We start from the raw sequence: 72,089 nt of genomic DNA on the forward strand, positions 1-72,089 counted from the left end.
TCTGACCTAATGGCAGAAGATAAACACACCACGATAAGACCATGAGACATATTTGTGACACACGTCTACTTCGTTAGAGTGACAAGTCAAATAATCTGATGGTGTGTGTACTGAAGGTCTTATAGTACGCACACCACAGAAAGGAGCACAGAACATACTGTAACTATTTTTTCTCCCTATAATGCCTCTGCAAGACACTAGTGTTTTAGACGAAATTAACTAATAAGTCATTTCGGTATGTCGATAATTTTTACTTTCTGACCGTCTGATTACAACTGAACGAAACACAGTTTTTGTGCCGTACACCTTTGGCCGTTATTCTTTGAAAGTCATCTTCAGTGGCCTGTAAAAGGTACGTATTTTTGTTTATACTATTTAATTTACTCCTGGGACGACTTCTATATACATTATAAACAGTTCTGGAAGTTTTCTTTTCAATGTTGTAGTAATAATTTGAAATTCTACTTACAAGTTTCCTAGTGCTGTTAAGTTCGAAAAACAAAATCATAAGAAGAAGAACAGCGCTAAAAATTGGACAAAGTATAACATGTAGAACAACATTCTACATAGCTGTACGGAGAACTTCAAATTATTACTGCATAACAGAAAACTAAACTGCCAAACATGTTTATATATATTTTCCAAGATGTAAACTAAATAGCCTAAATAAAAATATGTACATATTCCATCACTGAAGATACTTTGCATAGAATAAAGGTGAAATGCCTATGATGTGAAAATTATATTTCATTGACTTGTAACTGGACAGTCCAAAAGTAAAAATTATAAAAATACCGTAATATTACATGCTACTAAGGTCGACAGGACAACAAAAGTTTAAGATGAAGGAATACTTTTTTCTCTGAGCCATGTAGATTTTCTTACAGGTTTGCTTCTGGTCAGCTTGAAAACTTTTCAAACGTCAAAAGTCAAGTTTTATATATTACGATTTTATTTACATTTTATATCATTTATTTTGTATAATCCTCGTGACAGCCGATTTCTAAAGTAATTACGCTGAGTAGCAGCATAACACTACTTAAATAAGCTGTGCAGTGATGGATTTTGTCTGGTGCTACGTTGGGCGCCAATTATGAGGTGATAGCTTCAGTTAAGAAATGTTCAAATTATTAGTTTATTTTTTGTAGACACTACAGTCTTCGATTAGGGTCAAAACGTTCTTCGTCTTGGGTCTTAAATTTTGAATAAAAATCCTCAGCAATGATAGACGTAGACTTGCTGTTGAAAAAGTATACCCTCTTTCTTGCAACGGCGTTACCCAAGAGGTTGTAGGAGGCGACAGAGTTTGAGGCACCCAGTTGCCGTTGGGGGAGGGGGTGGGGAGGAAACCACTACATTAAAGATATAATTTAGATCCACGGGACACGTTGCTTGTAATTGAAAAAGTATCAGGGTGCATTCTCCATTATTAAAAAATTCCAGATTTGTCCACCATTGGGATCTCTTTGAATAGATCGCCGAGGGATAAGTAACCATGAAAAAAATACTGAACAACAAAATTAAGACTAAGATTCTACGAGTTGGAAGTGGAATGTCAGAAGTCTGAATGTGCTTGGAGAAGCTACAAAATCTGAAATGGGACACCCACTGGCTTGATATTTATTTAGTGAAAGTCAGTGACATGAAATGGAAAGATGATAAGGATTTCAGGTCAGAAATCAACAGGATGATGTCAACAGCTGCTGAATGTCTTGTAACTGGAATAGGATTTGTTATAAAATGGAAGTTACAGCTAAGATTGGGTTACTGTAAACACTTCAGTGATAGGATTATTCTCATCAGAATCGACAGCAAACCAAAGCGAACAACAAAAGTTCAAATATACACGCAATAGTCACGGACAGAATATGAACAGATAGAGAAAGTGCATGAAGATATTGAACGTGTGATTCAGTATTTAAAGCAAGATGAAAATCTAATAGTATGAGTGACTGGAGATGACTGTAGTAGGAGAAGTAATAAAAGACAGAGTTGCTAGGGAGTTTAGACTCGGCAGCAGAATTGAGAGACGAGAAAAACTAATTGAGCTTTGCAACAAATTTCAACTAGTTATAGCAAATCCATAGCTCAAATCAGTACGAGGAATTGTAATCAGAAAAGAGGCCTGGAGGCACAGGAAGATTTAAGCTGGATTACGTTGTGGTGAGACAGAGATTCTGAAATCAGGCATTGAGTTGTAGCATGTAACCTGGAGCAAATATACCCCTATATATATTCAATAATATTTAAGTGCGCTTGCATTTTTCTAAGACTGTAGATACTACGTTCACAAATACCACAATAGGTAATTCAGTTCTCTATGAAGGCAATCACAGATGGGGATCCATTAACAGAGATTTTATAGACTTGTATTCTAATGAGGTGCACAGATATATGTAGTGACAAGGGAGGTAACTGCGAAAAAATGTTGAGTAACAGAAGAAGTACTTCATTTGCTCTACGAAAATAGGAAATACAAAAATGTTTGAGCAATAGCTGATATCCGGCAATATAAGAGGTTTGGGAACGAAATAAATACAGAAGAAACCGAAAAAGAAATGATCGTCGAAAATACTGATTCAGATATAGAAAAGTTAAAACAACCTTCCGTGAAATGAAAAGTTAGGGTTCAGTGGGGATTCCACTGGTAAACGCATAGGGGGAGCGGATAGCTTGGAAAAGTATATTGAAGGTCTCTATGAACGGGGAGGGACTGTTTAATGACGTGATACATGAAGAAATTGGAGTCGATCTGTAAGACACGGGGGATTCATTTTTAGAATTCGACAGAATAAAGCAGAAATCACGATATTCGGAAAATCATTAAAGGGAATGGCAACCAAAGAAGTCTTACAATTTCTTCGTTATATTTATGAATCTGCAGATACACCATTGCACTTTCGGGATAATATCACTCACGCAGTCCAGAAGACGGCAAGGAAAAAAAAGGTAGGAGGACTATCGAATACATAAATTAACAGCTCTTGCGGCCAAGTTGCTGAAAATAATATTTTAGGAAACTATTGAAAACGTACTTTTCACGAATATCTTTGAGATGTATGGCTTTAGAATAGGCACTGGCAACAAAAAATGGTTCAAATGGCTCTGAGCACTATGGGACTTAACATCTTAGGTCATCAGTCCCCTAGAACTTAGAACTACTTAAACTTAACGAACCTAACGACATGACACACATCCATGCCCGAGGCAGGATTCGAACCTGCGACCGTAGTAGTCCCGCAGTTCCGGACTGCAGAGCCTAGAACCGCACGGCCACCGCGGCCAGCCGCTGGCAACAAAGAGGCAGTCCTGACGGGGTTGTGTATTGTGTAATGAACTGGGGACCTAGAAACCACGTAGAGGCTTCGTTCCTGCCGTAGCCCTCAGTGGTTTACAACCCCACAACAGGCTACAGCAGTCTAAACCCACCCACCCCTGCCACCCCACACTAAACCCGGGGCTATTGTGCGATTCGGCCCCCAGTGGATTGCCCCCTCCCCCCCCCCCCCCCCCACCCTTCTCCCGAGAGAACGTCTCATACCAGACGAGTATAATCCCAAACATTTGCGTGGTAGAGTAATTATGGTGTATGTGTAAGTGTATGCGCAGCAGTCGCTGACATATTGTAACTTAGGTGAAATAAGGGAAGCCGGCCGCGGTGGTCTCGCGGTCCTAGGCGCGCAGTCCGGAACCGTGCGACTGCTGCGGTCGCAGGTTCGAATCCTGCCTCGGGCATGGATGTGTGTGATGTCCTTAGGTTAGTTAGGTTTAAGTAGTCCTAAGTTCTAGGGGACTAATGACCACAGCAGTTGAGTCCCATAGTGCTCAGAGCCATTTGAACCATTTTTGAAATAAGGGAAACCAGCCCGCATTCGCCGAGGCAGATGGAAAACCGCCTTAAGAACCAACAACAGACTGGCCGGCACACCGGACTTCGACACTTAATCCTCTGGGCGGATTCGTGCCGGGGACTGCCACGCCTTCTCACTCGGCGAGCAGCGCATTAGACCGCGCGACTAGCCGGGCGGACGCTGACGGTGTTAGTAATGGAATGAAGACACAAACATAAGACTGTTGACCTAGGGAAAGCGCTCGACGTTATAAAACCGCCGCATCGAACCATTCAGAAGGCTGATGGCCACATAAATGAATAAATAAATTAAACAGCAACTAGCAGTTAAGTTGTACCGAAGTGGACCTCTGCAAAGACCGCCGATGCATCGTCTTTATAGTTATTTTAGGTTTCATAAAGACGCGTCCCAGCCCACAAAAGGGTATTATTCAAATTGACACTTTCCGTGGGTTCCTACGCACTTATATTAAAACAGTTTACGGTCAGTGTAAGTCATTCTCGAAAAATCACAAAAAAATGAATTAACGTAGAAAGGTTCTGCGTTTAGGGTGGAGATACAAATATTATCGGTGACAACCGATGCATAATAGACGACATCTACGGTGTTCCGCTCTTTATCTCTCAGACTAGGATAATTACAGAAACAACTGCGACGTAATTTATAAATTATTGTTAAATCAATATTCCTGTCTTACGAAACGTGGAACATAAAATTAATTCAGGGGCTGGAGGTCCGTCTTTTCTCAAGACTACAGTGAATTTGCTTGAGAGAAAAAAAGCATAAACGTATCTATACTGAAAGATCGAATTAACTATATTTACATTGTTTAAAAAAGTACAGCAGAAAATTTATAAAGCGAAGTCTTTCACAACAGTGTAACAGAAAAACGTTGTGACCTGAGCTCCGCGTCGTCGTATTTGATGGATTGTCCTTTGATTCGTTGAACGAAATCGAGATCGCCGTATCGCACTGGTAAATACAGAATAGGGAAGTTAAACATGCTCTCCATCGTAATGAAAGGTATCCGCTGGTTAACAACTGGCCATTCCTCTCCTTACCTGTTAAAGTAGTAGCTTTAACTACATAGTACAGCACGTTCTCTGCGAACATATGTGCGCTCCATAAAGGTTTCGTATTTTCTCAGCCCATTATAAAGCAATTAGAAGTCCCATTCCACGTTAAAAAAATGGATTTGTATTGTGCACGTTTACTTCCCGCGTGTTCAGTTCTAAAGATTTCTCCCATGTCCAGAATTGTACCCGCAGGAGAGAGTTTTGAACCTGGAGGATAATTTATCTGGGAACACGTGATACTTCTTTGTGTTTTTAGTCTGGGATCGGTTTTAGAATGACAAGAAGGAACGCACCCTAGAGACCACCATAAGCATTTTCCGGCCTTTTCTAGTTCTTGTTGTTGCTAGTCGGTAGGTAGTGTTATTTACAGCGTTTTTAAACGTGTTGTATAATACATTAAAACTGTTTGGAGGAAACTGTTAAATAGTCAGTTATATTTTAACTAGTTACGTAAAATCTGGACAGCTAAATCATCCACCGTCTTGTACTTTGAAACTAAAGGTCCTCTACTATCGAAGAAGCTGAATTTGCAAATGATTTAAGTTTCTTTAATATCTTAATAGCTTTCCCTCCTTTGAAAACGGAGATTTGTGTTAGTTGTCAACAGATTATACTTTAGAATGATTTTAACTTTTGATTGGTTTTCGAAAATACTTTTTCTTAATTTGAATTCACTTACAGATTGTTGGTCTGTAGTAGAGTGATATTACAAGACATAGACTATGAGATTTTCTCGATTGTCGCATGTTTAAATTTAAATTGAATATTTATTCCTAGGCACATGACCATTTGTATCTTAGGAGAGTTGTTCACATTTGGTAAAATTTTCCGGGATCATTCTTGCAAATTAAGAAGAACACTGCTGCTCACAGCAAGTCAATGCTGTCATTTAACAATGGGTTTAGAAAATATATTGAACTTCTATTACAGAGCTGGCTAGAGGCGAAAGTCTGAAAAGTCTTCCAAGTGGCAACACTCTCTTCTACTATTCCATAAAACATAGACACAAATGCATCGAGCTTTAACTGATTAGCCTAGAGATCCTCTGAGATGAAGAGGATAGCACAGAATTATTTGTCGGACGTATTTCAATCTCTGTCTTCCTCTACAGTTGATGCTTCACAGCTCCCTCGCTCCCTCTAGTACGATTGGAGTTATCCCCTGATGTCTTAAAAGATGCCCTATCATCCTGTTCGTTCTTCTTCTCAGTGTTTTCCATATGTTCCTTTCCTCATCTATTCTGTGGGAAAACTTATCATTTCCTACCTCACCAGTCCACCCAGTTTTCAACATTTTTCTATAGCATCACATCTCTAATGCTTCGACTCTCTTCTATTCCGGTTTTTCCACAGTCTGTGTTTTACTACCTTACAATCTGCGCTCGAGAAGTACACTCTCAGAAATTTCTTCCTCAGATTAAGGATTATGTCTGATAATAGTAGAGTTCTCTTGGCGAGGAATGCCCTTATATCCAGTGGTAGGTTGCTTTTAATGTCCTCCTTGCTCCATCCCTCATGGGTTATTTTGCTGCCTAGAAGCGGAATTCATTAACTTCATGTGCTTCGAAATCATCAATCCTGGTGTTAAGTTCTTCGCTGTTCACATTCCTGATACTTCCCATTACTTGCGTCTTTCTTAGATTTACTCTCAATCCATATTCCGCACTCATTAGACTGTTCATTCCACTCAGCAGGTCCTGTAGTTCTTCTACACTTTCACTGATAGCAATGTCAACAGCGTATCTTATAACTGATATCCTTTCACCTAGAATTTCAATTCCAGTCTTGAACCTTTCTTTTCCTTCTGTTATGGCTTCTTAGCTCAGTAGATTGAACATTAGGGGCGAAAGACTGCAGCCCTGTCTCACACCCTTTTTAATCTGAGCACTTCGTCATCGGTCTTATTACTCCCTCTTGACTCTTGTACGTGTTGCATATTACACATCTTTCCCCACAGCCTACCTATATTTTTCTCAGAACGTAGAACATCTTGAACCGTTTTACTCTGTCGAACTCCTTTTCCAGTTCGACAATTCGTATGAATGTCTCTTGATTTTTCTTCAGAATTGCCTTCAATATGAACCGCAACGTCAGAAGTACCTCTCAGGTGCCTTACAGAACAATTTACTTATAAAATTTAGTGAAGGTCACGAAGATGTTCACATACGACAAATATTTTCAACCTTCGATACTTACAAATTAATATCTTCATTGCAGCGTAGCCGCGCCATAAATAGTGAAAACACAAATAAAGGAAAATTTCATATATTTCTAGTATTATGATGACTTTACACGTTAATCCACTGTATACAGTTCTGTGTTGCAAATATTTTCGTCGACGCCCTTAAGATGTTTCATAAATAATGACAACAAGAATTGAATTAGATGGTAATGAATATCTCTAAGAGAACGATGAAAAGTTTGTTATTCACTATTTTCAGTGAAAAACTCTTGTACATAAATTATTCAACACGCTTCATTTCACGCCAGTTTGTCCAACGCTTCCAACGCCAGAAAACGTCGCAAAGTCCTCTGCGTCAGAATTTATCGGGACACCCTTAATGAGATGCGCCGAGCTGCACAACTTCCACCTCTCATAGACCAGCAGCGCTACGAACTAACTTTAAAACGAGTTCTCTCCAGCGTTTCCAACCAACGAATGTGCTGCACTAGTTATGTTTAGTCTCTTTGCATGGTCTACTTGTGAACGCCGCCAACGCTGTATTCGATGTCAACGTATATGATTACGTCTTCAACTGTGAGACATTACTCAGAACCCCAGCATCTGGAGAAGTAAGACGCAACCGTCCTTCTTATATTACAAAGACGAATACAGAACAGTGCTAATGTTCTCTTAACTACTGTCTGTACAACTTTAATAAGACCGGTATCAGCAGTAAGTTCACATTTGTGTAAGGGGAAATCATAAAGTTTCTGTTCGAAGGCCATACTGTGCCGAAAGGGTATACCAATCAGGCAAAATCGCCGAGAACGTTGAGACAATCGTACCACCGACGCAACAGGTTAAAGATACCCGTTTGATAAAACACTGTGCTCTGCTGCATGAAGAAGTCTCTGACTGCTTGCTGCTCATCCTCATCCGACAGGAATCACCGACTCTTCAAGACCCTTTTTAAGGGACTTAAGTGATGATACTCATATTGTAAGTAGGCTGTTTAGGTATTTATATTGGTATCGCCACATAGCGCTCTGTATGAAAATCACTGGCTGTTCTGGGTGCAGTCTGTGGCTGGTTGGCATTGTTTTAATATTCGCTATTGTAGTGTTGGGCAGCTGGATGTGAACAGCGCGTAGCGTTGCGCAGTTGGACGTGAGGCGCCAGCAGTGGTGGATGTGGGAAGAGAGATGGCAGAGTTTTGAGAGCGGATGATCTGGACGTGTGTCCATCAGAGACAGTAAATTTGTAAGACTGGATGTCATGAAGTGATGTGGTCTTTAGTGCTGAGACTGGTTTGATGCAGCTCTCCACGCTACTCTACCCTGTGCAAGCTTATTCATCTCCCAGTACGTACTGTAGCCTACATCCCTCTGAATCTGCTTAGTGTATTCATCTCTTGGTCTCCCTCTACGATTTTTACCCTCCACGCTGCCCTCCAGTACTAAACTGGTGATCCCTCGATGCCTCAGAACATGTCCTACCAACCGATCCCTTCTTCTAGTCAAGTTGTGCCACAAACTCCTCTTCACCCCAATCCTATTCAGTACCTCCTTATTAGTTATTTGATCTACCCATCTAATCTTCAGCATTCTTCTGTAGAACCACATTTCGAAAGCTTCTATTCTCTTCTTGTCCAAACTAGTTATCGTCCATGTTTCACTTCCATACATGTCTACTTTCCATACATACACTTTCAGAAACGACTTCCTGACACTTAAATCTATACTCGATGTTAACCAATTTCTCTTCTTCAGAAACGCTTTCCTTACCATTGCCAGTCTACATTTTATATCCTCTCTACTTCGACCATCATCAGTTATTTTGCTCCCCAAATAGCAAAACTCATTTACTACTTTAAGTGTCTCATTTCCTAATCTAATTCCCTTAGCATCACCCGACTTAATTCGACTGCATTCCACTATCCTCGTTTTGCTTTTGTTGATGTTCATCTTATATCCTCCTTTCAAGACCCTGTCCATTCCGTTCAACTGCTTTTCCAAGTCCTTTGCTGTCTCTGACAGAATTACAATGTCATCGGTGAACCTCAAAGTTTTTATTTCTTCTCCATGGATTTTAATACCTACTCCGAATTTTTCTTTTGTTTCCTTCACTGCTTGCTCAATATACAGATTGAATAACATCGGGGAAAGACTACAACCCTGTCTCACTCCCTTCCCAACCACTGCTTCCCTTTCATGTCCCTCGACTCTTATAACTGCCATCTGGTTTCTGTACAAATTGTAAATAGCCTTTCGCTCCCTGTATTTTACCCCTGCCACCTTCAGAATTTGAAAGAGAGTATTCCAGTCAACATTGTCAAAAGCTTTCTCTAAGTCTACAAATGCTAGAAACATAGGTTTGCCCTTCCTTGTTCTAGCTTCTAAGATAGGTCGTAGGGTCAATATTGCCTCACTTGTTCCAAGATTTCTACGGAATCCAAACTGATCTTCTCCAACGTCGGCTTCTACTAGTTTTTCCATTCGTCTGTATAGAATTCGCGTTAGTATTTTGCAGCTGTGACTTATTAAACTGATAGTTCGGTAATTTTCACATCTGTCAACACCTGATTTCTTTGACAGTGGAATTATTATATTCTTCTTGAAGTCTGAGGGTATTTCACCTGTTTCATACATCTTGCTCACCAGATGGTAGAGTTTTGTCAGGACTGGCTCTCCCAAGGCCGTCAGTAGTTCTAATGGAATGTTGTCTGCTCCGGGGGCCTTATTTCGACTCGGGTCTTTCAGTGCTTTGTCAAACTCCTCACGCAGTATTGTATTCCCGTCTCATCTTCATCTACATCCTCTTCCATTTCCATCATATTGTCCTCAAGTACATCACCCTTGTGTAGACCCTCTATATACTCCTTCCACCTTTCTGCTCTCCCTTCTTTGCTTAGAACTGGGTTTCCATCTGAGCTCTTGATGTTCATCAAGCATGAACTGATATATATATATATATATATATATATATATATATATATATATATATATAATGACTTTTGAATACTATTAAGGTAAATACATTATTTGTTCTCTATCAAAGTCTTTCATTTGCTAACTATGCCTATCAGCAGTTAGTGACTTCAGTAGTTAGAATCTTTTATTTAGCTGGTAGTATTGGCGCTCGCTGTATTGGAGTAGTTCGAGTAACGAAGATTTTTGTGAGGCAAGTGATTCATGAAAGGTATAGGTTATTGTTGGTCAGGGTCATTATTTTGTAGGGATTATTGAAAGTCAGATCGCGTTGCTATAAAACTATTGTGTCAGTTAAGTGATGATCAGAATAAGTAGAGAGAGAAATGTCTGAGTACGTTCAGTTTTGCTCAGCTGTTTAAAAATCAAATAACGTAAGGGGTTTACCAGCACAGTAACTCATAATTTTCCAAAGGGTACGTTTCAATAAGGGAAGATATATGAAGTATAGGCTGGGTGCTGGAGAGTTTCGAACTTAAGTTGGCTTAATTTCTGCGTTATGACATTTGTGTGTGCGGACGTGCATTATCGTGAAGAAGCAGCACACCTTGTAGCACGGAACTTGGCATACCATTCCACTATGGTGGTTTTTAGCAGGTATGCACATTCTTTAATCTCTGACGCAAACATAAACACGATTGGTGTTTGTCCTCCAGCATTTACTGTACATACATTCTAAAGGCAGTCCAATTGATTATCATCTTGCTTCCTAGTTTATTATAATCTTCACTTTCTTTCTGCAAATGTTATTAATATTTATATGTTACCATAACTTATAAACTGTTAATCCTTACAAGCTTCTAAGTAACTGTTTAAGGTCGTAATATATGGGGTGTAACAGGTACAAGTGCAGATATTTTTTTATATCTTAATTTGTACACACATAAATGTGTCGGTTGTTTTTTTTTCTCTGCATCGAACGGTCTTCCCACATACATGTCACAAACTATATGACGTGATGTTTTCTGCATACCGTTCAGAAGTTATTACTATTTTATTTCATGTAGTTCAATAATTGGCTCCCCGTATGTTTTCAATATAGGGAAACCTTCCTGTCCAGAAAATTCTTGTATTGGTCCATGAGCGATAGTGCACGTTGATAAAAAACGAATACGAAATAGCAGTGCCTGTCTTATTAATTGAAATGCGATGCAATATTCCTCCAGACATACAGGCACTGCAGCGACTAGAGCCATCAACAAATGCCGGTAATTTACTCGCAGTTGTGCATATGAACCATTTTCGCCAGTGGATTAGAATGATGGCAATGAAAATTTATGCCAGATTGGGAATCAGACCCGTATTCAGCGCTTTATGTGACTGGTAGCCTAAACCGCTTCGGCCATCCGAGCATGAATCACGTCCATACCCAAATTTTCATATGACGTTGTCCATGTGTTACAATCTGCAGTACTACCTTACGTAGATTTCCGTCCAACAAGGATAAATTTGAAACTTCCTGGCGGATTAAAACTGTGTGCCGTACCAAGACTCGAACCTCGCGAGCAAGTTCTCTACTATCTGAGCTACCCCAGCACGACTCACGCCCCATCCTCACAGTTTTACGTCTGCCAGTACCTTCTCCCCTGCCTTCCAAACTTCACAGAAACTCTCCTGCGTATCTTACAGAACTAACACCCCTGGAAGAAAGGGTATTGCGGAGTCATAACTTAGTCACAGCCTGGGGGATGTTTCCAGAACGAGATATTCACTCTGCAGTGGAGTGTGGGCTGATATGAAACTTCCTGGAGGATTAAAGTTTAATATCAGCGTACACACCGCTGCAGAGTGAAAATCTCATTCAAGGATAAATTTACTGAGAGTAATATGCATACAGCTCAGAAGGATCATTGCATCGTACTTCTCAATAATACAGGCTCTGCTATTTCGTATTTATTCGCCAATACCAGGCCTTAATGCAAGTTGTGACACACGGATGACGACATGTGGAAGTTTAGGGCTTGCCGTGACTCGTACTCAGATGGCCGTAGCGGTCCCAATATACAGTCGATGGTGGTCCATATTCACAACTACGAATACATTTCCTGTGTGTTCCAAAGAGTAATACACAGGAATGCGATTTCTCAGGCGCTGCTATAGACCGTGGTCTTAGTATAGCGTCTTCGATTAATAATCAGAACGTCTGCGGTCCTGGCTCCGAAACCCGCGACTGTTTACATTTTAATTAATAATCAACTTTGGAAGCCAAACACTCCAGGCATAAGAAGTCATCCCCATTCTGCTAACGGCCTTTTCAAAGTGGGTGGAGGGACGAACAGAAGTTCAGGACACTCTTTTCCCTTGGTGTGGGAAACTGTCTCCAAAGGCGGAAGAATCAGCTATGATCAACGGCAGGAGCATGCAGAAGGCAATGGAAACCATTGCATTAAAGATACATAACTTGTGTTCACAGGATACGTGGCCTGTAATTGAAAAAGTGTCACAGTGATCTCATTATTGGAAAAATATTGCGAAATAGGGTCATAGTGGCGGTGCCAAGTAGGGGTACATTAAATTTTTGTTTCTTTTTTTTCTTTCTTAAACTTAGATGATAAAAAAAGCGGTCGACCATTTGATTGTAAACCCAAAGGTTGTCCCCACTACAAAGTGTAGTAGTCAGAGTGGGGAAAAAAGTCTAGTAGTCAAAACTTCTTCGGTCCCAGTGTCGACCCGCGCCAAAGCTTAAATTTTGAATGAATAGAGTCAGCAATGGTGACCGAAGATTTCCTGTTTATGAAGCCTGTTTCTGTCTAAGCCCTTGTCAATGAAGGCGGAGGAGTAGACATAGGTTCAGGACACTCTCTTGCCATTGGGGTGGGAAACTGTCCCTAAATGGCGGAAAAAACAGCAATAATCAACGGCATGAGGCTGCAGAGTACATTGGGCACCACAGCATTAAATGCGCATATTGCGTATCCTCAGGACAAGAGGCCAGTAATTGAAAAATTGTCATGACGATCTCTCCAGTAGCAAAAGATTACAGAGTAATCCCCCTCTGGAGCGCCAGCGGTGGGGACTCGTTATACAAATGGAGACGTGGAACGCCGAAGTCTGAACTTGGCATAAAGCTAGACAATCTGAAAAAGGGAACGCAAATGCTCATTCTAGATATACTTGGGACATTAAAGTGAAATGGAAAGAAAACAAGGATTTCTGGTCGGATGAGTACAGGGTAATATCAACAGCAACACAAAATGCAATACTTAAGCCTGTGAAGGAACCAAACGATCCCAAAAATTTTCGACCTATCTTCCTTTTATACCACAGCTTCAATATATTACAACGGTTGTTACTAAACCGAATCAGTGCCACCCTCGAACTGAAGTTTATCCCACAACAAGCAGGCTTTCGTGCTGGCAAATCATGCTGTAGTCAGATCTTGAACCTAACCCAGAATATCGAGGACGGTTTTGAGCGCGGCGAGATTACTGGAGTCGCTTTTATTGATCTAACAGCTGCATACGACACTGTGAATCATAGGAAACTGTAAAAGAAAGTGTATGACCTTACTAAGGACTACCAACTAACATCCCTTATTAGCATCTTTCTTCATGACAGAAGATTCCAAGTTTCATTACAGGGTAAGAGGAGTAGATGGGGAACGCAGAAGAACGGTCTCCCCAAGGCAGTGTGCCTGCTCCAGCACTGTGCAATATCTACACAAATGATCAACCAATACCAGCAAGTTCTAGGCTCTTCATCTATGTCGATGAAACAGCAGTAGTTCTTCAAGAGGCAACAATTAAAGGAGTAGATGGATAAGTGTCTCTAGCAATGGATTAACTCTCCAAATACTATGATGCCAGCCACCTGTAGCCCCATCCCACAAAAAATCAAGTGAGCGCCTTCCACTTACGAACAGGGAAGCGCAGCATAAGCTGGACATGACACGGCGAGGAGAGGAACTGAAACACCAGTCTACCTAGCTGTTACTCTTGGCAGGTCTCTAACGTACAGGCAGGAATGTCTAAACGTGAAACAGAAAGTCACTGCTCGCGATGGGATACTTAAGAAGCTGATTGGTAGCAGCTGGGGAGCCAACCCGCACTTCCTAAGGACTTCGGCACTTAGGCTTGTGTATCAGCCACTTAGGCTTTGTGTATCAGCCACTGAATATGCTGCTCCTGTGTGGAACGCTTCAGTTCATGCTAAACAAGTCGATATTGCGGTCAACGATACTGCAAGGATCATCTCAGGATGTTTGAAGCCGACACCAGTGCAGAAATAGTATCCGATTGTTGGACTAACCCCACCTAACATCCGGAGGGCCACTGCTGCAGATAATGATATAACAAAGCAGGAGAATGACCTCTGACATCCTCAGTATGGTCATCAGGCAGCAAGATCCCGCTTCAAATCCCGCAAAAGTTTCCTTGCTAGGACTGCGCCACTATAGAGAGCACCATAGGTATTATTTCAGCACATGGAAGAGATCACTTCCCGTAGACATATCGCCAAAAGAAGAACTACCTCCTGGCACAAACCTACAATACCCTGTATGGAGCTCCCTCAGCCGTCTTGGAGTGGTCATCCCCCGATGCAAGACCAACCTGAATTAATGGGGAATCCTTCCAGCGAGCGCAGACACCTCTTACGGCTGCGGGGCTGAAGAAGATCCAAGCCGCCAACTTGTGGTCCCCCTCCTGTGCACAATACAAGATGTTTTTGAAGGATATGACAAAGCTATCGCAGCTGCTATTGTTTGGAAATGCTGACCGGACACGGAAATGATGAATGAATGGTAATAGGAGTAGATCTCGTTATGAATATGAAGGCAGGGCGGAGAGTGGGCCACTGTGAAAAGCTCATTAACAGGGTTGTTCTCATCCGAATAGACGGGAAACTTACACCGACAAAAGTACTTCGGGTATACATGCCGAGGTCTAAAGCTGGAGACGAAGGGATAGGGAAAGTATATGAGGGTACCGAACGGGTGATTCAGTACGCAAATGGAGTTGAAAATCTAATAGTCGTGAGTGATTGAAATCTGGTTGTAGAGAAAGGAGTAGAAGAAAGAGTGAAGGGAGAATATGGGCTTGGTAGTAGGAATGAGAGAGGAGAAAGACTAATTGAGTTATGCAACAAATTTTAGCTAGTACTAGTGAATTCTCTGTTCAAGAATTACAAGGTATATTTGGGAAAGGACGAACGATACAAAATTTCTGTCAAGAATAATAGACAGAAGTATTGGAAAGAAAACCGAGAATTTAGAATGAGATTTTCACTCTGCAGCGGAGTGTGCGCTGATGAAACTTCCTGGCAGATTAAAACTGTGTGCCCGACCGAGACTCGAACTCGGGACCTTTGCCTTTCGTGGGCAAGTGCTCTACCAGCTGAGCTACCGAAGCACGACTCACGCCCGGTACTTACAGCTTTACTTCTACCAGTATCTCGTCTCCTACCTTCCAAACTTACAGAAGCTCTCCTGCGAACCTTGCAGAACTAGCACTCCTGAAAGAAAGGATATTGCGGAGACATGGCTTAGCCACAGCCTGGCGGACGTTTTCAGAATGAGATTTTCACTCTGCAGCGGAGTACCGGGCGTGAGTCGTGCTTCGGTAACTCAGATGGTAGAGCACTTGCCCGCGAAAGGCAAAGGTCCCGAGTTCGAGTCTCGGTCGGGCACACAGTTTTAATCTGCCAGGAAGTTTCAACCGAGAATCTGTTAGACGACGAACAGTTTAGTTTTAGGAAACGTAAAGGGACCAGAAAGACAGTTCTGACGTTGTGGTTGATAATGGAAGCAGGACCGAAGAAAAATCAAGACATGGGTAGAGAATGTGGACTGAGAGTAAATCGAAGAAAGAGCAAAGTAATGAGAAGTAAAGGAAATGAGAACACCGTGGAACTTAACATTATCATTCGTGATCACAAAGTACATGGAGTTAAGGAATTCTGTTACTAGGCAGCAAAGTAACCCATCCAAGACGGAGCAAGGACGACATAAAAAGCAGACTAGCACTCGGGAAAATGACATCCTCGCCAGGAGATGTCTGCAAGTATCAAACATAAACCTTAGTTTATAGATGAAATTTTTGATAATGTACGTCTTGAGCACAGTGTTGTGAGACAGTGAAACATGGAATGCGAGAAAACCAGAAGTGAATCGAGGGCTTTGGGATGTGTTGCTACAGAAGAATGTTGAAAACTGCGTGGAATAATACTGTAAGAAATGAGGAGGTTCGCCGCAGAATCGACGAGGTAAGGCACACGTGGAAAACAGTGACAAGAAGGAGGAACAGGGTGACAAGACATCAAGTATAATGTCAGTGAATGACTTCCATGGTACTAGAGGGAGCTGTGCAGAGTTAAAACAATAGAGGAAGACAGAGACTGGAATACATCCAGCAAATAATTGCGGACGTAGGCTGTAAGCGCTACTCTGAGTCCGAATTACTAGTACAGGAGAGAAATACATGGGGACTTCGTAAGACCAGTCAAAAGACTGACGACCCTAAGAAAGAAAAAATCGTAGAGAACAGAGTAAAATATTCGGCGGCGTTACTTTTCAGCACGCCCTCGTACCAACTGTACGGATGCTCATGGCAAATCGTCGAAATTTTTACCATGCACCCTTAAGCTGATATTCGTTGGGAACCTCGAAACTGTTTCCGGTATAATTATCCATTACTGAGAACCACTGGTTGAAAGTTACTGTACTTATGTACATAAGATATGTGCAGATGTTGTTTTAAATGACATAATGAAAGGATGTCAAGGTTTCTGGGATCACCATACCATGTCCTTAGTCGCCATTTTTTCATCAATAAAACTTTATGACGCTTTGTCTCCCTATAATGGGCACTTTACCCCAGTGCAAACTGTCTTGACCTGGAAATTATTCGATGGTGCAACATGGCGGCTTGAGCATCCTACAAAAATTATTTTGTCAAACGAAATTTTTTGTACTTGTAAGTAAAACACCCCATTTATTGGTGTACTGTAGATGTAACCTCAAATGTTGTGCCTTTTTTTTGCAAGGTCATGTAAAGCGAATTTGCGTTGGATGGAAAACGATTTTGGGTTAAGCTCATATTATGCATATTTACGTGCTGTTTATATGTGGCAAAGTATGAAAATGTGTCGAATTATACAAATAAACTGTCAAACTAACTTACAAAATTCGTTTTATATAAGCAGCACACCCTGCTGTAGCAGGTAATGGAGGAAACCAGCGGAAAGGTGCTGCTGTTCAACCACAAAAAGTCGAATATGTTCCTCTTTAACAGACTATCAAGAAAATGGGGAACCAGTTGCCTCAATCTTCATTCCCCTTTCCTCACCAAAAATTTTGCCTGCTAATGGATGCACGCTTTTTTGTGATTAAAGATCGTTTTAGAGTGAGAATGACGGTGGAAGAGAGAGGAGACAGCGATGGTGGGAGAGTGATAGTGGTAGGAAAGAGAAAGAGAGACTGATAAAGACAGTAGCAGTGGTAGTCATTGAGAGAGGAGATACTGAAGCAGAAAAAAAGATAGATGGATGGAGACAGAAGCAGTGAGAGCAAGACAAGCTAAATTTAACATAAAAATTTTTTGTTAACTTTCCCCACACCCTAAACAACGTGTCACAATTTCTCAACCTAGGGGCAAATTCCAGAGCCAGTCATTCCCAAGGACAAGTGTGAAGAGGATACTGTGGCTTCTGAAATGAAAGACAGCCGGCTTTATGTTAAAGAGCAATAGAGAGCAATGCTACGGTAGAGAAAAGCGAACAGACAGAGACAATTAGAATGGTCAGAGAGACAGTGAAAGTGGCAGGAAAGGAGACATCAGTAAGGAAGAGCGAGAGAAAGGGATGAAAGTGACAGTGGGAAAAAAGGTAGGAGAAAGCGCCAATCTACGAAGAAGGAGACAGTGGGTGAGATAAACAGAAGAAAGTCCCATTGACAGGAATACAAGGCAGTGAGTGAGAGACAGATACAATGACCAGCCAGAACGTTATATAGAGTGAAACTTCCTGGCAGATTAAAACTGTTTGCCAGACCGAGACTCGAAACCTGGACCTTTACCTTTCGCGGCAAGTGCTTCAAGGCGGCAGAATTGAAGCTGTGAGGATGGGTCGCCAGTCGTGCTTGGGTTGCTCAGTCGGTAGAGCAGTTGCCCACGAAAGGAAAAGGTCCAGATCTCGGTCTGGCACACAGTTTTAATCTGCCAGAAAGTTTTATATCAGCGCACACTCCGCTGCAGAGTGAAAATCCCATTCTGTATTATATATACTATCGATATAAACGCATCCAGTCGGCAGCAGAGCCACCTGACACACACACAGTGCATGTAGTATCAGTGAGCATGGTGCCCTCGTGTAGGATCGGGAGGCGAGCGATCTAATTGAATTTGTCCGAAGGCAGATTGCGATGGCCTAGAGGCTCGCATGAGCATTTCGGAAACTGCACGACTTATAGCGTGTTCGAGGAGTTGTTGTATCTCCAACAAGTGATGTAAGCAAAGCGAAATGAATTGCAGACGTCATGTGTTTTGGCCACACGCCATTACAGGTGCCGGATGCCGTAGGCTTGGAGACAGCTGGCGAACTGTGGCGGAACTACAATCAGACTTCAATGCTGGGCAGAGTGCAATTGTGTCTGAACACATAGTGCACCGAACACTCCTACATATGGGCCTCTGTACCCCACGACCCATGTGTGTGCCAAAGATAATACCATCACATTGGAAAATGTGACTGAAATGGGCCCGTGACCATCGTCACTGGACGTTGGCACAGAGGGAGAGCGTTGCAAGGTATGATGAAACCCGATAATTTTTTCATCGTGCTGATGGGAGGGTGGGAATCCGTCGTCTTCCAGGGTAAGAGCTCCCTAACACCTGTACTGCGGGACGGAGACAAGCCGGTGGCAGCTGCATTACGCTCTGGAAAACATCCACGTGGGCATCCGTGGGTCCAGTGGAGCTCGTGCAAGTTACTGTGAGAGCTGTGGAGTATCGTACACTGGTTGCACACCACGTAAACCCCTTCATGACACCATGTTTCCCGACGGCAGTGGCATTTTTCAACAAAATAAAACGCCATGTCACGAGACCAAGAGTGCGATGGAGTGATTCGAGGAACACAGTGGCGAGTTGCACTTTATCCCCCACAAACCGCCATATCTGAACTCGATCGAACGCTTCTTTGATGTAACTGAACGTGCCATCAGAGCTCACCGTCCCCATTCCAGGAATTTACGGTGACTTGTGCATGCAGCTATGATGCCAACTGCCTCCAGCGATTTAGCAAGGTCTCACTGCTTCTATGCCATTAAGCCTTGCCGCTGTTATCCGTGCCAGAGTTGGACATATCGGTTAATAGGTAGGTGTTCATAATGTACTGGCTGATTAGTGTATAGTGGAAGTGAGAGGGGTTGATGAGTATGAAGCCTTCACGACAAAGAGACAATTGATAAAAGGTTTCAGAATGTTCCACATTAAAAGATCGTGAATATGTTCGCATTCCTAAATTTTTGGGCAGAAAGGTGGAATGAGCGTTGAGGCAGATCGTTACTCCCTTTCTATCAGCGCTTTTTCGAATAATTTTACATTCATTCCTTACATTTTTTTTCTGTTCGGTTAGATTTGCCCTGGAAAAAAAAATCATCTTAATACGAAGACCCCTGCCAACTAACACGACAAATTATAATATTAGGAATTTTACGTCTTGTATTTTTTAGTCACTGTCAAAGTAATCCAGGACTGCATAAAATCAAGATTAAATATCATTTGATATTTAGGATCCGTTTAGCTTTCGAGAGAATGTTTCCTCCTTCTTGCAGTCTCTGTACAGTCTACGATGATCTTGAACGCATACTAATAATACAAGTTTCTTTTTCTCCTAATGAACAGTCAGTTGACCAGAAAAATCTTGCATAAATTTAACATGCAGTAACCTTACCCTTCCTAACTGGGCTACTGGACTGCGATATAATTGACCATGATCGTGTATGCCTCTTGAAATTTTACAGAGTGTGAGGCTTACTTTAACAAAGGGCAATAATACCGGTTAGTAGGAGAAAACTGTGAAACAGGCCCTTCTGAAGAAAGAATGTACTCTAAAGCTAATCTAAACACTGATGAAAATTCTGAAATGAATGGAATATAGTGCAGTCGTCTAAGAACCATACAGGGGGAAAAGGTACCAAATAGTATTTAATGAAAAAAATACTGACAATACAAAAGAGCAACACTCACTAGCTAAAAAGGAGATCATTAAGAAGTTTCAAACTAAGTTTTTACGTGGACTGAAATAACTGAGAAAATGAAACTTCTTTATTGAGTTTTTACTTAAACTGCTGAGTATAATTGACTATACTGTCTCTTCGCTATTTTATCATTTCAACACTGACCTATGGAATTTGCCCTGGCAAGCAGAACTCGAAATTTTCCTATTCATTAATTACGCACAATATTCAACAGTAATCCAATCTGACTGTTTTAAAATTAACTCAGAAGAATGGCCCTGAATTATAAGAAATCCTGACATTAACCCATCCATATCATAAGTCACTTACCTCACCGAAAATCTTCATGACATGAACTACAGCGATACAAGCGCCAATACTGTCAGCTAAATAAGGGATTCTAACTACTGAAGGTTCCAACTACTAATAGACATGTGTGAGCCGTGGTAAAAAATACTGTTTTGAATAGCGAGACGCAGCGCGTACTGTGAAGCAGTCGCCCTCCGTTTCTGGCGATGGCGCCGCTGTGGCAATCGCAGCTTTGGTGTCTCCCTCTGGTGGGAAAGGTTGCCTGTTCACGTGCATTTAAGGGGCGCTATGAGCTCGCTAGGCGGCGAGTCTGGTCAGTTGGTCAGCCGGGTTAGTGTGGGGCAGCCAGTCTCTGTTTGTCGTCCGGAGTGCTAGTACGTGTTAGGCCGCCAGTCTGCTCGAGTTCGTTCACGCAATGGTTATTGGCGGTATGATCGATATGTTGGTCGGTCGCGCACTGGGACACAGGATGACTTGTCCGTCTTGAGTGTCGGCGCATGTGAGGTCGCCACGTCAGTCCAGTGGGCCGCGCCGTATAGCGAGTGGTAGTGGCTTCGCGGCCGACACGGGAGCAACAGGAGTCAACCCACGACATCTATCTGGCCGGTGCGAGCTGCGATCTCGTGAGACGGGGGATCGGCGCAGCTTCCTGCGTCCGTTGAAGCGGCTGGCAGCGGACAGTTCGGGAGACCGTTTTGGGGGTGGTGCGCCACGTCTTCACCAGACATCGCAGTTTATTAGAAGTTGAGTGATTCGTGATATGTTGTTTCATTTACTTGGTAAATTCTACTTGTTTTCTTCAGCTTGCTCGTCTGTCTGTCTCCCGTCCTCATTTGTGAGGCAGTTAGTGTTCGTCTGTCTGTGTGTCAGTCTGCCGTACGTTAATAGCTGCCTCTGTCATGTTTGTCGGATTCGGTGTTAACGAATTTATTGCTTGAAGTGTAACTGCCGAATTCCTGAAATATGTTTTTATCTTGCCTATCATCTTGAGTGGTGGTATATGTGTAATGTAGAGCATGTTAGTATATTATATGTATGACTGCATTTCATGGGTTTTTATTTAGATGGTCATTTTAGTATATAAAGTTGCCACCCTTCCACCGTAAAAGTTTTTTTTTTGCACCCTCGGTGGCAAGTTTATTATTTTTTTAATGTTACTGTTTTGTACCAGTTCCATCCCTCCTACGGGGTGCATAGTTTATGTGCTTGTGTGACTTATTAAAATTTTTAGTTTAAGGTAATCTGGTGTGTTGTAGATTTGCACCAGTGTAGTCTTTCAGAGGTTGTTGTGAGTGGTCGTGACTATGACCATGTCAAAAGGGAGCTGCAAGGTTCTCAGCCCGAAAGCTCATACTGTCAAGATTTGTTCTGTCTGCCTCTGAATAAACTGTAACTTGATATTTGGAGGGTGTTTTCTGATTATAATTTTAAATCTGTTTCAACAAAAGGGGCTTTTAGGAATAAAATTTCCATTTGTTGAAAGAAATTTAATTTGTTTTCGTCTGTTACCCACTGGCAACTGCTTCCACGCTCGTATAGTGTGTATAATGTGTTAATGTTTTTGATGAATCGCTAGTAAATAAAAATAAATTCTTAAGAAGAGATTTTGAAAGTAAATTCACGGTTGAATGTGGTTAGCAAAGGAAAGATTTTGTTGCCAGAGCAAACAATGTATTTACCAGTTTTTACCTTAATGAAGTGACAACCATTTATATATATATATATATATATATATATATATATATATATATATATATATATATATATATAGTCATCAGTAATAAATCTCCTTGACTGATACACATTCAGACCGTCTACTTGCGCTAATACTGCAAACCTCCAACACTTCTAATTATTAACCTCTAACCTCCATAAATGCTGACTACTTACTCCTAACTTCCATCACTATTCACCTCCAACTGGAAGTCCAACGAGCCACACTTACACATATGCACACAGCGCTGTCAAAGTTATTAATGCAGAGCGCTACATTGTGCAACCAAGATACAGCCACATAAACAGCCTACTTACATAGCTCCCAGACTAATTTGTTAAAAAAAATTTCATATTAACAATATCAAATAGATCAAATGCACACTATTAGTAATATACTGTTGGTGAAAAGCAAAAATTGTTCTCACAGTGGATGAAAACAGTCCTACTCATTCATTAGAAGAGTAGTTTATGACAGTTTCATGCACAAAGTTTGACAAATAATAGAAGATGCACATGTAAGTAGTGGACCTCCATGCAGTCTTGAAGAACTAGTGTTGTCCTCCAAACGGAAAAACAGTGCTGACTCTTGACATGAAGACTGGTAATGGGCCACAACAGATCATACCCACACCAGAATCAGTTTAAGTCTTGAAGAATATTTGTAGAATTAGTAGGTCACCACAGAGCAGACACAGTATTTCTTGTAGAAATTATGGCAGTGATGAGCCACGAAAGGTGCAGACCAACTGTAGTCCTTCTAGAGATGACAAGCAGCCATCCGTTGCGACTGTGCAGGTGCACAATCACTATTGAAGAGTCTTGAGGGTAATATAGCAAGTCCAGAAACCACCACTTGTGCACTCACAAATTTTTTCCAATATCCCTAGAACCAGCAATGCTGTTAACCAGTCCCTTGCTGAATTATCAACACAAGTGCAAGCACTAACACAGTGTTATAACCTCCGAGGTTTTATACATATACCATTACCAACAGACGTGTGCAGTAAAATGGATCCCTACTATTTACTTAATTTGAAGAACTGATGTCCATAGAATTTCAATTTTACATCATACAAATTCAATCACAAATGTAAAGAACATGATAATACAAACAGCACTGTAGTAATACAGGCTTTACAAAAGGATAGAAATAACCATATACATGAGTATTACAGGAAGTGTGACATAAGCAAATAAATGAAAAATTTCGAATATTCTTAGAAACATTAAATTGACACATGAGCATTAAAAGAAAAAAAATGACAGAACAAGTAATGCCTGAACATCTTTCCAAAGTAAAAGCAGGTATTCCCCATCATAGTGAAGGCAGTTTAGTACTAGAAGAGACAAGAAGAGCACAGACACACAAGGGTACACATAAACATAGCGGAATAACACAAAAGGAAAGGCCAGGTTATGTTTTCAGTGTAACATTTAGTACTGCAGTACTTGTGGAACTTCATTAGCAATCAAAACTTTCTTCATATTTCAACATTTGTTCCCACAAAAAAGTCCTATCTAAGCATGCTAGGTGGATTTATACTTTCACATAAATTTCTTACCTCATCATTCTTTTCCAAAAAGATCCTACCTAAACCAGTTGTTATCATATCCTACGTATATCCGTTAAAAATTTTCCTCTTTCAAAATAATCGTTCCTCATTACATAATACTCTTTGGCCAAACCTTTTTCATATAGCTTTTCATTGCATTTCTTCCCAAATCTTCATAACTCATTATATAGCATACCCCATTTTAAACTAACTTAAATATACTGAGCTCATATACTTAAACTAGAGAATAAGGCAATGCAGTGGCACAAAACAATTAACACAATCAGCAATGACAAAAATCCAAATTGACAAAGCAAGAAGCAGCATATTTAAATTAGCAAAGCAAATCCAACATTGCAACTAATATAAGGCAATATGCAGCAAACAAGGAAAATAAATCATTGACAAAACTGACTGAATACAGTAATACAATGTAAAATTCAGTAGAACAACGTCTGATAAATAGCAGCAGCAAATGCAGTAACTTAGACCTAAACATGAGAAAGCAAAAGCAGAAAAAATATTACAGTAAAGACAGCAATGCAGATAAGGGAAATGTCTATTCACACCTTAATGTCTACGCATATGTCACAATTTAACACTAGAGTGATGCTCCACAACAACTTATCATGCTAAAAAATTATAAAGTCCTTGATAAGAAAATTATGTATGTAATTCCAGTTACTAGTCACTTCTCCTTTTTATTATTTTTTTCTTTCCAAGTGCTCTCTTTTTTCTTAGGAATGTGGATCATAAAATTATTGTTTAATGGATCTGTTGACAGGAAGTGTTTACAATAGCTTATGTATTGAATTCTGTTTTATAAAATCAATGCTACAACGCAGCTAGAAACCCAGTATCAAATAAAATAAACAAGTGTGTTCAAAACATTGCACAAAAACGTCATTGATCAACCGTATAGCATTTCATAACTCAGTAAAAATTATTGGCACTTGTCATAATCAGGTGTGTAGGTGTAAGAATATTTCTCATCAGTTCATAAGTATTTCAATAACTAGCATAAAGTACAAGCTCCAAAGTGTAATAATATGTTTCCAAGTAATAGTGTGTCGTGTTTGTGGTGTGTTCTACAAAGAAATGTCAAGAGTGGGGTCAATCTCCTCTCTTTTCTATAGCTGTGTGAGCACTTTCGGAAGTATGGTGAGCTTCAGAGCGGCACAAGTAAAGTTGAAAGTCCACACAGCAATAGGTATATTTCAAAGCGGTTAGTGCGTAAGCCTGTGCAGCAGAGCATTACATCAAGGTCACTCTTGACCGAAATATTTACGACAGCAGTTAGAGCTACAAGAGCAGCTTCATACCAATAAAAAAATTTTAGATGTGGAAAATTTACAGGAGAAGTGTGTAGAAACGGAATTTCATGAATGACAGTGTTCAAAAATTTCCGTCGGCATTGTGGTACTCACATTCACATATATACTTACCTTTCATAACTCTATAAGTACGATTCTTGGTTTCCAAGATCAAACCAGAGTCCCTAACCTCTACTCTTTATTCATATACATAAACGTCGATAGTGCTTCAATATTTCATCATATTAAACACGAAGCATACTCATATCCCTCATATAGCATCATGTAATTGATCATAAGCATATCTCAAGGTCATAATACACATCGTCGACGTAGTAATATTAGAAAAACACATCAATCAAATCTCAGAATCGTCGTAGTTCCCTTCAATAATCTCAGAACGTCCAAATAATGCTTTTTTGCTCGTGTCAGTAGTATCATCTACCTCAAATGTACTTCAAAAACTATGATCCCGTACAATTAATATATTTCAGTCAAATCTCTCACAGTATCTCAATAGTTCCGAAAATGTATTAACAGTTACCAAAACGCAGACAAAGCACAATTTCATAAATGCACACTAATCCAACTGTGTAATTACATAGACCTGTTTCAGTGATGTAAAAAAAAGTTTATTCCTCTCAGTTAAGTGATCAGATAGCTGTGTAATTCTGTGTTAGAGAAATATGGTACCGATGTGTTAATTTTATAAGCAAATACCGTATTATCTAGGGCTCCTTGCGTTTGCCACACGCATGGTACACAAAGTAGGAGACCCCCATGAGGGATAATGTAATTATGCCCTCAGATGTTACAGATTAAAACTGCAGAATGAAATGTGTCACCGAAAACCTTCTCTGTATCATAGAAGTTCAAAAATATTTCTAAAAATATTCCAAGTTGAAAAGGTAATCACAAAAATGCATGTCATGTAGCGCTAAACTATGCTTCTTGCTATAAAAAGTTTCTGACATTGCTTAACGATAAAAATGTGCCAAGTGTTGTAGTTATCGTCATCCATAAGGAAAGTTCTCCAGAAGTCAGTGTACTTACCTCGTCATATACAAAAGTAAAGTACTATGTGAAACTTACTGGCAGATTAAAACTGTGTGCCGGACCGAGACTCGAACTCGGGACCTTTGCCTAGTCTCGGTCCGCCACACATTTTTAATCTGCCAGGAAGTTTCATATCAGCGCACACTCCGCTGCAGAGTGAAAATCTCATTATGGAAAGTACTATGTCTATAGATGTCGTAGTAATTACACTCATTGTCATGACCTTGAAAGTACTATGCTGTAAGGTATTGTTATTTTACGAAAATACCTGTCTCACTATAGCTATGCCACAAAAGTCATTACCAAAACATGTTTTACTTTTCGGAAGAACGTAGAAAAAACTGTGCAGACATAAAATAGATACAGTTCAAAAGCAATAATGAAGATTGTGTCACTCGTTAGTAGCGCCGCAGTACAATCGTGTAGCTGTCAAACAAACCGAATACTGTGTCATCTGTCACCTCACAGAAAGTACTTCAAATAAAAAATGTCTTTTCAAGGAAACCATGGTGTTGCAGTAAAACCTCCTTATCAGTTTATGTTCCAAGAACGTGGAATTTATAGTCGTGACGTAATCATGCAAGTAACAAGCAAAAATGTACATACAATAAGACTGTGTCGTCTGTTCTCAATAAAAGTGAACCCGCAAAATTACTGTCTTAATAAGTTCCATGCGCTCTTGACCGGATAGCTGACTTCAAAACATTGCCACATGCGAAGTGTTACAAAGCGTAACAGTAACGTGAAACGAAAAATTTGATAGCAATGACTAAGTCAGAAAGCAAATTATTTCTAAATAAATGTTTTTACGTGAGAAATGTTGTATAATCTTTAATATCTTTTTTTGTACTTTAATGTCCAATTAGGAAGAGAGCAATAAGAAAACTGATGAAGCAAACCCCTTGGATGTACATCATTACGAGAATTCTTGAATGTTCTGAATTTACGCGTTGTGATGAAATCAAAGTCATAACGATGCCGAGTGGCAAATCTGTCATTCTTACATCGTGTCGGCGGTTCCATCTCAAGATTCGGTGCACCCTGCCGACTCCTTTCAAGATCTCCGAAATACCATGTATTATCGCCGTGTGACTTATGTGTCATAATCATATCCGATTTTTTACATGTTGCGTAATCGTATCGGTAGATGCAACTGAGTCCAATACAGCCAGCAAGATGTCGTGATTTTCATGTACAATAATCTGCGGTTCTTTTATATCAGCTTCGTGATTCTGTAATGTGTCTTCATGATGCGAAAAGATGGGCTGAAAATGCTCACAAATTTGCGTTTTTACATCTTCAGAAATCTTTTCATATTTAAATTCGATTTCAGGTTTCTCAGCAGTTAAATTTTCACATGTTAGTTCAAGTGATTTTTCAATTCTGTTTAATTTTTGGAGCTCTTGCTATATTCGTTCCTGATTTTGTACCATTGTGTCTAACTTTTGAAGCTTTTTGTCTATTAGTTTCTGATTTTTTCCGTGTGTTGATAAATTGCAATAACAATGTAATAATGTCTGAAACATGTTCCTTTGTGCTTTTCGGCAGTACATTTGCACCGGCAACATTCACATTTTGAAAAGCAGAGAATGTATCTTGACTTAACTGAGGAAAGTGTAATGACGCAGAACCTGAATCTAGGGTATTTGCAAGATTCCTGAGGCGATTAGTTCCTGATCGATCGATCGACAGTAGTTCCGAGCTCACTGATAGTTTCCATTTCTACACTATTATTTACTGATTGGTCCATGTCCCTATGCGCAATTATCCAATTACTGTCTTCAACATTTGTGAAATCATTACAAGGTAAATTGCTTTCAGCCTAGAGTTGCGCCTCTCACACGCCATAACTGTCGCAGTATTTCACACGACAGCAAAAAAAAAAAAAACCATTTGGAAAACAAAAATAAGAAGACATTAAAATAGCACTGAAAATAGTCAATATCTAATTAGTTGCAAAAGCGACTGCGAAATACTTGGTGCAAATTCACATGCATGCCATAACTGCTTCGTTCATTACAATACAGTACAACAAAAGGAAACCACAACTACAAAGGAAATACTCTACATACAATTACTCTCTAGCAGCAAATAATAACTAATTTCTAATCATGCACTAATTATTCAAACTACAAGGAAAATCAATAGATTCCAATGAGGTATCCTCGGCTAAGCGTAGACAGGTGAAACTGCTTTATTAAATATTTACTTAAACTACTGAGTGAAACTGAACTTACTGAGGCTACTTACTCTTTACTTATTCTTATTATCTCAAAACTTATCCACAATATCCTGGCGCAACGCAATCTGACTTCTCAAAAATGATAACCTGATTCAAATAATTAATACAAAAGAATGGCCCTGAATTAGAAGAAATCCTAACAATAACCCATACACAAGTCACGTACCTCACAGAAAATCTTTATGAGACGAACTAAAGCGATAGAAGCGCCAATAGTGCCAGCTAAATAAGAGATTCTAACTACTGAAGGCTCTAACTGCTAATAGGCATGTGGTTAGCAAAGGATAGATTTTTTGCAGAGCAAACAATGCATTTACTGTATTTTACGTTAATCAAGTGACAACTAGTTCAAAAAAATTATGTAATCGTCAGTAATAAATCTCCATGATCGATACACATTCAGACTGTGCGCTCGCGCTAATATTGCAAACCTCCAACACTGCTAATTATTAACCTCCAACCTCCATCACTGCTGATCACTCATTCCCAACTTCCATCACTGCTGGCTGTTCGTCTCCAGCTGCGAGTCCGGCCAGCCACAGAGTATCTTACAGAGTGCACAAGCGCTGTCAGAGCTATTAATAAAGAGCGCTACATAGTGTTGCCAACATACAAACACATAAACAGCCTAGTTACAAATTAAACGGTCGCCAGCCCGCTAGGGCAATGAAACTCCAGAACCTTAAGGAAGGTAACGGCAAAGAAATTTAAGGAAATAATCACTGCAAGGCAACAGATCGTTGTCACGCCTTTACACGACACAACAGTTCACGAGAAAGTAAATGAATCAGAAAGCACTGAATTTCCCGTTACTTATTATGAAATATTAAATTTGGATGTAAACTTAAATGAAATTACTGATTGAACAATTGCAACAAAAAATTTGTTATGTAAGAAATGACTTTTTAGAATGGAACTGAATTTACTTTAAGCAAATGAGCAATTGATTTTACTTTTAAAATAACAACAATGAAATACATTCCAAGCCAGAAGAGGTCACACGCTAAGCTACATAAAGAATAAACGAAATTGCACACTCTTAATTTGTGCTGTATTTTTAGTTATTAGTTTTGCCAATGAAAGTTTACGTTACTTTAAGTGAATGAAATTAATACTGAAATTCGCAAATTAGTTATGCGTCTGTCAGGAAATACAAGAATGAACAGCTACTGAGGCAGATAATTTAGACTGAAATTGATCATTACCAAACAAACAAGACTGTCAGTAAATAGTTAATCATTTGTCATATTCGTATGACAGTCGGTGGCTGCGTGGAAAGGGAAGCATCCTGTTTAGTAATAATGTCTGAGGACAATGACAAATCGGGTGCCCTAGAAGTTTTAAATATTGCAAGTTATTATTCAAGTTATCCATATTTTGTGAAAGAAATGTGACTGGGTAATGCCTCTACAATATAAATCTGTCGCTTTACGATCTTGCGATGTTGTAGCTGTGCGGACGACGAAGAATGTAGCCGATGAGGTACCGCTGTTGCTGCTGGTTGAGAAACTCAATTCGTCTCCAGAGTCACGGATAATTATGGGACAGGCAACATTTAGAACTGCAGCTTCCTCCGCCTGTCCACCCTTACCGTGTTCTCAAAGCTCGTTGGTTAATGAATTAGGCGTGTCTACACTGGCACGAGCATAGTTGCACACCGTGTCTGCGCGAGCGGCCAACAAACAATTCTGCACTCTTTCAAGACACAAGCTGGTCTGCCTCCTCTCTGCTTGCAGCACGAGAAAGACTCTCCACACGAAAAGATAAGCAACGGCACAGATACAGCCATTTCGTCGTTCCTATTGATACATTAAAATAAAGTTCCGTTCCAGCTGTTTACAGTATCTCCATTATAGTTACAATCAATTATACAGGGTGGTCCATTGATAGTGACCGGGGCAAATATATCACGAAATAAGCATCAAACGAAAAAACTACAAAGAACGAAACTCGTCTAGCTTGAAGGGGGAAACCAGATGGCGCTATGGTTGGCCCGCTAGATGGCGCTGCCATAGGTCAAACGGATATCAACAGCGTTTCTTTAAATAGGAACCTCCATTTTTATTACATATTCGTGTAGTACGTAAAGAAATATGAATATTTTAGTTGGACCATTTTTTTCGGTTTGTGATGGATGGCGCTGTAATAGTCACAAACGTATAAGTACGTGGTATCACGTAACATTCCGCCAGTGCGGACGGTATTTTCTTCGTGATACGTTACCAGTGTTAAAATGGACCGTTTAACAACTACGGAGAAGGTCGATATCGTGTTGATGTATGGCTATTGTGATCAAAATGCCCAACAGGCGTGTGCTATGTATGCTGCTCGGTATCCTGGACGACATCTTCCAAGTGTCCGGACCGTTCGCCGGATAGTTACGTTATTTAAGGAAACAGGAAGTGTTCAACCACATGTGAAACGTCAACCACGACCTGCAACAAATGATGATGCCCAAGTAGGTGTTTTAGCTACTGTCGCGGCTAATCCGCACATTAGTAGCAGATAAATTGCGCGAGAATCGGGATTCTCAAAAACGTCGGTGTTGAGAATGCGACATCAACATTGATAGCACCCGTACCATATTTCTATGCATCGTGAATTACATGGCGACGACTTTGAACGTCGTGTACAGTTCTGCCACTGGGTACAAGAGAAATTACGGGACAATAACAGATTTTTTTCATTGTTCTACTTAGCGACGAAGCGTCATTCACCAACAGCGGTAACATAAACCGGCATAATATGCACTATTGGGCAACGGAAAATCCACGATGGCTGCGACAAGTTGAACATCAGCGACCTTGGCGGGTTAACGTATGGTGCGGCATTATGGGAGGAAGGATAATTGGCCCCCATTTTATCGATGGCAATCTAAATGGTGCAATGTATGCTGATTTTCTACGTAATGTTCTACTGATGTTACTACAAGATGTTTCGCTCCATGACAGAATGGCGATGTACTTCCAACATGATGGATGTCCGGCACATAGCTCTCGTGCGGTTGAAGCGGTATTGAATAGCATATTTCATGACAGGTGGATTGGTCGTCGAAGCACGTTCGCCGGATCTGACGTCCCCGGATATCTTTCTGTGAGGAAAGTTGAAGGATATTTGCTATCGTGATCCATCGACAACGCCTGTGAATGCATGTGTGAACATTACGGAAGGCGAACTACTCGCTGTAGAGAGGAATGTGGTTACACGTACTGCCAAATCCATTGAGGTTAACGGACATCATTTTGAGCATTTATTGCATTAATGTGGTATTTACAGGTAATGACGCTGTAACAGCTTGCGTTCTCAGAAATGATAAGTTCACAAAGGTACATGTATCACGCTGGAACAACCGAAATAAAATGTTCAAACGTACCTACGTTCTCTATTTTAACTTAAAAAAAACCTAACTGTTACCAACTGTTCGTCTAAAATTGTGAATCATATGTTTGTGACTATTGCAGCGTCATGTATCACAAAGCGAAAAAAGTAGTCCAACTAAAACATTTATATTTCTTTAATACTACACGAATATGTTAAAAAATGGGGGTTCCTATTAAATAAAAACGCAGTTGAGATCCGTTTGACATATGGCAGCGCCATCTAGCGGGCCAAGCATAGTGCCATCTGGTTTCCCCCTTCAAGCTAGACAAGTTTCGTTCTTTGTAGTTTTTTCGTTTGACACTTATTTCGTGAGATATTTGGCCCGGTCAGATCAATGGACCACCCTGCATACATTCAGAAATAAATACACTATTACATCCATTACATATTGACTATAGTGCCTGTAATAAACCTTAAGTATTCAGAACCAGAAGTAGAGTACAAGTTATCAACAGACATTGAACACCGAGAACGTTTTGGATGGTGCAGATGGTATTTTATCTGCATTTCCGTTGTTACAACACCTTTCAACTGATTAATTTACAGCTTTTAACTCCTTAACTATCCTTTGCCGTCTACATATGAATTTATGATGGTCCTTGTGGAAGGAAAGTCTTGAATAAAACTAGTGTCTGTAATCTTCAGGGAAGAGAATAGATATCTGCTCTTGCATGACACGAAGTCAGATAACATTTCCTTTGAAATGAAGATGAGATTGAAGTAGGAGATGTAGATTTACCAATAAATAATAATAATAAATAGGATTTAGAATGATATTAAACTTACCATGTAACGGTCCCTCTAGTTTTACCCAAATAAGGAATCATATGTTTTTAATTTGTAGATTCTCTCTGTCCAAACTTGCTACCATTTTCACTTTGGTTTTTACGTCTACTTCATCATCAAAGAGCGGTACGAGAGATAACTTTACAAGTGAATACCACAATGACACTAAATTTCCTTATAGCTGCTTTTGAAGTCGTGGAATCAATCTTCTGATATGACTTCAGATCTATTAAGAAGCAGAGGTACAGAAGAGTAGCTTTTACAGCTCCCCGGTACTGAAAAAACATTTTTAAACAATAAATTGGTCTTACCATTCATTGTCTTTGATGGATTGCTTCGGGACGGTATAATTTCAGTTTTTTCCAAAGTCTCTTTCCAGAAACACAACACAGAGCTCTATGAGTTCCCTGTATCACCTCTCACCATTGGTTAACATATTTGAATTTCAAAAAAAGTCTAAGACATGCTTAATTTCTGACTCATTAAAAAATAACTCTACAACCTTTTCCAGTTTTATCTCGGATGTCCAGAAATTGGTACGTCGGGACTACTTGTTACACCATGGTACTTTACGTTGAGATATACATTTTAAAATAAGTTTATATATGGGATGACGACACGAATAAGACAACTTACTGTTACCTTTGTATTCACATAAGCTGCATGTTCCGTTAAGACGAACAGTGTTTGAGGCAGTTGCCCGGTGCAGTTGATTTTATAGATTTTCGTCGATACCCCAATATGTTAATGCATTTATATCAGCGTTCGTCTGCTCTTTACCACAACTATTCTGTTATTCTGGAAAGCCAACAAGCTATTTACTGGCCCTAATCGTAACAATTATTATAAGATTTTCTTCTTTTGGGTCCCTGACGTTCAGTACTGGCAACAGTTTGCCATCCCAATGAACAGCAGGGATTGCAGGTATTTCATTCTGCAGATAATGAAGAAGGAAGTACAGCAGAAGATGTAGAAGGAGATATTGTATATGTTTGTTTTCTTGCTTTTCCTCTTCTTCCAATTTTCTCTGCCTCGCTCTTTCATGTTTATCCGTAAGTATTCGGCCTACTCCTGAAAGATGACCTTTACGTCCTGGCTCTTTCTGTCGAAGTAAAAACATACTGTCTCCTTCCAATCTGAATCTCTGTAGACCATTGGCATGTGCGATGTCAAATATGTTGTCTAAATTATTCATAAATTTTCTTCATGGTGGTTGAACACATCTTGACACTCTTTTCCAAACTTTGCAACTTCCTCCAAATGCAAACTGATAAGATTTGTGAACAGGGAAGTGTTGCTTTGATCCAAAGTATAATGCAGTCCCGAACCACAAGATTAGCACTTTAACTAATGGTTAATTTTACTTCCCTTACGGTATAAAATAAAACTTGTAGCAATTCTCTGTTTGATAGCAATTTGTGTGCAGTTTTTTGGTGTATTGTATCTCCTACTAAAGGCACACGTTCCTCGGAACTGAGTAATTGAAGTAGCATCTTATATGGAACATGGACCATACGTTTGACACGATCGGCACCAAACATCTGACTGCACTGTACGTGCACGTACTGAAAGATGAGGTGACGTCAGCTCGACATCTGCGAATATCCCACTCTCCAGCTGTCACGTTTTATAGTGATTCGATCGCAATACATTTTTGTGTAGATATGTTTCATAGTCTTCAAAAAAATACTGGATGGTGAGTGAACAAAAATATATAAACCGGAAAATAGGGGGCATCCTAATATACATAACGTTGATCAAAACAATCAAACGTAGCAGTATTTTATGTCCCAAATCGTGTCACCCTTGGTGGAGATTAGAAACAAAACATTTTAATTCATAATTTCATGTGTTTTGAGAAAGGGTATTTGAACTACTAGAGTTTTAGATGTACGTTAGTCTATAAGGCGTTTACCTAAAATTAAATTAATCTTTCATTGGAAAACGACATGTCGAATATTCCAAACTTAGTCGTTACCCCCCTCTCACTTACGTAAAGTTTGCACGCACTGAACTTGAAATTATTCTAGACATAAGATTTACAGTACCCGAATGAGTATTAGGAGTACGATTCTGTAGGAATCAACCTAAAATATTCAATTCTTCTTCTTCTTTGAATCGGCTTTCTCTTTCAGATTAATCTCACAAAAAGTTACCTCGTCTCAAATAACATTTCTGCGCCGTTATACAACAGGAGTGTAAGTGTAGTCATACAGAACATATTAACTCACGTGTTTGGCGTCAACCATCAGCAAATCCCGAGCGTGTGCTCTCTTGACATAATGACACAAGTAAACAGATGGACACTGTAGATAACTATTCTCTGGACTGCTTCCAGTCTGATAATGACTATCAAATCCACCAGCTGTTCGAGGGAAAATTACGTTTTCCATAGTGGATGACTAATACTTTGCTGACATAATCTCAGCACTGCCTAACTGTCGACGAGGAAATGTCAGGACAACAAATTTGTCGTGCCACCCGCGGAATTCCCCACTACTGAGGTGATAGAGAAACAGCCAACTGCCGGTACCTTCGGAGTTCTCCTGCCAATCGCTGAGGATTCTGACGGAAAATGATGACGTCATTTTAACATTCCAGTTCATTGTTAAAAATCCTATACCTTTCCTTAAGAGCACCTGGATCTTAATCGTTCTATGGGTATCGGCTGCAACTGTAACTGCTCTGAACTTCAGATACTAACTTACAGCTGTTTCATGTAGATTCTTCAATTTTCCCCCTTAGAATTCGACAGTATCTCAATTGTCTGCACATATCGAGTGTAGGGAAAATCGTTTTCTAAATGGTAGACGTATGTTTCGTTTTCACTTCCCTCCAGATCTGTGGTCAAAATAGAAGTAAGTCCTGATCGAAAAAGTTTGTGGATTTTTTGAAAGATAGTTTGGAAATGCTAAATGTGCCACGGCGTAAAACGTCCGGACGCGACTGTGCGAGGTGAAATGCATGCTACCAAATCAGAAGTGCCAATTGATCTGGTGTATGTTGACCATTACGGCCCTCTGCCGAAACGACAGTTCGGGCGGCAGTTTCTTTTAGTTTCTGTGGATACATTTACTAAGCGCATCAGGCTTTAAGCCACAAGCAGCACCACAACGAAGAGCTATGGAAGAATTCTGACGGACGATTACGAGCTCACAAATAGTAGGCCCAAGGGAGTCCTCTCAGACCATGACACAATTTTCACATATCGAAGATGGAATGCAGGATTAGAAAAAGAAGGGATCATAGTGACATTTTCGTCAGAAACTCTCACTCGAATCCCGCCGCACAATACGTGCACCAGTTGGGTAGTTCTTTAGGAAATTGGTTTCTGAAAGACACAGTGCCCGGCCCCTATGCCTACTCAAGACAGAGAGGTACTCCAATGAAGCCGTGCGTTGCAGTAAGGGATACAGATCAATAGACTTAGAGTTCCAGAAACCGGAGAAGTTCGTGGCCGCAGGACTCAAATTTCCAACGGGAGGAGAGGCAGAGACTTCAGCAACACGTGAGTGGATCCTGGGAGTTCATGATGGCGAAGGCTACGAATAGAATCGAAAGAGAGCAGCGAAAGAAGACGAAGACTTACCAGATTGAGGAACGAGTCCTCGTGATAATGCGTAGGCAGTCGGATGCCGAAACGAAAACAATAGCAAAGTTCTTCCTCCTGTACGAGGGCTCATACTCGGCGCGACACGTGGTAGCACCGAATGCCAATGCAGTTTATGAAGACGAGGGCAAGGCTGAGATTTAACGCACGCAACCTGAGAGCGTATGTTGCTCAATAGAGTATTATCCATCAGTAGCGGTATTGAAAATTGTGGATGGCTGTTAAAAGTACGCTGTATTTTGTGAATAGATTTTCTGCCGTAATAGTTGGTACTCATTTATTGCGCTAAGTCATTTTTGTGTGGACCTGACAACGGGACAATTGATGTGAATTTGGAAACGGGATATGACTGTTGCATGCGTGTGTGTACCCAGCTTGTCACAACACAGTTCAGTAACAGTAACGTCGGTAAAAACTTATTGTTTTGCATGAGGGAGCGTTTGAGCGTTTGACACCCATTTCGTATCCATTTTATAGAATTCTTTGATGAACAATACTATACTCAAAGGTCAAATTTTGTGTCACTTGCCTTAGTTCTAAGTGTCTTGTGTGTTTTCCATGGTGGTATTTCGGACACATAACTCTTTTATAAACATTGTTGTGATGTAAAGTTAATCATCCTGTGACACGCCTTAATTCTAAGTGTTATGTGTGTCTCTCGTGCTGGCATTTGTGACATATAACTCTTTGATAAACATCATTGCGATTTACCGTTCATTTTTGTTTCGCATGTCTTAACACTATTTGCGTGTAGATGTATAGTTATTCTCATCTGTGACGTGATGAACATTATTATTGTCTACTGTTCAGTTTTGATTTTCACGCGTAGTAATTATATGTTTATTTTGCATAAGTCTTATGTACACCTGTGATGTCATCATCACATTCGATGTGATCTGTATTCCTCGTGTATTGTTTACTTGCTTCATCTTTGTTTGATTGTCCACTTCTTTTATATATTTATTAAGGGCAACCACATGTGTAAACAGTCGACTGCGCTTGACACACTAGTGCCAACTGAAAATGTAATATCCCACATAATCCCGCAATAATGATTGGAGTGTTAGTGTTATTACTAGGGAGCTAAGACTTTTGTTTTTGGAAATACACTTCTCGGGTTTGCCGCCGGATCGTATTGTCTAACTCGCACAATATTTCATCGATGCAACTGCTCAACATCATCAGGTGGTGGTGGCTGCTGCTGTCACTGATGCAAGGCGCGACTGATTATAATCGCGTGGCGGCGCAGAAATTTAAAATGCCGAAAAAGTGGAAAAGGATGGCATCTTACCATTCCTGGACGTCATCGTGAGAAGAAGAGCTGATGGTACACTTGGATATAGCGTCTATCGCAGATCATCTCATACCGAGCAATATTTGCAGGCCACAAGTTGTCATCACTCTGCGCAAAGCGGTAGTGTCTTACGCTCTTTGGTGCATAGAGCACATGTGGTCTCACATGCTGACAGTCTACCTCGTGAGCTACAGTACCTAAGAAAGGTATTCCAACAGAATGGCTATTCCGATAGGCAGATACGCCATGTATTCCTTTCCAGACGAAGTCGAAGCTGGGATGTAAATGAAGATGTGGAGGCACCCACTGCAACAAAGTTGTTGACCTATTTTGGCGGCATGTCTTCAAGAAGAGACAGAATCCTCAAAAGGCACAATATCAAGTGTGTTTCTCGGCCCCCAGAAACATTGAGGAATCTCTTGTGGTCGGTCAAGATGACCTTGGCCTCAGGAAACGTGGAGTATATAAAATCCCATTCCAATGTGGAAAATCTTATATTGGGCAGACATGCTTAACCGTGCAAGAACGTTGCGTCGAACGCTATCATAGTACATGCCTGGGGCAACCTGATAAACTTGCAGTAGCGGAGCTTCACATGGACACGGGACATCGTATGTCTTAAGAAAAGGCTGAAATTTTAACCCCAGCGTCATAGTTCTGGGACTGTGTTGTTAAGGAGACCATACATATCCGTACGGTGGACAATCTTATCGACAGGAATGCAGGTTTCCACCTAAGCGCCACCTGGAATCCAGCACTGGCTGCCATTAAAACAAAACAGGGGAAACAAGAACTTCCGATTCATCACGTGACGCAACGCACTACTAAGGTTTAATTCAGCTTTTAACGCTTTCGAGACGAGCGACGTAGCTCCTACGTCGGTCCGACAGTACCCCAAAAAGACGATCGACGTAGCTCCTACGTCGGCCGATTATCAGCGATGTTAACGACTCCCAGCGCATGACTTTCATTTTCTGTAGGTTTAAAAGTACTCTCTGGTTGTCCTAGTACCAAGAAAAAATTATAGATGGCAGCATATGTCACTGTTGGAAGCGGTACAGTAGTATATTTTGAGTCACTTAATTTGCCGCGCTCACGCTCGACTGACCACAGGCGCGCGGCAGTTCGAAACTTTAGATTGTTGTCGGCTGATAGCTTTGCGCTTTAATTTCGTCATGGCCTTGCGAGATGAAGAAATTGCAGATTTTCACATTAGTGATGGTAAGCTATTTTTTGTCCGAATATTCCGTAATTCTGTGGTTTAAATTCTGGTCAGAAAAAAGATAATTTTTACGAATTTTCTTATAGATGAAAACGATCCTTCGGACGGTGAACCGTCAGGAAGACCTGAAGATGAGGCTCTTGACATCGTTGTCACAGCAAACACAACTGGTCATTGCTATTTGCCATATTCTTCTGGCCAGTGGACAGATATTATTGTGAAACCTGTGATGTAGGGCTTTGTTTTCCAAAATGTTTCGCAATATTTCATACACAAGCCAATGTAACTGTGTGATTATTAATAAAATAAAAGTTCATATTTCATTTGAAACTAACAACTTCAATCCTATGTCCCTTAGAGGTCCTAAAACCTAAAAAAAAATTTTTTTCACTATGAAAACAGCATACTCTCAAATTAATATACAACCCTTGTCACTAACGTAAATGTTTATTTCTTTGCAGTACTCTGAAGGGAATGGACGTAGTTTTTAAATGCAAAAGAGCAATCTATTTTCTGTGGTATAGAATCTTCTCTAGAAAATTCAGAAAAACTGTGAAATAGCTTAGTACCAGCCGGTTGAGCGTCCACACTCGCGCTCAGTCCTCAAAGTGTTAACCAAAGGAGCGTACGCCAGCAGAGTCATTGCCCGTAGCTCACGCGCGGATGGCCTTTCTGCGGCTCCCAGCACGGGGCACCAGGAGCGCCCCTTCCTTCCAACAGCGGGCGTCTTCACGGACTCGTATATTGCGTGCTGCCGGCATGATAAATTTCGACGCCGCAGCGGGAGTATCATCAGTCACGGCTTGCAGCAGTAACGGCAGGAGGTACCACCACCTGATGATGTCGAGCAGTTGCATCGATGAAATATTGAGCGAGTTACACAATACGATGCGGTGGCAAAGCGGAGAAGTGTATTTGCAACATGTCCGTCGGGAAAGCATAAAAAAACACGTTCTCATTTTCCCTTTTTGAAGTGTGTGTGCCACGAGCCAAGTGAACATAGATGAAACACTTTCCCATGACTTTCAACCTTCCGTGTGAAGAGCTTAACAGTGATCACCTTAGACGACTCACACCATCAACGGCCCAGGAGAAAGCTGACCAGACCCCATGTAGCGAGTGCCCGACGGGCGTACACTGCAGCCATCCTGCAACCAGACAGGAGGTAGACAGGAGAATGTGCTCGCCTCGCTGAAGAGTGGACACATTGGGAAGAGCCTGTCGTACAATGCATGAGGTACTCCTGCAGCCATTAGGATGGGACGTAAAGAATGCACACGCAAAAGCATGTGAAGTCTTCTCGACTGGCAGTAGTCGTTTTCCCTGCCTTAGAAAGCAAGAACGTGTCGACAGTTCCAGTACCTCATAGGCACTGGAAGGAGCGTCCACGGGGAGGTGTTTGGGAGAAGTTAGCTATCTTAAAAAGATGTTTTCTGGGCAGGAAGGACGTTCGTTATAAATCGCAAACGCTAACACGTTCCTAGACAAGGCGCAAACATGAGATTGTTCAGGCCTCACACAGAGAGAGCCGTTGAAAAGAAGTGTAGTGTGGCTGCTTTTCCAAAACTTCGGAATGCAGACAAACGTCGGAAGAATGTGCCACGAATGCAGGTGAAATTCTGAGACATGCGCTAATTCCCGAGTTCCAGAGGCACACACCAGCCGACGCAAGATAGGAAGGTTCCATCCTGAGCGGAGAGGTGTGGTCATGAAACGGTGATCAGTCATTTGGCGCTATGGCAAATCGAGTCCGCCAATGACAACGCCACGGGACGAGACAATTTCGGAGAGCCGTTGAACTTAGAAATGGATGAAGAATGAAGTGAGGCAGTTGGTGAGACAGTGCGGAAGCAAGAGGTTATGGGGGCTCTTCCTTTCATCGCCAACATCCGCCTTCCGACACCGTTATATCGCAGTTTTGGCCTCGAAACCCACAACTGGCAGACAACGCGGAGATCGTATCTTGGTCCTACTAGCAAAGTCGTCGGTGCCGAGGAGAGCCGTTGTCTCGTGCCGTACAGCTCCGAGGCGACGCGCGGTAACGATGCAGCACCTACGGCCGAAAGCACTTCGCGACGAATGATCACAAATATTGATAATTCGCCCCTCCCTTCTTCCCCTTAATAACCGAGCCATGTCAACGCGCAGTCAATTCAGCAATGAGATTTCTGATTTTGTTTTGGTTTGTGCAAATGGTACTGAAATAAATACATTTTTTTCATGTATTGATCATCTCAGCAATCTATTCCATTCATCCATCACCTCTTATGCTTGTAACCTTTTATGATTTATTTCATTTAATTATTGATGACAATTTGAGGCTCCCACAGTGGGGAGATTTCATTGGTAATTTTCATGTTATGTAATGTAGCGAATAGTTTCTCGAGTTCACAACAACCTCAACCTAAGTTTTGCAGTATCAATTTTCATCGACGGTGCAGACAGCTGCTTTAATCTTACTCTTCCGATCCTTTCTTTTATACGTTTTCATAGTTGTTCATCTGTGTGAAATGGAAACAAAATAAAAATAAAAATAATATGCTCATCGAAGTCTTATCACCCAGCACGACAACATACCGCGTACGTTTATTAACTACAGGTTTGATTCGAAACAGTGTAAGCTGCGTGTTTGGGTGATTGTTACGTATAATGAATGGGTGCTGCTCATGGCCCTAAATCTCTATCTTGTTTATTCTGGTGTCGACGCTGATCCCTGTAGTTTATTTGGTCGCTCCTGTTGTTTACCATAGCGAGAAAACCAAACTGCAAACAAAATTATCTGCTGCGTAATCTGCCTCACGTCCATAAAGCGATACGTGACGTCGTCTAGAGAGAAGCATAGTTTTTTATTGATTTATTTATTAATGCTGTAACAATTTACATGTCACGTATTTTGGCAGTTTATATATACAGGTTGCAAATGTAACTGCGTAAATGATTATAAATGAAAATATTCTTGTTTTTATATAGATACATAAATTAAACGCTGAAGCTCCATTTTCACATGCGTACATTAAGTCCACAAAAAGCACATCAGATACTGTTGACAATGAACTCATATTCGAGAGAACAACGGTTCAGATCATCCCGTCCAGCCATCCATATTTGGATTTCCCGTGATTTCCCTAAATCGCTCTAGACAAATGGCGGGATGGTTCCTTTGCAGAGCCACAGTCGAACTCGTTCCCCAGCCTTCCCTAATCCGAGCTTCTGCTCCGACTTTAATGACCTCGTTGTCGACACAATGTTAGGCATTTATCTTCCTTCCTTCATTGTGTAAGTTTCCTTGTATCTATAACACAAAAATATATAATTTTATAAAGTACGAGGGGCCCTCAGTTAGTAATGCGACACATTTTTCTCTCGGCCAGTTTAGGTTCAAAAAACGCGGACAGATAAAGAGTAAGATGGCGGACAGTGCAGTGTATCGTATTGAGAACGAGACAAAGATCCTGAGAGGAATAATATTTGCATAGACAGAGAAATATGTATAATGTGGACATTGATAATCATAATTCCATTTTTATTTTGAGAACGAGGACTCAAAACACCCCCAAAAAAAGAGAAACAACATCAAACTAAGGAAAAAGACAATACATGGGAACCCCTAAATGAAGAAGACGTGAAAGAAGTAATAAAAGCACTGAAGAACAAGAAAGCAGCAGGACCTGATAATATATGTAATGAAAATATAAAAGATGCAAAAGAGGCCCTCCAACACATATGGACTAATCTGTTTAATATATACCTGGAACTTGGAAGAATTCCGACACAATGGAGACACTCGACAATAAAAGTTCTCTACAAACCCAATGGACTCAAACAAGTACAGAGGCATAGTCCTGGAAAATACTCAATTCAAGATGTTTTCAAAGATGATAACACAAAAAATCCAAGCCTCTGTGGACAGTCATCTCCCAGAACGACAAATGGGTTTCAGATCTGAAAGATCAACACTTAACGGCAGTCAGGCTTCTTCTAAACAACATCGATGATGCGCTACAAAAGAAACAAATGTTCTACACAGTGGTCATAGACTTTACCAAAGCCTTTGACCTATTGGGTAGAGAGCTCATAGTCCGAAAACTGGAAAACACAATGGGAGAAGATAGCGTATGGGCAAGAATAATCAAGTCAATCCTCGAATACAACTTAATATCAGACAACCTCTCTTTTTCGAACTCCATTCTGCAATCGAACGGAGTTTTACAGGGTGACCCAATGAGCCCTTTGCTGTACATTCTTGCCATTGAAGAAGTACTCCGAATTGGAGAAAATGAAGAAGATGTGTATGTATATGCATACGCTGACGACATAGCCGTAGGTTCAACAGATATACAGAAGCTGCAGAGAATCATTGAGAAAATAGACAGATGGTGCAGTGAACACAAACTACACATAAACATAACAAAGACAGAAATGGTAATTTTCAGAAAAGGAGGCAAAACACCCAAGAATGCAGAAATCAGCATCAGAGGGCAAAAAATAAAAATCTCATCAGACTTTAAATACCCAGGAGTGACATTGCAACCAACAGCCAAGTGCTTCACAAAACATACAACAGAATGAGCAGCCCAAGCAATAATAGCAATACAGGACATCAAAAACATCCGCCTACTCAGTCTAGAAACAGCCATGAAATTATTCAACACAAAAATCTTGCCAATCCTGGCATATGGGATGGAGGTTATATGGGACCACATGACAGAAAAAAATCTAGAAACACTAGAAAAGGTAAAATCGACCTTTCTAAAAAGAGTACTAGGTCTCTCAAAGACAACAAGATCTAGACTAGTGTACCAGCTAGCTAGAGAGACATTCCTAATTGAAGACATCAGACTTTGGTATATGAAGCCACACACCAGGGCTTCCAGAAAGCAACTGAAGATCATGGAGGACAAACGAGAAAAAATATGGCCGGAGTTTTATGGCACCGAAGCAATGACGAACCGCTCATGGACAGCACCAAACTTCGAACAGCGACATGTCGTAACTAGATTATCTACTCACGGCTTTCATCATCTAATCTGCAAAAACAAAACTTATCACGACCCAACCGCAACATGTGTATGTGAACTGTGTAACGAAGCCTGTGAACGATATCACATAGAACTGTATAGTAAAAGTGTGAAATCGATAAATGATATGCAAAAATGTAAAATGTAAATGTAAAATGTTAAGCAAAGTAGCTGTATATGGTTATTTGGCTGCAATTTTATTAAATAAAAATAATGCGGACATCGTGGAATATTCCTGCTTCAGTCCCTATAATTTTGTGAAGTTCCTGAAGGTGGCGACGCCATTTGTAGCCTTCAAAATGGCGTCTGTTACGGAGCTGCGTTCCAAGCAGATTTTCATGGTGGTTGCAGAACGTCTACGGAGACCATAACCTGAGACAACAAGACAGCAAACAAATCGTAGTTTAAAATGACGAAAAAATATGATTAAAATGCAATCTGTCTTAATATTATACAGAAGAATGCAACCGAAACAAGTGCCTTAGCATCCATATTTTTTGATTTATTATCTTTTGAAGATGACAAGAAATTTGTGTGTTGCATTTCATATCTTAATTTTAGCATTTATACTGTTTAGCTAACTAAAATTTGATCAAAGCGCCATCATATGCAACAAATTTTAACAAATCACACATAACATCAACATAAATATCATATAGTCAACGAATGATAGCTTAAATTTTGTGGCAATCGCAGTAATAAAGTTTAATTTCTGTTGTTTGTATCTGAAACCAAGGCAGATAATTTACTGACGTTGCAGAGGCTAAACCCTGTGCCAGAAAGAAAAAAAAATTAATTCTTCATTATTTCGCTGCGCATACAAAAATGTTCATGGTATCGTCACATTTTCATTCTTTATCTCCTTAGAAGTCCTCAGATAAGTTATATACTTATAAGACAGATATTTCGAACCCACATTTTGAATTAAAATATATTTCAGGGGCAGATGTGTACTCTCAGAAACTGCAGATGAAACACGAAAAAAAGGCAGAGACTTTAGAAATTAATCGAATGATATGTGGATAAACTGAAAGAGCCAATGGTTGCTGAGTGTGTCAAACGTTCCAGCAGGTAAAGATCTGCGACGTTACATAAGGGATTTTCTGCTGAGTAGTTTCTCTCTCAACAGCATCCCATATGAACAAACTAGCAGAGACTTTACCTGCTCATCTTGGGTACTAATAAACCGCTTGAGCTGTATTTAGTCCTTTATTACTGGAACGCTGTGGTCATCAGTCCCCTAGAACGTAGAACTACTTAAACCTAACTAACTTAAGGACATTACACACATCCATGCCCGAGGCAGGATTCGAACCTGCGACCGTAGCAGTCGCGCGGTTCCGGACTGCGCGCCTAGAACCGCGAGACCACCGCGGCCGGCGGTCAAAAGCAAAAAGTTAATTTACATCCGTTAGCACAAACTTATTTTTCAGTGCACTCTATCAATGTTACACTACAAATGATCCAACAAAGAAACAAGCACCGTCCGTACAGACCTTGGCAGGCGGATATGGAAGGGGATGTGTTCTGCACACCGCTCTCCCGGCCATTATCAGTTTTAGTGACCAGTGTCTCTACTTCTGAATCAAGTAGGTCCTTAATTTTGCCTCACAAGGGCTGAGCGCACCCCACTTTCGAATAGCACTTGGCAGACCCAGACGGTGACCGGCCAAGTGTTAGCCAAGCCCGACAGAGCTTAACTTCGGTGATCTGATGGGAACCGGTGTTACCACTAAGGAAAGACTATCGGCTCAAATGAACTTACAGCTGAAAATAATAAAAGAATTATTTCAGTAATATTCCCAGCTACGGAGCAACATTTCCTATGGTCAGTTTTGAGGCTAACATTTCAGATACATTTTGCTTCTTACTCCTTTCCACATGGCTTTCAGGTAGGAACTAAAATATGCAAAATGTTCAGGTAAGAACTATGAATTAGAATATGAATAGACTCGAAATAATGAAATAAAATTTAGATTTTATCTACTTTATAAACATAATCGGTCTTATTTCGACCACAGGCGATATTAGTTATTATCATTTTTATTATTATTAGATATTGAATTTACAGAATGAAATTTTCACTGTACAGGGAGTGTGCACAGATATGAAACTTCCTGGCAGATTAATACTGTGTGCCGGACCGAGACTCGAACTCGGGACCTTTGTCTTTCGCGGGCAAGTGCTCTTCCGACCGAGCTACCCAAGCACGACTCACGCTCCGTCCTCACAGCCTTAATTCCGGCAGTAACTCGTCTCCTACCTTCCAAACGTAACAGAAGCTCTCCTGCGAACCTTGCAGAACTAGCACTCCTAAAAGCAAGGATATTGCGGAGACATAGCCACAGCCTGGGGGTTGTTTCTACACTCCTGGAAATTGAAATAAGAATACCGTGAATTCATTGTCCCAGGAAGGGGAAACTTTATTGACACATTCCTGGGGTCAGATACATCACATGATCACACTGACAGAACCACAGGCACATAGACACAGGCAACAGAGCATGCACAATGTCGGCACTAGTACAGTGTATATCCACCTTTTGCAGCAATGCAGGCTGCTATTCTCCCATGGAGACGATCGTAGAGATGCTGGATGTAGTCCTGTGGAACGGCTTGCCATGCCATTTCCACCTGGCGCCTCAGTTGGACCAGCGTTCGTGCTGGACGTGCAGACCGCGTGAGACGACGCTTCATCCAGTCCCAAACATGCTCAATGGGGGACAGATCCGGAGATCTTGCTGGCCAGGGTAGTTGACTTACACCTTCTAGAGCACGTTGGGTGGCACGGGATACATGCGGACGTGCATTGTCCTGTTGGAACAGCAAGTTACCTTGCCGGTCTAGGAATGGTAGAACGATGGGTTCGATGACGGTTTGATGTACCGTGCACTATTCAGTGTCCCCTCGACGATCACCAGTGGTGTACGGCCAGTGTAGGAGATCGCTCCCCACACCATGATGCCGGGTGTTGGCCCTGTGTGCCTCGGTCGTATGCAGTCCTGATTGTGGCGCTCACCTGCACGGCGCCAAACACGCATACGACCATCATTGGCACCAAGGCAGAAGCGACTCTCATCGCTGAAGACGACACGTCTCCATTCGTCCCTCCATTCACGCCTGTCGCGAGACCAATGGAGGCGGGCTGCGCGATGTTGGGGAGTGAGCGGAAGACGGCGTAACGGTGTGCGGGACCGTAGCCCAGCTTCATGGAGACGGTTGCGAATGGTCCTCGCCGATACCCCAGGAGCAACAGTGTCCCTAATTTGCTGGGAAGTGGCGGTGCGGTCCCCTACGGCACTGCGTAGGATCCTACGGTCTTGGCGTGCATCCATGCGTCGCTGCGGTCCGGTCCCAGGTCGACGGGCACGTGCACCTTCCGCCGACCACTGGCGACAACATCGATGTACTGTGGAGACCTCACGCCCCACGTGTTGAGCAATTCGGCGGTACGTCCACCCGGCCTCCCGCATGCCCACTATACGCCCTCGCTCAAAGTCCGTCAACTGCACATACGGTTCACGTCCACGCTGTCGCGGCATGCTACCAGTGTTAAAGACTGCGATGGAGCTCCGTATGCCACGGCAAACTGGCTGACACTGACGGCGGCGGTGCACAAATGCTGCGCAGCTAGCGCCATTCGACGGCCAACACCGCGGTTCCTGGTGTGTCCGCTGTGCCGTGCGTGTGATCATTGCTTGTACAGCCCTCTCGCAGTGTCCGGAGCAAGTATGGTGGGTCTGACACACCGGTGTCAATGTGTTCTTTTTTCCATTTCCAGGAGTGTAGAATGAAATTTTCACTCTACAGCGGAGTTTCATATCAGCGCACACCCTGCTGTAGAGTGAAAATTTCATTCTAGAAACAACCCCCAGGCTGTGGCTAAGCCATGTCTCCGCAATATCCTATGTTGTAAGAGTGCTAGTTCTGCAAGGTTCTCAGGAGAGCTTCTGTAAAGTTTGGAAGGTAGGAGACGGGGTACTGGCGGAATTAGGTCTGTGAGGACGCGGCGTGAGTCGTGCTTGGGTAGCTCAGTTGGTAGAGCACTTGCCCGCGAAAGGCAAAGGTCCCGAGTTCGAGTCTCGTTCCGGCACACAGTTTTAATCTGCCAGGAAGTTTCTTAGATATTGAATTATCTCTTCATCGTTACCTATTCTCTTCCATGTATGCGTACTACGAGTGGTATGGCTACTGTTTGCGGAGTTGATAGTAGAAAAAACAAGATCTGCAATCTTTTGAGTTTATTAACATATTACGACTAACAGTAAATAAATAAATCTCGTCGCTAATATTCAGCTAGGCAAGCAGAACAAGCATTGCACTTGGCGTGATACGAGTACATCACCTACCAAGAATGTCACGGAGACAAAAAGCTAATAAATCATTGCAGCGCGTCAGCAATCGTGAATAATTTAATGATTATAAAGAATCCGCCTCGATTGCAAATAGAAACCGGATGTTGACCTAGGTTTCGGCAGTTTGTGGTTTTAATGTGTTCCGAAGAAGGCGTAGTTATCCACGCCGAAACCTAGGTCAATATCCGTTCTCTATTTGCAATCGAGGCGGATTCTTTATAATCATTAAATCAAATACATATAAAAGATAATAGTATAATTCTCTTCGTAAACCCTAAAGTATATAGCACTAAAGAAGATAACTGTGCATTAACGATGGGCAAGGATGCATTTAAGAAGCCAATGTTACACGGACAAAAAGTCAATAAATTATTGTATGTCAGAGCCCTTGCGTTTAGCGAGACAAAAAAAGCTAATGACAGACAAGCTAGTTAAGGCATTGTATTTTCATTCCTGAAATAATTTAAAATTCCTCCGAAAAACGTGATCCACTCCCGCCCAACTTGTGATCGTTTTCCTAGTGATGTCAAATGAAAATGGTAAACGAAATCTTGCTTTGCCGATCAGATACTGTAGGGACATTGCCCACTACAGATCCAAACAAAACTCGGATGACTAATGTTCAAATAAATGAAAGGTATAGATCATAGTCTTTCAGAATTTTTAAAATCATTGGGGAAAGTGGCATCCGCATAACTATTCACGTACAATGGTAATTAATTGAAACCCTCAGCTGCCGACAGGTGTTGTTGATATACTTCGATGGGGACAGCTGAAAATGTGTGCCCCGACCGGGACTCGAACCCGGGATCTCCTGCTTACATGGCAGACGCTCTATCCAACTTTTTTTTATCTCATTTTTGGTCTATATATTGTTCATTGAATTTGTTCGTGGCGGACGTCCGATGACACTCGTTAAGGCTGTTCGTTGATCCGTTTACTCAGTTTTTTTTATTACGGAGGGTAACTAAACCCTCTGACAGAATACGCTGAGGTACCGTGCCGGCATATCTGAGCCACGGAGGACACAGTTGAATAGCGCGACTGCAGGAACTTATGCCTTGCACGCCTCCCGTGAGAGCTGTCCCCATCGACGTATATCAGCAACACCTGTCGGCAGCTGAGGGTTTTAATTAATTATCATTTATTCTACAGAAGCTGCACGGTTATCAATGGTATCTGTTCCTTCGAGAACAGTTACTACATTCATACACTATTCAGGTTAGTTTCTAAAATGCGAGAATCTGGAGACATATCTTCACACTTTCAGAAAAGTATCAGCCACGCGATCCCGAAGCTAAAAATGGCAAATGAGAGCGAGTACTATAGCACAATCAGCTTGACAACTCATGCATACTAGTTTCTGACAAAAATAATGTGAAATAAAAGTGAAGTTCTAACAGATAATGATTAGTTCGTCTTTCTGAAACGTAAAGACACCTAAGAGGCTGTCCTGACACGGCGCTTTCATAAAGGCAACAAGACTTACGAAAAATGGAGATATGTTGTAGACCTAGAAAAAGCGTTCGACAATGTAACATGGTGCAAAATATTCGTAATTGTCAGGACACTAAGTGTACACCATAGGGAAGACTTGTAATAACCAAAATGTACAAGGACGCAATGGGAAAAATAGGAATGGAAGACGAAGAAAGAAGTACTCAAATTAGAATGGGTTGGAGTCTTTCGTTCCTAATGTTCAGACTGCGCGTCGAAGAAGCAATGGCAGCAATAAGTAAAAGATTAAGGTGTAGGATTAAAAATAAAATACAGGATATAAATGATAAGATTTCCTAGGAGACCGCAAACTAGACCAAGGAAAAGAATTCTGTGTACTTAGAAGCAAAATAGCACATGAAGTACGAAGCAAGCAGAACATAAAAATTAGTCTATTTCAGAAAAAGAGGACACTGTTGACAGAAAAAACGTACTAATATACACTAAAACGCCAAAGAAACTGGTATAGGCATGCGTATTCAAATACAGAAATATGTAAACAAACAGAATACGTTGCTGCGTTCGGCAACCCCTGTATAAAGCAACAAGTATCTGGCGCAGTTATTAGATCGGTTACTGCTTCTACAATGACAGGATATCAAGATTTAAGTGAATTTGAATGTGGTGTTATAGTCGGCGCACGAGCGATGGGACAGAGCTTTTGCGGGGTAGCAGTGAAGTGGGGACCATTTCACGAGTGTACCGTGAATATCAGGAATCAGGTAAAACATCAAATGTCCGACTTCGCCGTGGCCGGGAAAAGATCCTGCAAGATCGATACCAACGACGACTGAAGGGAATCTTTCAAATTGACAGAAGAGCAACCATTCCGCAAATTGCTGCATATTTCAATGATGAGCCATAAACAAGTGTCAACGAGCGGACCATTCAACGACACATCATCGACATGGGCTTTCGGAGGCTAAGGCCCACTCGTATACTATTGATGACTGCACGAAACAAACCTTTACGCCTCGTCTGGGCCCGTCAACACCGATATTGGACTGTTGATGACTGGAAACATGTTGCCTGGTCAGAAGGGTCTCGTTTAAAATTGTATCGAGTGGATGGACGTGTACGGGTATGGAGACAACCTCATGAATCGGTGGACCCTACATGTCAACAGGGGAATGTTCAATCTGGTGGAGGCGCTGCAATGGTGTGGGGCATGTGCACTTGGAGTGATATGGGATACCTGATACGTCTAGATACGACTCTTGACAGGTGAGACGTACGTAAGCATCCTGTGGTTCACGTGGATCCATTCATGTCCATTGTGCATTCCGACAGACTTGGGTAATTACAGCAGGACAATGCAACACACCACACGTCCAGAATCGCTACAGAGTATCTCGAGGAACACCCTTCTGAGTTCAAAGGCTTCCGCATTCCACCAGACTCCCCAGACATGAACATTATTGAGCGCGTCTGGGATTCCTTGCAACATGCTGTTCAGAAGAGATCTCTCTCTCCCCCCCCCCCACCCCCAACCCCCCCCCACACCACCCCCCCTCCCACCCACCACCCTCGTGCTCTTAAGGATTTATGAACAGCTATGCAGGATTCATGGTGTCAGTCCCCTCCAGCACTACTTCGGACATTAGTCGAGTCCATGCCACGTCGTGTTGCAGCACCTCAGCGTGCGCGCGGGGACCCTGCACGATATTAGGCAAGTGTATCAGTTTCTTTGGCTCTTCATTGTAAAATTAGAGTAGGTTGTTTACTTTTAACAAATATTTTTCAGTTTACGGTGAAATAGCCAGACAAATACTAGAAGAGGGACATGTCCGGTACTATATTCTTTCTGGGCTTCACGAGGATAGTAACGCAACAGTTTCTATTTGAAATATTTATCATATTTACCCCAATGCGTTAGACGTTCGCAAGTGCTAAAGGTGATTTTCTAAGTTCAAAACCGGCAATTCTGTTCTTTCCGACTTGTGGCAAGAATGGTTCAAATGGCTCTGAGCACTATGCGACTTAACTTCTGAGGTCATCAGACGCCTAGAACTTAGAACTACTTAAACCTAACTAACCTAAGGACATCACACACATCCATGCCCGAGGCAGGATTCGAACCTGCAACCGCAGAGGTCGCTCGGCTCCAGACTGTAGCGCCTAGAACCGCACGGCCACTCCGGCCGGCTCCGACTTGTGTCGATCAGGCCGACAACAACAACTTTAGACAGTGGCGTTTTAAGGACGAAAGGGGATGCAGATATGTGTCAGACAATCCAGGATCTGTCAAGCACTCTTAATAAACATCGGTCGACCGCCCAAGAACATTCACAGCAGACTGGTAAAGATAAAGAAACCTAAAAATTCGACCACTAGCAACTTATTGCTCCAGCAGCACGATACAGAAGCATTTTTTGATCGTTTGAACATAGAAGATGAATAACGGATTTTCTGTGATAATCCAAAATTTAAAAAGCAGTGTCTCTCACCGAATGGACGGCCACGAAGTGCCTCCAAGCCACATTTACAGCCCAAAAAGTCTCTTTTGCGTGTTTTGCGGAGTATTCGTGGGTTGTTCATTTTGAATTGTTGAAACCTGGACAAACTGTGAATACAGACCGTTACTGTGACGACTGTATCGAGCAAATCAGTCTTTAATTGCAAAATGCCCAACGACTGTTAACAGAAAATGCGTTTCTCAGAAACAGGATAATGCAAAACCACATTTCGCAAGACGAATCCTAGAAAAAATAATGACTTGGGGTAGGAGGCAGTGCGTCATCTAAAATACTCACCAGACCTTGCACCACAGAATTTCCGTTTATTACAATTGCTACAACATTTTCTAAGTGACAAGAATTTGAAACTTTCGATGATATTCAGAATATCATCCCTGGACTTTCCTCATGAACAGTTTAATTTTTATCGATCCCGCATTGAAAATTTGCACTTAGGTGGCAAAAACTTGGTGATAACAAGGCTCATTATGATACTGATTAAAAATAAAAACTTGACAATAGTTTATCTGTTTGAATTTAATACATAAAAATATCATTACTTTCCGGTCCTCATAGTAGTAAAGTCAGTCTTTCCCGTGTATTCGAAATGGACTGATGACGTATGGTTCCACAAGGCTAGAACTACAGTCTCCGTAATTTAAGTTTCAGTTTCAAAACACTGTAGGAAGAGAACCACTGCTCAGAATGATGTCCGATTTGAACAGAATATTATTGAAGAAGGGGGCAAACATCATGGAACAAAGAAAATCTAACGAAAATATTAGCAGTAAATGCCGCCGTCTGCATCTTTTAATTAATTTTTGCTTGGCTCTTTCGTAACTGGATCTAGACTATACAATGAATTAAAGTAATCAATTTAAGAAAATTTGTACAAACTCTAGACGCTTGGACATGGCATTTTCGTTAAAGATCTGTTCATGTATTTTAAGCCGTTTTCTTCTCTGTGTGATTTTTCTAACATCGCACTTCATGAAAAGACAGCACCCGAAGACGACGGTGGTTCGAGCTGGACGACTTTTTGTTCAAAAGTACAGAACCTTTTGCCATGCGAAGTCACCCAACAATCTTACAATAACTAAAGACACAAAATAAAACATACATAGGTTAGTAATAACTATATTCTGAAATGAAAACACAGTTACAAATTACTACACGTGCATTGTGTGATTACGAGTGCCGTTTGGTTGCACCTCGTGAATAAAATAATGAAATATTTGAGGTATTAATGGCGGTGCTCCTAAATACGTCCGATCTGGACAAGACCTAGAAAACAAAAAGTCATTCTTCCTCTTTCGCCAATAACCACGACTATCAAAAATCTTCCAATATTTCCAGCAGCTGCGTACAATATTTATACAGTCGTGAACTATATCTATGGCTCAAATTGTTTATTTCATTACTTTTAATTACGTTTTCCGCTAATGAAATCTCAGCATGAAAATGTGCCTTTGAACTGCCCCCTTAGTTGCGAGGCGAAAGGACACACCTGCAGGCGAGGAACTCACTCTGAAGCATATTGCACATATAAGTCTACAAATACACATACATGTCATATACAACATACATATCATAAGATAATATTTACTTAAAACAGGTTTCCAATGTTTGAATGTGGCGCGTGTGCCTGTAACAGTTTTATATTGGCACTTCGCCTACAGTGCATTTTCGCCTACAGCGCATTTTCGCCTACAGTGCATGCGCAGTCACGTAAAGTTCAGTACTAGCGGAGCCGTTGCGAGGAGAGTTCATCACACGACACATAGTTTATATTCTCAGTCCGTGTATCCACGTCCACAAGACGTCACAAGATTTATCATCATAGATTTTGCAAATGTGGATTAACATCTAAACAGGTACAAAATCCTTAAGTTACGACACTCGTTAACATTAAATTACAAATTGTTATTGCTGATACTCTTTTTCGCACAGTACTGCGCTTGAAAGGTCTTTTGTTTCAGATATAACGTTTTTTCACGACGTGTCATCTTTCACAGTTCCATGAACCGAAAACATACGATAACTTTATAAAGGTGAGCATTATTTATGGCAGTTCAGTGTCACGGTTCACAGTTTTTATACAGATGCGTGTGCGCGATTACTCGTAGCACATTTTATATTTTTACACTGGTTACTCTGTTTATTTAGACTGACGTCACTGTTTTTGTCGATTTATCGATTCATCACTGTTTTTGGTATAGATCGTACATCGCCTGATAGAAGACTGATGGATTCTCATTCCACAGCATACGTTCGTGAAGGCATGGAGGCCGGACCTCTGGCGGCACGATGCTGGCGTCGATCCTCGTTTATACCAGGTAAGAGTGTCCGTCATTGCCGTGAACATTTCGCTCCCCGAGGACCCGTCCAAAATTCCTCCACCCGTCGAGTGGTGTTCCTCGTTTTGGAACAAAGCGACCGTATGTGCAGTAGGGAACCAGTTCTTGCTTTTCATACTTGCAGAGATATAGAGATGCAGCGCAGTCAACGTCAATTTGCCATGCACTAAAAAGTGTCGGTGCACTTCACTATGAAAGTTTTTTCACGTGCTCAGTTGGTCAAGCGATATACAAATATACGTACACAAGTAGTTGTGACGTAGAACAAATGTCCATCGTCAAGTCTTCACGCAAACCATTCGTAACACGATTCTGCATTAACAGTTTGAAAACAAATTTCAAATATAAACAGTTCATCACGTCTGTATACATAGCATTATATCATGAATAGTCTTTTTCAGTTATGCGGTTTTGCACACCAGTTTCCCCGTAGTCACACGTTCAGCGACGTATAGTAAACGTCCACAAATAGTTTCAGGTTATGGAAGTCTCATAACTTTTCCATATACAGGTGAGCATATATCATTTAGCTTCACCTGAATAGAGATAAATACATAGAAACATGTTACATAAAAGTTGGTTTACATAGGTACAAATACGTACAAACATATTACATACAGTATAACCTCGTTAGCGCGAACTCGCAGTTAACGCGAAAATATATTGGTCCCTCTGGGAATACATTAGTTCTTATGGTATGTTTTATCGGTTAACACGAATTTCGGTTAAGGCGATTTACGAACTCTGTTTCAGTACCTAGCGTAATTAAATTTCACTGTAACACAAACTTCCGACCTTAGAGTATTCTAAAGCGTAATTTTTTTTCCGAAATGAATGCAGGAAATGTAGCTACAAATCTAATTATACTTATTGTTGACTCGTTTTTAACGTATTGTAGGTCGGTAGCCGCGATTATCACCTCAACAATTGTAAGACATTCAATAATATGTACAGCAGCATTTAGTAATGTACTCAGTGCCAGATTTGTTCTGTTAGTCGCAGCCGTATCGAGTTGGTATACTGAATAAAAACTACAGTTACAACCGGTACTGTAGCACGCGAAAATGGCAAAGAGGAAACAGACAGCCCTAAATGTACAGTTAAAGCTTAAGATTCTAGATGAAGTGGACCGTGGTACCAAGAAAACAGCAGTTGCAGACCAGTTTGATATACCTAAATCTACTTTATCTACGATTATTAAGAATCGAGAAAAAATTATTTATGCTGCGACATCAGGTTCTGGAAACAGATCTAAACGACTTCGTACCGCCAAGTATGAACGAGACGTTACTGCATCTAACATACCTTTAACTGACCCTGTGATTCAGTCAAAAGCAAATGATATTCCTAAAGATATGGGCACAGAAGACTTCCGTTGTTCTGCTGGTTGGTTGTATCGGTTCGAAGAGAGACATTCAATTTCATCTGTACAAATTTGTAGTGAAGCAAATAAAGTTGTTGAAGAAAGTGCGAACAGCTGTTTGCATGAATTCAACCGAGTGAGGGAAACGTATGCCTCTGTGATGTGTTTAACATGGATGAAACTGGGTTTTCCTACAATCTTTTTCCAGATCACACCCTGGGGATAAAGGGTGATAAGTGTCACGGTGGAGCACGAAGCAAACAACGTGTGACTGTTGTACTATGCTGTAATGCTGACGGCAGTCAGACGTTTCGTCCCTGGGTTATCGGTAAATCCGAGAAACCACGTTGTTTAAAAAACATAAATATGGACACTTTACCTTGTATCTACTCTCACCACAAGAAAGCTTGGATCTATGGCACATCATTTCGCCAGTGGCTTCTTCGTTTCAACAGTCGAATGGTTGCTCAAAATAGACATGTTCTTGTTACATTGGACAGATGTACTGCCGATAACGTTCATGATCTGAACCTATCCAACATAAAAGTTCAGTTTTTTTTCCACACAACGCCACAAGTCGCCTTCAGCCTTCGGACCAAGGCCTAATCTCTCTCATAGAGAGAGCTTATCGTAAGCGACTTGTAAGAGCTGCAATTCGAGCTCCTGAAAACAATAGTGCAGCCCCAAATTGGAGTCTGCTTGACGCAATAAAAGCCATCGCAGCAGCCTGGAACTCAGTATCGCCACATCATATAGGGAAGTGCTTTAACAGAGCTTGGAGACATAGCACCACTGAAGATGTCCACGAGTTAGAATACGCCATTTCACCTGATGAATGGACAGTTCTGCAGGACGTTGTGAACCCTGGCATTAGTTTCGAAGAATTCATTAGTGTAGACGACGATGTTGCCCTATGTGCTTCTGTGGATTCGGCTGTGCCAAAGGCTGTGAACGAGTTCCAAGAAGGGCCATCAGAAGAAAGTGAAGAGGAAGAGAATACAGATACCATTCCACCTACCCGTCAGAAGATGTTTACAGCCCGGGGACTGCTTAGAACGGTTCGCTTCAACATCCGACGTCACTGCTGGGTTTACGGACGCTGTCATTACGTTTGGTTGCGAAATTACAAAATATTATCGTTCCCATGAACGTCAGAGAACCATGACCGAATTTTTTCCAAGAAACTAAAGTGAATAATTTGTACTTGGATTTTACAATCACTTTATGGTGTTATAAGTCTACAATAACGTGATTGATAGTATAGTGTATTACACATTAGTGTACTGCTGTGCACGTATACTTATTAAAATCTGTGTTTTTCCCATAACACGAATTTTTTAACACTAGCTCCTGATTTTTCGGTCCCTTCGGATTCGCGTTAACCAAGTTTTACTGTATTAGCTTTTCATAAACATAGAGATATATTTCTCTTGTCTTCACACAAGTATGATCGGTCACATAGAAATATTTTTCATATAGCTGTACATAAGTTTACAATATTTACAGTATTAACATTCATTAGAAGTTTAAATCAATGTTTTGCTTTTACGAATGATGTCACGTGAAATAGAGGAGGATTAGACACGATATCCCACACCAGCAATAAGACCAAGCGCACAACTAGAAAAAAGCAAATAACGAAAGCAATGAACTAACAACAAACACAAAAATACTCGTGACACGAGCGAAAGTGTGCAGTGCAAGCATGGTCTTAGCTACTCGTAAGTGTGTGTTCAATGGTGAGATGCGTATCCAACCAGTTTCAAAGTGAAAGTGTATGGGTGTAGACCGAAAGACCTGAACTGCATTTCGTCTGTTTTGCAAGCAACCCACATAACGCAGCTATCTAGCAGGTCCTCTAATCGTTTCTTGGTACAGTCGTTCAACTATTGAAAATGGTTCCAACAAGTCACCACTAGAAAACACTGCTCTGTCTCGCAATAACTAAAGATGTAAAGTAAAACAAAGGTACTGCAAATATCAGTGAACACCTTATCACAGATAACACTGTGCTTAAGGCTCGTAAGCTCACATTTATTGCAATAAATGATATACCTGAAATGTTACCACTCTCTTTATTACGTCAGATAGGTAATGCACGTAATAAGTTCGTCGTATTCATGATTTCCTCTTCAAAGTAACATACCGTACTTGTTATTTAACACAAAATGACATCAAAAATATGAGCTATCCACGAGCAGCTAGTTGAGAATATGTGTGAACTTCAAATGACACGACGAACCGTCTCGTTCTGCATACGGATTCAAACCCAGGTCATGAAGACTAAGATGTCGTGACTGACGGAAATTAACAGTCATTCCTGACTAGGCGCACAGAGAGTGATATACCTGGATTTTAGACAAAATCAGTTAAGAAATATCAACTTTAAATTACATAACGTAAACATTTTTAACGGCCGGCCGCTGGTGGCCGAATGGTTCTAGGCGCTTCAGTCTGGAACCGCGCGACCGCTACGATCGCAGGTTCGAATCCAGCCTCGGGAATGGATGTGTGTGATGTCCTTAGGTTAGTTAGGTTTAAGTAGTTCTAAGTTCTAGGGGACTGATGACCTCAGATGTTAAGTCCCATAGTGCTCAGTGCCATTTTGAACCATTTTTAACGGACGCGAATTCCTACCCAGCATCTGTTGCCCCTGTTAACGAACTACGAGAGATGTTAAATATTGCTCCTTCACAAGTAACGTACTTGAAATGCAGTGAGGTAAAGCTTTGTGTTGGACAGGGATTCGAACCCAGACCCTAATCGGACTGTTATCGAAGCGCAATCAACTGTGACATATCGGATTTTCTCGGCAGTAGCTAGATGTTTTAACTGAAATGACGACGAGACGAAACATTACTTTTTTTCTTTCCCAGGACTCCAACCCGGCACCTATCGCTGTTGTATTCTAGAGAAAACGAACGTTAAATATGGGTTTGTTACACCAGCAGTGACATGTGAGCATTTTTGAACTAGAACTAATATGACGAAGAGTTCAGTGCTGACTGGGAATCGAACTCCACACGTATTGTTGTTGACTACACACAAAGAGGCACCAGATACCGATTTTTTCTCCACCACCAGCTCGAAATAAAATCCTTGGACTTACAGTGATCTCTCAAATAGTTCTGTGTCTCACTGGGAGTCAAAAAGGTCAGATATCGTTAGTGCTGACAACGACTGAAAATGCATTAAAAATCAATATTATTATCCACAAGCAGAAAGGTGTTCTCATGCTAGAGCTTGATAATACATAATGAAAACTTTAGTGCCAGGCCAGGATTCGAACCCATTCATGGGCAATATGTGGAGATGTTGAGGATTCTGCAGTTTTGAACAAATAGCAAATTGTAGTCGATCTGTATTGTCACGAAGGGATCACATTCCGCATTAAGGGCGGTCTGAGTTGTATTCCCAGTTGAGAACCAATTTTATCGATATACAGAAGCTCAAATAAAAGGTGAAATAAGTGTCCTGTGACCCTACATAGCGTTTGTTTCGTCACGAGAGATAAATAACTTGTACAAAAAAGGTTACTAGTGATAGAGTTCCCAAGTTTCGCCACTCCCGACTTTATTGTGGTTCAACCTAACATCTACTAGGTAGAGAAGGAATATCATGTTTAACGTGAATTACAGACGACAATGCCATTATACCTTCTTCACTTGGCGTAGCCTGAAGAGAATAGAATCTCCAGAATGAGATTTTCACTCTGCAGCGGAGTGTGCGCTGATATGAAACTTCCTGGCAGATTGAAACTGTGTTCCCGACCGAGACTCGAACTCGGGACCTTTGCCTTTCGCGGGAAAGTGCTCTACCAACTGAGCTACCGAAGCACGACTCACGCCCGGTACTCACAGCCTTACTTCTGCCAGTACCTCGTCTCCTACCTTCCAAACTTTACAGAAGCTCTCCTGCGAACCTTGCAGAACTAGCACTCCTGAAAGAAAGGATATTGCGGAGACATGGCTTAGCCACAGCCTGGGGGATGTTTGCAGAATGAGATTTTCACTCTGCAGCGGAGTGTGCGCTGATATGAAACTTCCTGGCAGATTAAAACTGTGTTCCCGACCGACACTCGAACTCGGGACCTTTGCCTTTCGCGGGCAAGTGCTCTACCAACTGAGCTACCGAAGCACGTCTCACGCCCCGTACTCACAGCTTTACTTCTGCCAGTACCTCGTGTCCTACCTTCCAAACTTTACAGAAGCTCTGTCTCTCCCTATTAAGAGTAATCGGCAGAAGCTGGAATCGAACCCATACCATCGTCATAGGAACCTCTCATCAATCCAACAGACCACCAAATCCTCTACTCTGAGACTCATTTTTCTATCGTAACACCTCTGCGGCACACTCGATGAGAATTCTGACACACAGGCTCCCTGTAGTGGTTTACAGCACGTTCGGTACATTGATTTACTTGGTTGACCAAATCGCCAAGTACTAGCTGCCTCGGCTACCCAGTGCACACCATCGAATCTATTTTGTAATCACCGAAATAAAATCACGTAACTGCCACCTACACAGAACTGCCAACAATGTAGGATGCAGAAATTTAAATAGAAAGTGTTCCTTTCCACTTGAGCTACACTATTGCGCTATCTGTTTGTTGAAAACGTCGTGCAGTGCAGAAGAAAAGCTGTAACTGTCTGTTCCTCAAAAGTCTAGATCCGGCCATATGCATTATCTCACAGCACTTTGGAATGCAGAAGTTATGGAGGAAATTATGTTGACTTCTGGAGGTGCTGCAGCTACATAACAGCAAGTACTGTAATAGTAAGTGTCGCGCACCGTAGATAAGACGTCGTGAGTTCTATTAAATTCGCTGCTGCATTTATTAAAACGCAACTCTCCATTCTACTGTAATTATCAATTTAATGGAACTTTGAACATAATTCTCTTCACTTCTCAACCGAAAATAGTCCCATGTGGAAAAAGGGCTAACATTCTGCGACATTTTGTTCTTTTCAGGTTTAATAGATGGCCAGGCAGCAAATGCTCCTCGAAGCTTTCGTATTGTGTGTGGGGAGAGCGCATTATGCCAAAATAGTCGGAAAAGTAATTTCTACATTAGCTGTCGTCTGGTAGTGGCATTTTATTCTTCTTCAAAACTTGTTTGACAGCTTTAACTCAGAACACGTTTTCTACATGCATGTAATCAATAAACTGCATGTACATTGTCAGACTGTTAAAGATAACACCAGAGAATTCGCATATATCCTCTCTCATGTTTAGTATTTTTTTAACAATACTAAGAGAAACCTTACGAATATTGTGCACTATATTATAAGAAATGAAATAAAACTACCAACAATAACCTTAAGGCGAAAGACTGTTTTAATAAAACTGATTATCTGTACACAAGCGTGCCTGTATCGGCACGAATTAGTAAAATACTACTCACTTAGATTTCGGTTGGGTCTGTGTTTAATTGGTATGCTGTGTCATACTCAACCGGTATGCAAACGTGGCATTTCATAAATAAAGTTATGTATTCCTAGAAACGTAATATTTGCTCGTTAGCAGCGGAAAGAGACGTTACCTGTTGTGCAGCATTGTATGTATGTCACCATTGCACTACGAGCTGAATGTATTTTCTTGCGATTTCCTTATCGATGTTTGATCTGACTGCTTGTAGCTCTTTTACAGAAGGGATAAAAACGTTAGTCTCTGCGAGACAAATCATGAACCACAAGAGACCCTTTTTCGGACGTCAGCACTTCCCACACAGCTAGCGAAGAGGTATGTGTTGTGCCTTCCTCTTCCTAGGTCAGTAGTGTCTAGAGCTCCTAAACCGCTATTTAAAGGACGAGATTAGTAGCGATTTCCACGTGCAACGACTTTCCTGGGCTGAAAACCGAAAATTTACAATCTTTTGTTACACGTCAAGCGATAATAACTCAGATTATTCAATGGAAATGACGGTAAAAATCAAGTGAAATTTGAGGCTTAATTCCGTGCACACCAGGAAGTAGCTCGTCGATCACAGAGTTGCCGAACATACCTTGCCTTGTTGCCAAATCTCAGTTACAGGACCAGCAGGAAGAACAAGAACCGATGTGATACTACAGCGGGCTGGGAAGTGACCATAGCTGGCATCTCAAAGTCATGGATGCTACTGCTTGGAATACGTAATGCGTCTGATTCGAATTTCTGTAACTAGGTTTAGGGACGGGAGCGTAGTTACTAATAATACTGTGGACGGACTGCAAACTAAGAATCATAAATCAGTAAATTACTTTTGAATGCATTATGGGAACAGCAGTGATCAATGTCTTATAAATAATTACTATTAAAAACAGTCTTGACCACAATTTATTTAATAAGGTGACCGGTTTCGACCACTACTGTGGTCATCTTCAGACCTATAAGTTGTATACAAGGCTCTAATTACCGGTCACCTTATTAAATAAATTGTGGTCAAGACTGTTTATAATAGTAATTATTTATAAATCAGTAACTCTAATAGTCGTTTTTATATTTCTTTCGTAACTGTACTCAAAACTAAGAAACTCATTCAAGGAGTTTTTGTGTCGAGCACAACAAACAAATAAAACTAAACCAAGAATGTGTGTGTGTGAGAGAGAGAGAGAGAGAGAGAGAGAGAGAGAGAGAGAGAGAGAGAGAGAAGAGAGGAAGAGTGAGAGAATGAGAGAGATAAAAATAATAAAGAATGAGAGAGAGGGTAAAAAATTGTTGTAAAGGAATTGAATACTGGTATGAAAAGAAATCTTTCATTAAAATGACATGTTCCACATCATTACGAAATGTCGTATTCATGATCTATGGAACAAGTATTAATCTAATATAATATAATCATATCATATCATATTGCTGACTAGCCGTGAAGAGTCATGAAATGCCGAAATTTTCTCCAATATCAGTAACCAAATCGAGACTTGAAAATAAAAGACGACAGTTTTTGTAATAAACCGGGACTCCTATCAAGACCCTTTCATCCCTGTTAACTAACCACGAAAGATATCTGATATACCTCCATTCAGAGGGAACAAAGTGTGTATGCATTTAATGATAAAGCACATATGTGAAGTTATGTGACAGCGATAGGAACCCAACACGTAATCGGATTGTTAACTAAGTAAAATAAAATGTTACTTATCGGTTTTTCTTATCAGCTGCTAGCTATTTGAATCTAAAATAAGGATAGAAATATTTGTGCCTAAGCGACAATCGAAACGCACCCCTATCGTTCTTCTTTATCGTCCACAAATATAGCTTAAGTATCAATTGCTTACTCACCAACAGTAAGATATGTGCGTGTTTGATCAGAAATTGCAATCTTGGAAAAAAGAACGAAATGATTGAACTATACTGTTCTGAGAGATTCAGATCCTCGAAAGGGGAGATACAAATTCGAATCACAGTCCAGCACAAAATTTATCAACGTCTCTAGTTCAATCAAGTACAAGTAAAATAAGAGCCCTGTTTCTTTAAATAGCTATCCGTTCATCAAAAAAATTTTTTGCAAATGTAAGTAAGTTCACTGGCGACAGTACTTCTGTTTACCATGACCTCCACCTATCTCATTTGCCAAAGTAAACCGGCTCTGTCCAGTTGGGAATGAAGGAACGCGATGTTTAATGCTGATTCTGGATTATAACGTCTTTCTTTTGAGGTTACCGGAGGTAAAGTAAATCTGTTTGTGCCTCTGAAAAGTACATGCCTGAACCCACGCATTCTACGAGTACTTGAGATAGTTCGCTCCACCAGACCATTGTGGCCACATTTCTCAGCCCCAGGAGTGTGCTGTAACGGATGATGTGCTTAGCTTACAAAATTAGTCATGGTGTAAAAAATGCGAGTCTATTAAATGCTTAGCCGGCCGCGGTGGTCTAGCGGTTCAAGCGCTCAGTCCGGAACCGCGGGACTGCTATGGTCGCAGGTTCGAATCCTGCCTCGGGCATGGATGTGTGTGATGTCCTTAGGTTAGTTAGGTTTAAGTAGTTCTAAGTTCTAGGGGACTGATGATCATAGATGTTAAGTCCCATAGTGCTCAGAGCCATTTTATTAAATGCTTAAGTAGAAGCAATCTTCTGACGCCGATATTATGCTATTCTCACGTCAGCAGGATGTACAGACTCTTCTACGCATCATAGCCTCGATGTGAAGCCATTTTAAAATTTTCACTAATTCAGGAAATTTCTTAGTTCGAGAAAATCCACTGTGAAGTGTGAAGTTACCGGATAATTCAATTATTACCGTCATTATTACTATCATTTTCTTCATACCGCTGCTGTAACACATGTTCTTGAATATTATTTAAGGCCTTTTGGTCATTATAGAAGTAGTTGCCCGAGAACAGGTTCTTTCCCTGTTTACGGAATCCTTTTCGTGTTAATATCAAACATCAGCAATTACTCGTAGATTACATTAAAACTAAAGTAATTGATGAAGACGTACTTGATAGCAAAAACTCGCTGCCTTTCTTCATTTACTTGCGCCTAGAAATGGGTGTCCAATACTGCCAAACCAAAAGCCAAATGTTGTTACTGCCTTCCGATATACGTTGCTGTCAGTTCTTCCATATGATATGGTCGACGTGACCTGTTTCAAGTTATGTACGACAGAGAATGTTTTAGGAAATCTATTGTTTTCCTTTGCAGTAAACAGAAAGATTTTCATTCTAAGGTATCCATTTCAAAATTTAGGCAACATTAGTTTAAATTTAATATTCCCTTCTATAATGTAGGAAAGTATTTCACAGTTGCAAAACCAGCATCCGACTCATTGTCCTTACACTTAGTCGTTGACCATAAATTCTAGCTCAGAGTGACACAATTTTAAGTAACAAAATATAGCGAAGACTGTTTGCCAGTGCTCTTTCTCACTGGAAAATATGCAGTTCATTCATTGGGCTCCATAAATACACTGTAACAGTAATTTCTGTGTGTATGCAATGCATACGGTTGTAGAATTTAGTGGTGCTCTCTCTTCCACTTCTGTATGCAATATACCTGACCTAAACGGGCCCTTTATCATTACAGGCCCTGGGCGGTGCAACATCATACTGACAACAGTAATGTGCTTATACTGACAACCTCACTTTCCGTTTTACCAGATTTTGTAATCATTTAAATAAAACATCGTGATCTTCCAGCGGGAGACATTTTGTACCCCTTTTCTTTCTGTGAAATTTGTCAGTAAGCTTTTTGCCTTCCAACCAGCGAAATGCGGCAGAGAACGGCCGGTAAACTATTCAAAAACCACGATTTAGTGCCGTTAAGACCATTTCTTTAAACATTGGCATAGCAGAAGGAATTTATTTTCGTCTTAAATCGTCTTATACAGCAACGTTCACAGATATCTCAAATAGGAAAAACTCTTTATCCAGGTACGAAGGTTGTAAAGCAAACTTCCCACAGTTTGTGTCAGGTTGATCTTTTCGTCTGATAGCACTGCGTAAGTATTTTGTCTAAGAGGTATCACAAGTAGTGTTCCTGTAGCTGTGGCAATCATTGGTTGAAAACTAGTTTAACACCAGTGGGTACAGCACTGCTAAATATTCAAAATGATTATCAAACCAAGTCTGAGTTCATCCTCTTTCGAGGATCTGAATCTCTCGGAACACTATAGTTCAATCATTTCATCGCTTTTTCTAAGTCTGCAAACTTCTCTACGTCCCCTCCAAAGGTAAGCATGTGGGTCTGATTTCAGATCCAGTATAAAAATATTCTTAATTTCATTTCAAGCAGTGTCACGTGCACACCGGCCTGCTAATGAAAGTTAATGTGCATTTTTAATGTCTGTTCATGTGTTGCCAACAATTTCTCGTCAAACACGCACACATCTTCCTGTTGGTGAGTAAGCAATTGATACTTAAGCTACATTCGTGGACGATAAAGAAGAGAGACAGGAGTGCGGTTCGATAATCGCTCAGGCACAAAAATTTGTATCCTTATTTTAGATTCAAACACCTAGCAGCTCGTAAGAAAACGCGATAAGTAACATTTGATTTTACTTAGTTAACAATCCGATTACGTGTTGCTGAACCACAATAAAGTCAGGAGTGGCGAAATTTGGGAACTCTATCACTAGTAACCTTTCTTGTACAAGTTATTTATTTCTCGTGACGAAACAAACGCTATGCAGGGTCACAGGACACTTATTTCACCTTTTATTTGAGCTCCTGTATGTCGACAAAATTGGTTCTCACCGGGGAATGCAACTCAGACCGCCCTTAATGCGGAATGTGATCCCTTCGTGACAATACAGATCGACTACAATTTGTTGTTTGTTCAAAACTGCAGATTCCTCAACATCTCCACGTATTGCCCATGAATGGGTTCGAATTCTGGCCTGGCACTGAAGTTTTCATTACGTATTATCAAGCTCTAGCATGAGAACACCTTTCTGCATGTGGATAATAATTTTGATTTTTAATGCATTTTCAGTCGTTGTCAGCACTAACGATATCTGACCTTTTTGACTCCCAGTGAGACACAGAACTATTTGAGAGATCACTGTAAGTCCAAGGATTTTATTTCGAGCTGGTGGTGGAGAAAAAATCGGTAGTTGATGTCTCCTTGTGTGTAGTCAACAACAATTCGTGTGGAGTTCGATTCCGAGTCAGCACTTAACTCTATGTCATATTAGTTCTAGTTCAAAAATGCTCACATGTCGCTGCTGGTGTAACAAACCCATATTTAATGTTCGTTTTCTCTAGAATATAACAACGACAGGTGCCGGGTTGGAGTCCTGGAAAGGAAAAAAAGTCATGTTTCGTCTCGTCGTCATTTCAGTTAAAACATCTAGCTACTGCCGAGAAAATCCGATATGTCGCAGTTGATTGTGCTTCGATAACAATCCGATTAGGTTCTGGGCTCGAATCCGTGTCCAAACAAAGCTTTACCTCACGGTATTTCAAGTAAGTCACTTGTGAAGAAGCAATATTTAACATCTCTCGTAGTTCGTTAACAGGGACAATAGATGCTGGGTAGGAATACGCGTCCCTTAAAAATGTTTACGTTATGTAATTTAAAGTTGATATTTGCTAACTGATACTGTCTAAAATCGAGGTATATCACTCTGTGTGTGCTTAGTTGTGAATGACTGCTAGTTTCCGTCAGTCCCGAAATCTTTTTCTTCATGACCTGGGTTTGAATCCGTATGCAGAACGAGACGGTTCGTCGCGTCATTTGAAGTTCATACATATTCTCAACTTGCTGCTCGTGAATAGCTTAAATTTTTAATGTCATCCTGTGTTAAATAACAAGTACGGTATGTTTTGAAGAGGAAATCATGAATACGATTTATTTCACATCTTTAGTTATTGCGAGACAGAGCAGTGTTTTCTAGTGGTGACTTGTTGGAACCATTTTCAATAGTCAAACGACTGTACCAAGAAGCGATTAGAGGACCTGCTAGACAGCTGTGTTATGTGGGTTGCATGCGAGTCAGGCGAAATGCAATTCATGTCGTTCGGATGCTTTTGAGCACGACTGTACCTCTTCAAATAAAGACAAATATTACCCAGACAGCTGTGTTACGTGGGTTGCATGCGAGTCAGGCGAAATGCAATTCATGTCTTTCGGATACTTTTGAGCACGACTGTACCTCTTCAAATAAAGACAAAAATTACCCAATTGGTATGTTTGGTAGAAACGTAGGATCTCTTGAATCTGTTAATCTAATGGAACTCACGTCAGTGGGATTATACTGGGGAACTTACCTTGAGATAAAAATACTCTTGATGCTATTGTCCTTGACAAATTTACGCCCTTGTACCCTGTGTAGTATGCAGCATTGTCGGATAAAATAGCTTTATGTTTTCCCACGTGAGGAATGTCGTATGAGAAACGACGAATGATGGTAGTGGCAGTAGCACATCTTATAGCATACAGTTTAACATGCCAGGAAAATAAATCGTAAATTGCAAGAATATGTTTCATACCACCACTGCTTGTGGGATGTGGACTAATTATGTCAGAATTTACAATTTCTAGAGGTTTACTAGGTAGAATAGAATGAAATTCAGTTGAGCGGTTTGACAAATCGCCTTGTTTTGAGTATACTTAAGATCTTACGTCTCATATTGCTAAAGTAACAATAGATACTAAGCTTTGATAGCAACTTCTTGGTACCATAATGACCCCAAACAAAATGTATGTGACAAATTAGGTTGCGTTCAGAATTCTTAGGAATACAAACACACCAAGTAGTGGCTTCATGATGACGCCGATAAAATAACACATCATTATTTATCAAATATCGGTTGAGCAGAGGATGGTCAGGTCGATTTGTGAGTAAAACTCTTACCTTATTCCAGTGAGTATCAGATTTATGCAACGTTGACGTATTTCTACATAAGACGGTATAATACTGGTGATATAGCTTATCCTGCATAGGAAGTATTTGGTAATCATTCACATTCTCCAGGTCAGAGTTACACTTATTCAAGCCTTGAGGTAAACGAGACAAAGCCTCGGCGTGAAGTTGTCTTTACCATTAATACATACAATTTCAAAGGAATAGTTTTGCAAAGATAAAGACCAACGTGATAATGTGGGATGTACCAGCTTAAAAGTTAACAGAATTTATACTGACCACCAATTGAATTTCTTAAAGGGCCCACACTGTAGAGGGTGTTTCAAGTTCTGTGGTAGAGTATGTGCGTTCACATTTAATTAGTGTGCGGCTCGCAAAACCAATTATTTTCATACGTTCTTCTCCCTTCTTTACAACTCGAAACAAACAACAGCCTAAACCATAGAATGAGGCGTCACATGTCATACAAAAGTCTAAATTAAAATCAGGGTGATCCAGAATGATTACGTTAACCAAAGCATGTTTAATACTAAAAAACGTCTTTCTGACACTGGTCATACCATATCCATATCTGATTCTTTTTGAGTTGGTTCCATAGATGTTTGCTATTTAAAGTTGGTGTGGTAAAAATCGTCTAAAGAAAGAACAAAGTCCAAGGAAAGATCTCAATTGCTTTCTAGTCCGTGGACTAGGAAAATTCCTGATTGCGTCTAATTTACTCGGTTCAGGTCGTATACCTTGAGCATTAATAATATTTCCAAGATACTTAATTTCACTGCAAGCAAATTATGACTTTTTGAGATTAGCTGTTACACCAGCTTGTGCGAATTTGTGTAGAATTTTTACAAAGTATCAATATGTTCAAACCAGGTCTTACTGGCTGTGAGCAGGTCACCAATGTAGTGAGTAACTGATTCAACCAATTCATCACCAAATATAGTATCCAATTCGGTGATAAACACACCTGAAGTGACGTTCAGACCGAAGGAAGGACACAAAATTGATAGGTTCTCCCCTCTAATATAAATGCAGTATACGTTCTAGAATATGGCGTGATTGGGACTTGCCAGGACGAATTGGTCAGATCTATCGTAGAAAAATACTTAGAATCTAAAAATTTCTGGAGTTGCTCCTCCTCTAAATTCTCAGGTTTCGTGGGAAGAGGTAAAATAATCTCATTAATTGCACGAGCATCCAAAACAACTCCGATATTCCCGTTGGGTTTCTTTACAAAAAGTGAAGGGCTGCAGCAAGTTGACATGGGAGGTTCGATAATTTTCCACTCCAACATGTATTTCAACTCGTGCCACACAGCAGGTCGTTGGGATAGTGGCAGATTATAGGTTTTGTGGAAGAAAATCTGGTGAGGCTTAACTTCTATTTTATATACATATGTGTTGATCACGCCTGGTCGCTTGCTAAATACCTGTATATGCTTGGCCAAAACATTATAAAGTTCATTATGTTCATCACGTGTGACAGCTGTGGGTTCTGATAACTTATTACTAATGAATGTTTTCAAGTCCTCAAACTCGGCATCAGGTGCGTGTGTCTGTATATCAACATCATTAGTGTCCTGTATTAACTGAATCTTGTACCCTGTACAACATTTATCGTGCTTCAGAGACCTGTTATCCAGGTCAACTGAAATTTCACTGCCCTTATCGTTAAGTATGCATTTACGTTGGGAGAAGTCAATAGTGCTGTCCTTCTCGCACGACATATATAAACCTAAAACGCAATTAGTGACAGGTTTTGGAGGACAAAGAATGGCCATTTCACTACCTACCTTGACTATCACAAATACCGGTTTCTTAACCCTAGAAGACTTATTGCCTACAGCAGTTAAAATTTTACAGTTCTGTACAGGATACTCTGGTACGGGTTCAAACTCACACATTTTCTTGTAAAAATCATAGGACAAGACACTAACAGCCGCTACTGTGTCCAGAATAATGGGAATACCATCGACAACACCAGTAGTTGAGGCTAAAACAATTTCATTGGATGATGAACGACTGTGTGTGTTTTCTTGTTACAGTCCATCAGACAAGTTTTTGTCATGATTATACGTTATGAGTAATAATGGTTGCTGTATACAACTGTCAGGTACATGATCTTTTGCCGTTGAAAAGTGGGTGTGTCAAGTAACAAATTTAAATTCAAGTCCCCCCCCCCCCCTCCCTCTACTCTTTTACAGCCACGACCTGGGGCACAGTAGTGACTGTTTTTAGTCTGACGTCGTCAATTTTGTAGTGGGTGCAGACACAGACAGAGGTAAAGTATCACTAGTTCCTTCGATAATACACTCCTGGAAATGGAAAAAAGAACACATTGACACCGGTGTGTCAGACCCACCATACTTGCTCCGGACACTGCGAGAGGGCTGTACAAGCAATGATCACACGCACGGCACAGCGGACACACCAGGAACCGCGGTGTTGGCCGTCGAATGGCGCTAGCTGCGCAGCATTTGTGCACCGCCGCCGTCAGTGTCAGCCAGTTTGCCGTGGCATACGGAGCTCCATCGCAGTCTTTAACACTGGTAGCATGCCGCGACAGCGTGGACGTGAACCGTATGTGCAGTTGACGGACTTTGAGCGAGGGCGTATAGTGGGCATGCGGGAGGCCGGGTGGACGTACCGCCGAATTGCTCAACACGTGGGGCGTGAGGTCTCCACAGTACATCGATGTTGTCGCCAGTGGTCGGCGGAAGGTGCACGTGCCCGTCGACCTGGGACCGGACCGCAGCGACGCACGGATGCACGCCAAGACCGTAGGATCCTACGCAGTGCCGTAGGGGACCGCACCGCCACTTCCCAGCAAATTAGGGACACTGTTGCTCCTGGGGTATCGGTGAGGACCATTCGCAACTGTCTCCATGAAGCTGGGCTACGGTCCCGCACACCGTTAGGCCGTCTTCCGCTCACGCCCCAACATCGTGCAGCCCGCCTCCAGTGGTGTCGCGACAGGCGTGAATGGAGGGGCGAATGGAGACGTGTCGTCTTCAGCGATGAGAGTCGCTTCTGCCTTGGTGCCAATGATGGTCGTATGCGTGTTTGGCGCCGTGCAGGTGAGCGCCACAATCAGGACTGCATACGACCGAGGCACACAGGGCCAACACCCGGCATCATGGTGTGGGGAGCGATCTCCTACACTGGCCGTACACCACTGGTGATCGTCGAGGGGACACTGAATAGTGCACGGTACATCCAAACCGTCATCGAACCCATCGTTCTACCATTCCTAGACCGGCAAGGGAACTTGCTGTTCCAACAGGACAATGCACGTCCGCATGTATCCCGTGCCACCCAACGTGCTCTAGAAGGTGTAAGTCAACTACCCTGGCCAGCAAGATCTCCGGATCTGTCCCCCATTGAGCATGTTTAGGACTGGATGAAGCGTCGTCTCACGCGGTCTGCACGTCCAGCACGAACGCTGGTCCAACTGAGGCGCCAGGTGGAAATGGCATGGCAAGCCGTTCTACAGGACTACATCCAGCATCTCTACGATCGTCTCCATGGGAGAATAGCAGCCTGCATTGCTGCGAAAGGTGGATATACACTGTACTAGTGCCGACATTGTGCATGCTCTGTTGCCTGTGTCTATGTGCCTGTGGTTCTGTCAGTGTGATCATGTGATGTATCTGACCCCAGGAATGTGTCAATAAAGTTTCCCCTTCCTGGGACAATGAATTCACGGTGTTCTTATTTCAATTTCCAGGAGTGTATTTACTTTAGGGTATTGATTGTTCCAGTCTCCGAACTGTGGTGGTCATTGCGTTTTCATGTTTTGACTCACCTGCGGGTTCGTAAATGCATTCCAGGTCTGAATTTGTATTTGCGGCGGCGGCTATTGCCACTGGCCTCTATGATTGTTTTGCTACGGTGGTGTCGCAGTGTTTGGACACTGGGTAGCGTATTGTTGTTACTCCAGCTCTGTTGCTGGTTTGGTGTGGACTGATAGTTATTTTTGCTCCTTTTAAAATTTCTCTTACCATTCTGATAATTATTATTACCGTAGTA

Source organism: Schistocerca piceifrons, chromosome 3, assembly GCF_021461385.2.
Source record: "Schistocerca piceifrons isolate TAMUIC-IGC-003096 chromosome 3, iqSchPice1.1, whole genome shotgun sequence".
NCBI classification, from domain to species: Eukaryota; Metazoa; Arthropoda; class Insecta; order Orthoptera; family Acrididae; genus Schistocerca; species Schistocerca piceifrons.